This window comes from Eupeodes corollae, chromosome 2 (assembly GCF_945859685.1).
Source record: "Eupeodes corollae chromosome 2, idEupCoro1.1, whole genome shotgun sequence".
Lineage (NCBI taxonomy): Eukaryota > Metazoa > Arthropoda > Insecta > Diptera > Syrphidae > Eupeodes > Eupeodes corollae.
The window spans coordinates 154,433,282-154,488,851 of record NC_079148.1 but is presented as its reverse complement, the minus strand read 5'-3'; the positions used below and the strand labels follow the sequence as shown (position 1 = coordinate 154,488,851).

The following is a 55,570-nucleotide window of genomic DNA, read 5'->3' as shown; positions in this document are numbered from 1 at the left end:
TTTGTGTATTTAAAAAATATGCAGATCATTTGTTTTATATGCAAGCTGGAAAAATCGAACTATTGCTGTTAAAGAAAACATTTTCATACTTTATTTTTTGATATCAAGACTTATGTACCTGTGGAGGTTTATTTTTAAGTTAAGCTAACATCTATTGGTTTTAAATGCATTCTATAGCTTTATAAAGTTACTTACTTCATAAGATGCTACAGTCCAAAATGGCCCATGGCCTCAACCACCCAGCTCGGTACATAGCTAGCTTTCTCTAGTTTAGCGTGCCAAGTTGGTTGGTTGTGGTCCTCTCTAGTCTCAGTCTCCCTTTACTCCCTCTAAATGGAACAAAAATCCCCCGAACAATTTTTCTCTCGCAATCTAAGACGTTCGAATCTTGCCTTGACAAGGTCAAAGCCTTAGTGTCATAACTATTCTGAGATTCCGCTCACCGACAATATTTTGCAGATGAGTTTGTGCATACTCGTACCAAATAATGGTTTTCAGCTACTTTAAATAAATCGGCAGCGATGATGTCAGCTCCAACAGATTTGTTATACTTCAAATTCGTCGAGGTTGGAATTGTTTTTCTGCACATTAGTTGGAGTTCGATTCATTATCGCCGTTATATAGTCTGAAGAAGTGATATATTCTTAGCATAAACTGTGATTCTACTACAATGTTCTCCTGATCGTCTTTACAGCCTTCGGTTAGCTGTTGGTACGCACTTCATGTTTTATGTTACCTTTGGATTAAATTTACGAACCTCATTCCTGTTGTGACATCCTTCTTACATCCCGATCGGAATCTTCTCATACTCCCTTTGGTTCCTTCTGAGAATTCTGTGTTTCTTTCATAAATACCTGATTAAAAATTTCAACGACCAAAAGAATAAGTCTAAATGTCTTTAAAATCAATTCTTCAAAAGAAAATGAAACTAAGTATTTCTTGTAATAAAACAAAAACAAATAATTTTTAAATGGTAACTCAATTTAAAATTAATTTTATTCGTTTTTATCAAAATCATTGTCATTTGATAGAAATGAATGCCTAACAAAGTATGTTTCTACTTATTTTATTATTGTAATGGTATAACTTTTGGTTTTAGTCCTCGCCAGCCGGGATTGCATCTTCTAGACGACGTATAAATTTAACTCGAATTTCTGTGAGATTGTCTCCTTTTAGTTGATCCTAAAATTTCATTTTAAAGATTATAGTAAGATAAATTAGAAAAGAAACACGTATTACAACAAACCTGCACAAACCAACATTGCACTTCAAGTTGGACCATTTCGAGAGCACCTCGAATGCAGCCACACAAGATCGCACTGTACCTCAAATTTGTTAGATCTGGGGGCAATTCTACGAATTCTGTCAGAGGATTTGTTTCGAAAATCAACGAAAACTCATCCGAGGCTGCTGACCAATTAGATATTGTTGGCTGAACACCGAGATATATGCGGAATGCAAACTGAATCCGATCAGCTGTTTCACGCATCTCTAGACACCGAGGAGCTGAGGTGCGAGCGAGGAAGTCCTCGATCAGACGCATACCCATGTTGTAGCCAATTCTTTCGAGGTGTTTGTTAACATCGTCCACGTTCTCATAGTCGCGCAGCATTTGCGTGACAAAAGCCCCATAAGTGAGCGTGAGGAACTCGGCGTTCTGTCAAAAGGTAATGAACGGATAAGGAGGAGAAAAGCAGTATGAAACACACAAAAATAAGCAAAAACAATATTCTTTTACACGAAAAATGATACAAACTAGGATACATCTTTATTCTTAAAGCTATAATTGGTTATAAAAGTCGATTTTTGTTTTAAATTAAAGTTTCCCTATTTTATAACGGTAATCGTGATGGTGGGTGATTGATGTTGATGTGGAGCAATTAGCTTCGGTTGTGTGACCGGACGACTGGGCATCGAACGAGAGTTGTGATGAGACTGGGAGCCGCTGTGTTTCTCGGGAACCCCAGGTGTTGAATGAAACCGGCCACCCTCACCCCTTACACGATTCATGGCGTGTCTGTGTCGCGACTCGTGGAGGTATTTCGAACGTTCTTTTGGTATTCGGCTCTCGAGTTTGGCCCGAGCCTGTCTGCGTATAAGAATCCGCTTATATTGCTTGGCATTCACGTAAAGAGGTTCCTCCTCTGCGTCAGGTTTACTCTCTTCGTCTGCGGAGTTAGTAATGGTGCCAACGCATGAGGTGTTCGTAGTTTGTTGTGTTTCAACAACCGGCTGAGAGTTGGTGTTGGTGTTGGTCGAGGCCGTGGTTGATTGAGGCACATTATTAGACGTGACAGGTGTCGCAGCCGATTGGGGCATTACTATGATCTGTGGCTGAGCGTTTGAAATGTTTTGTGTATTCGCAGCCGGAATTTGTATCAATTGCCCGTTAATGTTGATAATTTGCGGTTGGTTGGAAGCTGACGCCGATTGATTCGTGTCCACAGACATTGCTGGTTGATAAAGGAAGGTTTGTCCATCGGGAAGTTGAACCAATTGGACCGGTTGTGACGACTGTTGTGGGGCTGATTGTAGCATAATTTGACCTCCTTGCAATGGTATGAGTTGCTGTTGTCCCTGGTGCACTTGCTGTCCCAGAATCAACTGTCCACCATTATTAGGCATTACAGGAATGACCTGCAGCTGTGCCGTCTGTCCACCTTGGGTTAATTGCCTAATTTGTTGCTGTTGTTGTGATTGATTACTTTGAGATTGATCGTTGTTTGAGCTCTCCATTTCTGATTTCAACTGGGTTTTGTTTTTATTTTTATTACAATACGACTGATTATCCAAGAATGTAGGAGGAGGCAGTACAGTTCACTAGAAAATCGAAGTAAGCCGATGAGGGTGACCAGTCTTTTCTTCATGTTTATATATATTACAAAATACCAAATGCTATCTACGACTAAAGAAATCTTCGGAACACTTACCACTTTTTTCGTATCCAAACGAGATGTTTGACGGGACATTTTTTAACAAAATATAAAAGGAAAATATTATTTTTTAATAAATCTATGAAGTTTTTTGTTTTTCGTGGTCAACGGAGTTTCAGAGCAGTGATGTTGACGTATGAAAAAAATAAAAATGGAGGTGGATAAGCTGCAAAAAAGATTAAATTTTTGGCGAATGAAGAGCCATCTAGATTTCATATTAAGCATGAAATATAGATAAGAGCATTTGAAGTGCCTTTCACATAATCTACGAATTGCGAAAATTGGACATGAACGAGCGAACTTAAATGAATCAACCACAAGCTGAAAATCTTGGGTTGGTCATTTATAATTATTAAAATGGGCGTTTTGTTTAGATATGTGGTTTGCAATAAATTGGTCTTTTTGACAGCTGTCAAACTGTATATATGGTCAGTTTGGTTTGCAATTACATAATGAATAGACTTTCTCCTGAGCAACGTTTACAAATCTTGCAAATTTATTATGAAAATAACGGAATGGTTTGGCGCTACATGAAGGCAATTTTTGGAATGTATTATCTCACGTACAAAATATGCAGATTATGGGAAGTGTCATAACGCAAATATGGAGCCGAAGATTTTGACCATCATAGAGCTTTCTTTCATGCATTAAAAATCGTTGCGATTAATTGTTGAATTTTATAATACAACTTCTACCAAAATCAAATTTTTATATAAAATAGTGACGATCTAAAAAAAAAAGAAAACTGAAAGGTACATGAGTGGAAGCATACCATTATAATCTCGATACATTTGTTTTAAATTTTCTCTGCTTGGGAGCAGCACTGTAGTTAAGGAACTGTCAGATGTAAGAAGCTGTTTGTAAACAAAAATTAACATTCGATAAACCAACATTTATTTCTGCTGATTTTGAATTGAAAAAGAACAAAAATTAACTATGTGATTAAAAGCAGCACAGAAAAATGTTGCTGCCCAAGTTCGAGACATATTTTTACCTCGGCATTTATCTGCTGTTTCTTGCCCACGGACTATTTAAGCTCTATAACAAAAAGGACCAAGTCTTATCAATTGCCAATGTAGAATTCCAACAAGGATGGACATGGATTGACCGGCCGCAGGATAACACCAACGAAGAATTTGAATACTTTAAGGACTTTCTGTGGAAAAATGCACATTGGTATTTAATTCATCTGTTGGTTTGTGAAAGCTTTCGATATCTGAAACAAAGCAGACGGAGTATTGCTCACGCTTGTGTGGGAATCGCCTTTTTAGTTGCCACTTTTAAAATTCATTCATTTCTAGTGATAGTTATTGAGCTCTTGTCCTTCTATGCGGCTTCAAATGTTAGATCGAAGTCTTTTACATGGGTTTTGGCAATAAGCTGGATGTGCGGGATAAATTTCATCAAAAACAGCAACGAACTCTACGAGTTTCTTGGCTATCGAGAATATTACGAATTAATAATATCCCTGGCTTGGTGTGTTCTCAAGTGTCTCAGTTTTACACTTGGCAAGATCAAAGATGAGCACAACAAAATCTACAATTTGAGTAACTTTATTGGCTACACAGTGTACTTTCCGGCGTTTGTCCATGGACCTTTCATGATCTTCGATCGTTATATTGCTTTTGCAGAACATCCCTCCCAAGGAAGCCGCTACATGCTCCTCTTGAAGAGACTGATCAGAGTTTTCTTTTGGCTGTTTGCTCTCGACTTTAGTTTACACTTTATTTACATTCATTACATGGAGAAAGACATAGATGCGGTGAAGCTGTTGGGTGATTCATATGGACTTTATGCGTTTGGTTATTTTATGGGTCAGTTTTTTCACGTATTTTATGTCATCACTTACGGCCTTGGCATTGCATTTGCCTCCTTCGATGGTCTTAATCCACCTAATCAACCAAAATGTATTGGTTACATAAACTTCTACTCGGATATGTGGAAGTATTTCGACCAAGGACTTTATGAGTTCCTATTTAAACACATTTACGCTGAACTCTGCACAAAAAATTCAACGTCTTTGAGGAAGGTCTTTTCGGCGTTGGGTACCTTTTTCTTTGTCTACATTTGGCATGGTTATTATTTGAATATTTTGATTTGGAGTATTTTGAATGTGGCATGTTTGATATTGGAGAAACTTTTAAAGTATACCATTGATTCTAGTTGGTATAAGGAAAACGTGATAAAGAGGCTTAGTCTGCAAAACCAGCAGCGACTTTATGCTATTTTGGGAACACAGATATTTATTCCGTCGGCGTTTTCTAATTTTTATTTCTTTAGTGGACTGGAAATTGGTAATTATTTTATGCAGCTTACCTACTGCAACGGTGTATTGTATTATATTTCGATAAGTTTTTATTGTTATTGTCTCTTTCAGTCCTCTGAATATTTTATTAGTAAAAGAAAATCAAGAGCTACGGAAATTTAATGCTTTAAGCTAAATGGGTCTATGCCAAATTCTTGTCAATTTATATTTTTGAGATTACGTATTTAGTTGTAGTATAAGCGTTTTGTACAAACTATACATTTATATTTTTGTATTTTTCAAATGGACTAAAATAAAAAATATTCAAAAGCAAGGCGAGTTATCTTTTTTTAATAAACTATTAATAAGCTGCTTTCATTTTTTTGAGATTAAATGAGGACTTGGAGCGTCATGTACATAAACTCATTAGGCTATTTTTCGTTTTATCTCTCGCAAACTTTTTTAACGGACAAGCTTAGAATTGTAATACCAAAGTGATGGTAAATGTTTTACAAATATACCTTGATGCAGGTATAAAGTTTTTTAGTTTAGTTTTCCTTTATGATTATTTTACTTAAAAAACACAGTTAGTCTAGAAAATTAGATATAAAAGTGGACTTACTTTTACTAAAATTTTCAAAAAGCTGAATTTCGAGGAAGATTTTTATTTGTACGTTCTTACACCTTCTTTAAAATTCCTCTTATTCTTATGTTTACAATTGTAGCTCATGTTAGTGTGCATCTTTTAAATAAAAACCCATATAATAAATATCGGGGAAAGTATCGCGAATTAAACGATACTTTTCCCGGTGTATCATAATTTATGATAGTTTTAGTTCAAATTTAACTTTAAAATCGATATATAACTTTAGGTTTTTAAGATTAAATCATTTATAATTCAAAAAAATTACGAAAATAAATGAGGTAATCAAATGAATTAAAATGTATCTAGAAGATAAAGTTTGTTACTTTGCAAAATCATCATGTTGTGTTTTAACATAGCCTTAACGAACTTCTTTATGGTTGTATGGGCATATTTTAAAAACCTAATGTGATAGAAAAATTTAAAAGCAAGATTTTAAGTCAGGATATATTGGGCAGGTTCAAGCAACTTAAGGGACTTCATTTGCAGTCAACTTCATTGTTTGAACGTAAATTTTGACCAAGCAACTAGTTATTTTTTCAAGCGTCATGAATTTCAAATTCAGAACTTTACATCGCAAACCTTTACTTTAAGTTCAAGAGTACCAAAATAATTATTTTCTACAAAACACTTCTCAGGCAAGCTATAAGTCCATCACGATTTGAAATTTTCTATTGTAAAGAATTACTACTTTTTTCTTTTCCAAATGAAGTTGTGCAGAAAATAAATAAATCATAGAGTAATGAAGCTCAGATTTCAGTTGATAAATTTGATAAAAGTAGACTTGACTTAATAGTTAGGTAGATGTTTCTTGACTGACTTTCCAGTCAAATTTCCAATAAAGTTGCCTTAATTGGAAGATAATTTTTTGGCAGCTGTCCAATCAGATACTAGAAACTTCAAACTTGCAAAAACACTCTATATAGGTATATATATAGAGTGTTTTTGGAAACTTGCCTTAGTTTCAAGTCCCTTATGTCGCCTGAACCTGCTATTGTCTACAGATCATAATATTTTTTGGTATAAGGAATTACATAACCTACAACCTAGATATATCTAGGTAATTTTCGAGTTATTTACAAAACAGTTTACTTGATCCCCTTTCAGACTCTAAAATGTACATATTTCCCCTAGAATGAAGCTCTTTACCAAAATTAAATAAAATTGCAATTGTAAATATCTCAAGGCCTTTTAGTTTAAGAACAAATGATTTCTGGCATTTGTTAGATTCAAATAATTATAAATGAAATAGCACTCATTTGTTTGGTCAATGGTCAGGAACGATTGGGACCTAAATTGTTAAACAAATTTTGAGTTTGTCTACAATTGTGACCTAAATTCAGTAGCAATATTTTAGTTATTAGTTTACAGTTACACCTTTTTGTTCTTATTCAAACTACGAATATTTCCTGATGGGGCCTGTAATAGGGTTAAGGGTATGTATGTCTGATAATACTTATGAGCTTCAATTTTGTTACTACACAAATTTCATACGTTGCGATATGGGAATCTGGCCAAGACCATTTTTTAACAGTACTTGCTAAAATGCATTATGAACGTACCCCCATCATAATTTCAATGTATGTATGTTTAATGTCTATTTATGCAATACACAAAAAGAAAACACTCACCATTTATTGCACAAAATAACACTTTATTATTAACACTATAAACGACATATTTCTTTTATTATTTCGCATTTTATATCCAAAATCAAATAGCTTCCGTAGCTTGATTTTTAAATTTTTGTTTTGAAACTTCAGTTTTCGTTTGGTTCATGTCCCATAATGTTTGTTTAGTAACTTGATATGAACATTTTAAAAGGTATGCACGTTTAGTAATGAGATTTTAAAACTCATAAACACCTTATCTAACGTCACGGCTCCACTAGAAATCTGTATTTTGAGTATTTATTAGATTGAGTGGATGAATGGTGATATTTTGTTTTTTTGATCTAGAATTAACTTTTTTATTTCAAACATTAATTTCCTGAGAAGAATTGAAAATGACACATTTCTTGAAATTATTACTGGCGTGCTATCATTCTTCTGCAAATACAAATGTGCTTAAAAGGATAATTCAAAATAGTGAGATCACATTTATTCAATAGATGTAGTAAACTAAGATCTTAATATATCCAACTTATAGGAAGTGCTATAATGCAGATAATGGAATCGAACATGTTTATGGTTGAAATACAAATACGCTTCAGCTTCGGCTTCCTCTGCGTTACGTTGGGCCTGCTTCGAGGTTGCTTTGAATGACACTTTCAATATGACATTTATACAATCTTTACGATTGTCAAATGAAACGTGAGGTCGAAGATTCATTGCGATAGCATGCATTGAATTCCTATGGCTGAACTCGTGAACGTCAGGCGAAGCTGAAGCTGAAGCGTGTTTGTTTTTCAGCCATTTTCTTCGTAAAGTCACTTTTTCACATATTGGTCTTTTGACATACAAATAAGCCGTCCACTCTTGGTCATAATTGCAGAATCAGATTCAAGTCATTTCTCCATAACTCATTATCATCTTATTTAGTTTCCTATAAAAATTAAAAAATACTTTAACACTGAACACGTCCATTTAATTTGTACCGCTTAAACAAAAATGGCGAATTTTCCCATAATTAAACTGTCAATTTTGACGTGTAAACAAAGCACGTGTGTTCCATATTCCAATGCTAAAGCGAATTTTCTCGCTTGGAAGTTGTGTGTAGATTTTATAAAAATATTTTAAATTAAATAAAATATAAAAAAGAATTAAACACAAAAATGGATATCGTAAAAGAAGTACTAGAGAAACAACAGCGTGAATTAGACAAATACAAAACTATAAATGTTGAAAAACATTTAGAAGTTCGTTTGGATGTAGGAATGATGTTGTGCTCTGATCCAAATGATTTGGACGAGGAAGAATTAAAGTAAGTTTAAAAAATACTCATTACTTGAAAATGTCCATACTTAATTAATCCATATTTTCAAAAATTTAGAAATAATAAAGAAAACTATTTAAAAGACCTGACAAGAGATAACACACAGATATTGATCAATGCAATTTGGGAACTACCTACAGAACGTGTTGATGAATGTATAGTTGCCAAACTGCCGGCTCCCACAACAATATTGCCGCGTCTACGAAAGCCTCCCGGTCCTAAACCACTTACCAAATGGGAGAAGTTTGCAAAGGAAAAGGGTATCAAGAAGAAGAAGAAGGACAAGAAGGTGTTCGATGAAGTTTTGGACGTAAGTTTGACTTATTTTTAATGTCTTCACACGTTTCAATCAATTTTTGTCGCTGTATTTTATTTAGAAATGGGTGCCGACATACGGTTTCAAGCGAGCTGATGCAGAAAAACAAAGAGATTGGGTTTTGGAGGTACCCAAAAATGTCGACCCCGACTCAGACATGTTCCAGAAAAAGATTGATTTGCGTAGTGAGAAGGTGGCCAAGAACGAAATTCAGCGTATGAAGAATATTGTTCGCGCGAGGAAACAAGAAGTACCCCGTTCTGGGTATCTTGGTGCCGAAGCAGCTTCGTCCAGCCAGCTACTGACAGCCGTTACAGTAGCAAAATCATCTACAGCATCAGTTGGTAAATTCCAAAATAAGTTACCTAAAGAGAAAGAAGCTCGTGGTATTGGTGTCAAAGAGCTTATTCCTGGTGCTAAGCGAAAGGCTTCACATTTGAGTGATGTACCTGAAAAAGAAGCTAATTTAGACCTTATCAAGAGTGTTCTCAATAAAAAGCCCAAGTTCGATATTGAAAAAGCTATTTCGTTGCAAAAGAACGAAGCTAGAGCTGAGTAAGTTAAACAAACAAAACAAATTGTAGACATTTCAAGTTAAATTTTTATAAATTCTTTATTCATGTTTTTTTTAGAAGAAACAACCAAGAAGCTGAAGAAGGTGGTAAAAGAAGCAAAAAAAGGAAAGGAGGTGGTAAGGGAAGTCGTAAAGCGGCCAAAAAACCCAAAAGCAATCAAGGTCAAAGAGCGCCCAGCAAAAAAGCATCGATGGGCAAAAAGAGGCGTTAAATATTTTCCGAAATACAAATCTTGTTTTTAATAATTAACATAAGTTGTAAAGATATAATAAAACATTTTCACTTAAAAAAAAAAAAAATCAAAAATTCTCTACGCTCTGTAATTCACTCCCTCTGTGTGTCTGTTAAGGTACTCGTAAACAAAAACTCTTAAGATCTTGTTGAAATTACGTATCGATGGCCAATGCAAGTTCTCAGCATTATCATCAGCGGTATGCCATTGTTTGGGGAATGGTGTTGAGATCACATGAAGAATTGGAACATCTAAAATATTCAAAAAATGTATTAATCATCGTCTGGTTTTTAAGCAAGAATTGTGTATACTTTGTTGTAAGAATGGACGGTGGTCATCATCAACATAACCGGATGCGTATTTCCTCATAAACATCAAATTGTGACCTTCCAGTTGCTTTTGTTTGTTCAGCGAATGCTCAATTGCACTCAACGAACTGTGGAGACTTTGTGTGTTTGGGTAGAAATTGTAGAACTTCGAATTTGCAGCACCAATAAGATCCAAAAGCACAAGAACTTCCTGGAAATTAAAAAAAAAATCAGGAAATTGTAAACACACGTGACTCGACACTAATGAATTTGTTATGAAAGTAAATAATAACTGGAGGCACTTACGATTTTATCAATGTTTCGAGTCACCTGATTGCTTCGAAGCATTGACGTTGACTCACTAAGTTTTCTAGCTAAATGCCTAGAACCATAGACGGAGTCTTGATCATTCCAATCTAAAAACGCTTCCTCTCCATCGAAAAATATTAACTGAAATCAAAAGTTTTGCTACTGTTAGTAAATCTTTTTTTAAATAAGAAAAAACTTGTGTGTTTACCATCAAACCAATATCCTTGCGTCCTTTAATATTTTTACTTAGATATGGAGAAAGAGTTTTAGCCACATTAATCATTATTGCACATGGAACTGCTGAGTCAATGGCGCCCAGGAAATTTGGTATGTCTTTAAAATATTTACTATCATAATGGCAGGCAAGTGTAAGAAATGCATCAGCGTCTGGGTTGTAAGTTGCTATCAAGTTATAAAATGTCAAATTTCCAAATATTGGAACATTGGATGTAAATTTGTCTGTTTCAATGTTAAAGCCTAATGATTGCATTTCTCTGAAAATTAAAAAAATAAAACACATGTCAAACAAAAAATTGAGATGCTGAAAAACAAATATTACTTTGCAATAAATTCACGAACTGCAGTATGACCTGGACTGCCCACCACTCGTGGAACCAAGATTTGAGATAATACTTCGTTAAGATGGGGATTGTCATCGTTATAATTTTGCTGAAAGGAGTTTGTTGACTAAAAATAAATAAAAAATTATTTTACTAAAGTTATTCAAACTATTTAAAACTATTATAACTTTATTTTTGTTTAATGTAAACATAAATTATTCATCTCAGCTCTTTTTCGTCACGTTTTTCGGCTTATATACTAACATAAGATCCGGTTTACTTATCATTGAGACGATGACGTAGTAAATAAATTCGCAGAGGTAATACTCCACAAGTGAAAGAATACTACTTGCGAAATTATAATCGAAGTATGATCAAAGTACTTTAAAATAAGAAAACGGCTTTCAAATGAATCATGTTACTTTTTACTATGGCCGAAGATGGACTCATGTTTAAGCTGATGGGCATTCCTAAAAGAAGTGGTAAGCAATTTCCATAATTCAATAGAGCGTAGTCCGTTGAAATAATGACAAGCAAGGTTGAGGCAAGATAATTTACATAGTTTAGTTGAGTTCATGATCTTATTGTCAGCAATGATTTTAAAAGTTTTTCTTCATCGCGTATGTAATCGTTGTACAACAGGTGGTTGCTGATGCACATAAAGAGAGAATATCGACATATTAAGTCTCGTGAAGGAATATAATCGTAAAAATAGATCCCTGGTGTGCCAGCAACTCGTGTTGAACGGTTCGAAAGAAAATTTATAATCCAACGAATCGATACCAAAAACATTTTCGATAAGACACCAAGATGTCAGACTTTTTCTAATGCCTTTGAAATATAAAGTGCAATAATCTTATTTTTTTAAAACGATTTGTCCCACTTCTTGGTGAAATGAACTATGAGATCACCAGTGTACCTATCGCCTCAAGATATTTCTTAAGTTGATAATTAATCAGCGTTTTCACGAACTTGTTGAGAAGGGACATTAGGGCTACCGATCATTAGTTTGAGGGGGAAGAAGATTCGCTTTTTTTTGGGATTGGCTGAACAAATTCTATTTTCCAACTACTTGAAACGAGACCAGAAGAATAGCATAAATGGAAAAACTCACGAAGAGGTTTTGCTTCGCTGAATACCATCCGGCATCCACACTATCGAATTTATGTACATTGAGATCTTCGAGGACGAGTACGAACAAAATTCCAAATCACTTAAGTTGGAATTTTTGGTGATTATTTATTGATACGATATTTAAAAATAATACCTTTTTTTTTAAACATGAAAACCGGTTACCTATCCATTTTGTGATTTCAAAAATATAGGGCTGGAATTTGACATCTGTCAAACTAAGTTGTTTAACCAACGGGCAGGTTCAAGCAAAATAAGGGACTTCATTGGCAGTCAACTTCATTCCTTAAATTTTTACCAAAGCAACCAGTTAGTTTTTCAAGTGTCATGCATTTCAAATTCAGAAGTTTACTTCGCAAACCTTTACTTTAAGCTCATAGAACAAAAAGTACCAACAAAATTACTGTCTTCAAAAGACTCTTTAGGCAAGCTACAAGTCCACCATGTTTTGTATTTTGTATTGTAAAGAAATATTAGTTATAATCTTTTCCAAAATGAAAAGGAAGCCTTTTACAGAAAGCATTGTGCAGAAAAGAAATAAATCATAGAGCAATAAAGTTCAGCTTTCAGTTGAATGAAAAACATTATTAACTGTCATTTTGATAGAAGTAGACTTGCCTTGATAGTTAGGGAGATTTTTCTTGACTAACTTTCCAGTCAACTTTCCACTAAAGTTGCCTTAATTGGAAAGTTATTTTTTGGCAGCTGGCCAATGAGGTACTAGAAACTTGCCTAAAGCTAGCCACAGACGATGAACATGTTGGTGTGATTTGTTGGGCAGCGGTTCGCCATACACGGGCCAACATGTTTATAAACTTAATTTTTTGTGTGACTGTCGTGAAGTCAAGATGTGCGATAGAAGTGCGGATGATGCAATAGCATGTTCGATAATTTATTTATAATATAATAAATTAAAATTTACTTATTTTCCCTATTGCCGGTTCACATTTTATCGCTTCAATGAAATTTTCAATAAATAGTTTGCATTGCGACGACATGTTAACTCATTGAAAGTAACAACACAAATGACGAATTGTTGTCCCACAACGCCATACACGACGAACATGTTGGTAAACTTCAAAACGTGTTGTAAACTTGCCCATACACAGCCAACATGTTAGCCCCAACTTCACGGTTTACAAAATATTTCATAAACCGTCGATTTGTTGGCCAACACGCCCATACACGAATGATTTTCAGCCCAACACCAACAAATCACACCAACATGTTCATCGTCTGTGGCCAGCTTAACTTTCAACTCCCTTATGTTGTCTGAACCTGCTCAGTCTGACAACGTATTAAAACGGCTCAAACCTAATACAAAAATGGCGATTCTGCACAGCCACATATTCACATATTGTGCTTTAAGAGGAGATTATGGTTGACATAATCGTCTAACTACGCAAGCAATTTGCAAAATTGTGTGACTGGATTGATACAGATATGTAAGGCCTGTGCATCATCGTTTCGCTAGCACCACTAAAAATATCGCTGCTGTAAGTGAAAGTTTTGCCGAATACCCGAATGTGTCGATTCCTCATCGTTCTCAGGGACTAGATTGTCTTACGGCACATTATTGCGTATTATGCATTTGGATCTACACCTACATCCATATAAAGTCCAGCTCACACAACAACTGAAGCCAGCAGATTATTTACAACGTCGTAGATACGCCGGATGGGTGTTTGAGCAACAGGTGGTGGACGGTGATTTTTCGAACAATATTTTCTTCAGCGACGAAGCACATTTCTCAATCGGAGGGTATGTTAACAAACTTAATATGGGGTTCTAAAGCAACATATGATAGATCCAAGTGTCACGTTCTGCACGATGGTAGGTTGTCAGATGATTTTGAAATCCGTAGTGGAAGCAGTCAGGGCTTTATTCTGTCGCCAATATTGTTTTTGTTGGTGATAAGCGAGGTACTGCGCGCAGCTTTCTCAGGTAGCGGAGGGATTCAATGGACTTTGACATCCTATTTAAAGCACTTGGATTACGCGGACAATGTTTGCTTACTCTCTCATAGGATCACGGATCTCTATTAAATGACGACAAGTGTGGAGAGAGAAGCAGAAGTTGTGGGGCTGAAAATTAATTCATAAATATTTCCTCGCAATCGGTAAAAAAAGGGGAGAGCTTTCAATACCTATCGAGGGCGGAACCGAACAAGACGTCATCTGCCAAATCAGCAAAGCAAAAGCGGCGTTCGGTATGTTGTTGAAAATTTGGGGGAATAACTCTATCAGCTTAAGAACAAAGCTACGACTGTTTCGCATAAATGTCGAATTTGTGCTTCTTTATGAGTGCAGCACTTAGAAGGTTACTTCAGCCATTTCAAGAAAGCTGCGATCCTTCATGAATAGATGTCTTCGTAACATCCTAAGGATTTTCTGGCCAAACCGTATATCAAATGAGGTCCTTCATATAACTACAGGCCAGGAACCTAAAAACTCTATAATACGAAGGCGTAAGTGGCAATCGATTGGACATACGCTTCGTAAAGGTAACGACTACATTGCAGGCCAAGCAATCCAGTGTAATCCGCTCACAGAAGAAGGGAGAAGAGCTGGACGACCGAGAAGCACATGGCGCAGGATGCGGAATCAGCGGCACTAGGCAAGAGTTGGAGGGAGCTGAAACACATCTCCTGAAACCGTACACTATGGCGCGAGGGCGTAGTAGAGGCCCTATGCCCTTAAGGGGTTCCCAACAGACCTAACAGGCCTGAGGACCTAAGTAAGTATGTAAATAACCACTAAGATCATGCGATTTGACACTAACATTCGTCAAGTTTTTGACTTTTGAAATCGCAAAATGGATAACTCTGTATCTTGACTCCTAAAGCTAAAAAATATTACAAGAACTTATAGAAATTAAAACTAATTTAAATTAATTTGTTAACTCTTTATTTTTTTAGGGCACATGTTAGATTTTTAAAGGTTTGCCAAAAAGGCATTGCATATAATTTTCTCGTTTGAAAAACATAACATGGTATAAAATTATTATTAAAAGTTATGGGAACGATTTTTCAGTATAAAACATTCATAAAGTACAACTCCTTCCCATCGTGATAAAAGGTGATCATTTCTAGTCTTATCGAGGCAAGTATTACATTTACCAATAATCATCTTTTTTTCTAATTTCTATTTCCGCTTTTTAATTATTAGTACAAACAGAAAGCACCTCATTTATAATACAAACGTTGTTATGTTTTTATGCATGTACAAATGTATCTTAATTCTATACTATTTATTTAGAAAATCATTCAATTTGAAAGTGTGATAAACTGAATAGAAAAAGTTCGATTCAATTTGTTACTACTTAGCAGGTGTGTTTCTAAATCTATTTATCTATATCTGACTTGCCACTTGCATAAACCATACTGGCCTGGCCCACCAAACGATAACAACTAAAACAAAATAAAACACATACCGGATTCACACTTTGTGGAATTTTTAATAAATTTAATTTACATACTTAGGTACATATATGTACACTATAGTTATTTTAAATTCATTCAAACACCCATCAATTCACATTAAACAAAAACAAAATTGATTGTTTTGCTTGAAAATTAAAGGTTTATCTGTTAAACTTTGGCTTTTGATTTTCTTTGTTGAGAGTAATTTTATTGCAGCCACTTTAAAAGCCCCCTAAAAAACAACACGACATAATAATAATCATCGCTTTCAAATCTTTTCAAATGAAAATTCACAAACTCGAATTATTGGTTGGCAAAAATAAAACATCAGTTTGTATATTTACATCAACAATGTGTGTTAAACAATAAAATGTTAGTTATTTTTTATTTTTGATTTGTGCAAATTATATGTATGAATATCTGAATAATGAATGCGTGAATAACCCAACCTGAGCATTAGAGAACGACGAGAAGTAGCAGCTTCCAGCGAAGGCCAACAGTGTCAACAGTGAACTTGTTGAGATTTTCATTTTAGAGTTTGTTGGTTTTTTAAACAAAAGGAGGAAATTAAACGTAAATTCAAGAAACAACAGTATATTTTCTTTTAAACATTTAATCGAACACGAAAAAACAAAATAAATATCACAAAAATATAAACATTTAAAAAGTTCGTGTTAAATGGTCAATAGAACAAAACACCACAAAGACAGACTAAATGCACGCGAGTAAATTAAACGACGCTAAGAGTGACAGAGAGAACTCGCAGCGCAGCAATTAACCAAGACCAACCAACCAACTACCGGAAAATATTGCCACTAACTGAACTATGAAAATCATCATTCTTCGATGTAGCTTACGGTCAAGACTCAGTTGAAGCAATACCCATATTATACGTTACTTAACCACAAGCCCACATAAGAGCTTAACCATGACGCAGGCATTCAGTTTCAGTATTCGTATTTATATATTCGTAGCGTACGTACAATGAAACTGAAAGTCAATGTGCGGTTGGGAAAGCTTTCCTCTTTGCCGGTACCAAAGTACATACTATATAATATGTGGACTGCAGAGTACAAAATTCGAGGTATAGTTCAATTCATTCTTGGGATTTCTTCGAGAAGTGACTCATTACAGATTTTTTTGAAAACAAGTGAGATGGGCCTCCGCATCCTTCCTAAATTATGTGATGTTGTAAGATGGTACTAGGGATGGCATGTTTTAAGGTTAAATATATCTAGCACTAAAATAACGTATCTTAGAGCCTCAATTGAAACCAGAGCACATTTGTACGTATTTTGTACTGGTTTACAACATGTAGAGTCGATACTTCTCGTTTTTAATAAACTAACATTTCAATTTCTTTTTTAAATATTTTTTCGGGCATAATTGTAGGTCAGCTATTGATTAAGTATTTATAAAGACATTAAATGAATATGTAAAAAGATGTTTATGTTTTTCGTCATTTTCTCTGTCCATGGAAAGCGAAAATGGAACACAGATGTTATTTTCCAATTGACCTCCAGACTTAGAACCAATCAATAAACGCCCTCTAATTACGAAATCATGAAACTATAGACGAGAGCATAATAGTGTCGCTGTGGCGTATACGTAGGTAGGTAGATAGAAATGGCGATCTCAAGGCAACCTAGCCTGAGATCAAATTAGCGCTGTAGTGCGCCGCTTTGCTACCAAAAACTCGTTTGACCTTTAATTAAAAGGGATAGATTGATACAGAAGCTTCATAGCGATTATTTTAGAGCCATTTTGTCCCATTGAGAAAAAAGATAAGGTCTCTAATCTTTGTCTCAGATAGCTCATCGAGTTCTTGAAAGAATGCTTTTCCAAAGCATTTCATTCTGGTGTTTGCCAAGGCAGGATACTTGCAGAGGAAATTGATTATGGTTTCACTTTCTCTTTGGTCACTAAAACTACGGCAAAATGTGTTGTAGGAGATACCCAACTTCTCTGCATGAACTCCTATAGGCCAATGTCCGGTACAAACCCCAACAATCCTGGCTATGTCTTGCCTTGGCCTGCATAGAAGATCGTTTGTACGGGTTTTGTTATAGGTGGGCCATATCTTCCTAGATATTTGATTCAGTTTGGTAGATAGAAAAGATTTTACTCTTCATAGCACCAAGAGGAATGTTAACCATTTCCGCAAGTGAGCTATGAAGGGCCGATCCTTGCCTGGCTAGCTCGTCAGCCTGTTCATTTCCCACGATACCACTATGGCCCGGAACCCAGATCAGGGTGACACCGAGGTTAATATTCAGGTTCGCAAGCTCATCGCGACATTGCTGAGCGAATTTAGATGAGGATATGGCCGAGTTAATGGCTTTGACAGCTGGCTGACTGTCTGTAAAGATAGCCACATTTCGGTTTTGGTTTGGGTTTTGTTTAAGTATCTTACATGCCTCCCTTATTGCCAGCAGTTCAGCCTGAAAAACGCTAGCAAAGTCAGGAAGCCTAAAGGATTTGGCTACATTAAGGGACTCAGAAAAGATCCTAGAACCAACTCCGCACTCCATCTTTGAGCCGTCAGTAAAGATGGTTGTGTCGAAACCTATCGACACGATGTCATCCTCCCAATCTTCTCTCGATGGGAAAATAACCTTAAAACCCTTACTAAGGTTTAAAGTAGGAGTGCAGTAGTCAGTGTCTACCGAGATAATATCTGAGGGAATTAATTTCGTAGTGTTGCTGTGACCGTAAGGTTTTGACAACCAGCTATTTGATTATTTCAGCCTAATAGCGCTGCAGGAAACTATGTATTTATAAAAAGGTCGATTGGTAGAAGATCCAAAATAACGTAATGTTAAGATAGGGCGTACTACGGCTGTGTACGTCCATAAAATCATCTTCGACTGAAGTCCCCACTTTTTGCCGAAAGTTTTGATGTAGGCGTAGAAGGCAACACAGGCCTTCTTAACCCGTACTTCAATATTTAGTTTCCAGTTTAGTTTAAGGTCGAGTATAACTCCCAAATATTTTGCACTGGAAGACAATGATAGGATATGACCATTGAGTCGAGGTAGCTTGAAGGGCGGTACTTTAGTTTTGGTGGTAAAGAGCAACAGTTCAGTTTTACTTTGGTTAACTCCTAGTCCACAACTAGTGGCCCAGTTGCTAACTTTCTTCAAATCTGACTCCGTGATTTCACTAATCACAGAGGTGTACTTTCCTGACACCAATAGCACCAAATCATCAACGTAGGCTACCGCCTTCACTCCACATCCCTCTAATTTAACGAGAATTGTATCCATGACCAGAAGCCATAGAAGAGGCGAAAGAACACCACCCTGGGGTGTTCCCCTACTCACGTGTTTTGTTGCGATTGTATTGTAGAGAGGCTCGAATCTTCCTACCACTGAGCATGGAAATAATCCATTCTCGAATGAAGTCTTCTACACCGAACTTAACGAGCGATTCTTCTATGGATTCTGTAAGGACGTTGTTAAAAGCACCTTCTATGTTTAGGAAGGTGGCAAGAGTAAATTCTTTATAATGGAGTGGCGTATACGTACTTTTTTCATTAAACTTGTAAGATAATAAAGTATGAGTATGTTTAATTTTTAACTTAAAATACTATTCAACAAGTTATGCCTAAAATGCTTTGCGTTCGAAATAGGGAACTCGTTGAAGTACTGATTTTTACAATCCTATATTACCAAAATTCTGTATGACACTGTCTTCTCATAATGCAGTATATTTTAAACTCTGTATTTTAAACACTGTAAACTTAGAAGAACAAAATGCTATATGAGCAAAATACTGTAGTTCATTATATTGTGCCTTTATCCTTAAAAAGTGTGGTTTTGATAGCTAAATTTTTTAATGTATTAATTTTTGGAAGAACAGAACAAAATATGGGTTCTATAGATAAACATATAAGACATGACAAATCTTATGCAATATTAAATGCATGTAACTAATTCTATATACAACTTTAAAAACAGAGAAAGAAAAACATGAACATAGTAAAAATAATAATAATTCACGCTTATTTAAAGGATAGTATAAGTTCACGTAGTTCTCGATCCCTGCCTATGTCATATAAAGTTTTTTTCACGGAAGAATTGAACAATTCTTCAAAAGTAAAGTGTCGGCTTAAACAGTACTCGCACACAGGAAAAAAATATTTTATTATTTTATAAGTTCACGTTACTGTCATAAAATACTTACTTACTTTAAAAAATATAGTGTTTTAAAAAATCTAAAATGAATCATTTTGAAATAGAGAATTTTCAGGATACGGAATTTTTATTCATATAAAATTTTTTGTAATTCAGAATTTTGACATATAGAGTATTTTATGTACAGTATTATGACTCTCAAATACTTTATTATTTATGCAATATTTTATGACAAAACTTGTACTCTGAGATTTGAAAGTTTGAAAAAATACTGTACAGAATTCTGTATTTCAAAATTGTGGTTGTTCAAAATTCTGCAAATAAGCTAAAATAGAAAAATCAATTTGATAATGGAAGAAAGTTCACGCATATTTTTTTGTTTAGTACGGACAGTTTTATTTTAAGCAGAACCGCATCCATTACAGAATCCGATGAGTATTGGCTGTCAGTTTTGACATTTCTATCACTTTAAAAATGTCAAGATCTCGCTCCACATACATTCGCAACATTCGTAGGATTCTGTATTCAGCATAAATATTTTTATGAAAATAAGGTATCATAAGTCAGTATTTGAATGATCGCTTTGAACATAGTTGATAATTTTGAGATGTTTGAAGGCTTGTTAATTTGTATGTTGTTAGTTATTAGAATTTGCTGTAAGGGAACATATTGATTTTATAAAGAAGGATTTTTTGAAGTTTCGTAAATGTTTTTGTCAACATTAATAATATAGTGTTACAAATCGGTTATAATAATATAAATAGAAAGTTTAAAAGCAAATCTATGCAAACATACTCTTTTTAATGGAAACAGTTATTTTGAGATACTGTTTTGTAATGTACAGTATTTTAAAACATAGCATTTAAGTCGTACAAAATTATGAGCAAAAAGTATCATAGGTACACAATTTTGGATTACAGTATTTCAACTCACTACTGTTCAAAAGGCAGTCAACTTCCCCCTCATGTTATATTCAATTATCAAATATTGGTTATCCACTATATTCTCTTGTATGAATCAAATCTTTTATTTAATTAGAGTTACCTAAAAGTATACAAGCTAATATGTTCTTTATATTATTCCTTAAGCTTAAAGCTTGCTAAATTAATCCATGTTACGAATTTAGTTTTAAACCTGACTGTTACATATTTGTTTAGAGGGTAACTATTAAAAAAAAGTTTCACTTGCAATTTGAGTTATACAATTTTTAAAACCGCAACGAAACTATGAAATCTTTTAAAAAAAGAATATTTAAAAAAATAAGAGTAGAAAAATAGCTACCTATAGTTTTTTAGTATTCACTGGTTTATTTTCAAGAATATATAGTTAGTACCTAAAGATAAGAGTTCAAAAAATTCCTTTAAACAAAAGTTCATCCAGTCTTGATTGAGTTGGGAATCTTGGAAACTTTTTGTTTACTTATAAATGTGCAGAACAAAAGAATTCATAAAAAATATCTTTTGAAGAGAAATATGTAGTTTTTCTAAGAATCTTTCAAAAACCTCAAACTACTAAAAAAAATAATTTGAGTTTATACGACGTATTAGATTTTGTTGTATTTTTCAATGCTGATTTCAATGGCACCAAAGTCAAAACCATAAGGAATTAAAAACGTGCCCAATTAGAGGACGTACATACGTCACCGTAATTTCAAAAGATCCATCGGTTTCAATTCATGAATTAGCTTGATCTTTAACGGATGTAAACCAAATCCTTACAAAAAAATACACCATAATGTGGTCTGAGCTTTACCCAATTCTTGAGAATGCCGTGGAATCGACTAATTTAAATCGTTTGCTAAGGACTCCTGAACGTCAGCCATATTTTGTGTAGGTTTTTTTCTATAATGAAAATGTTAAGTTTGCTGAATAAATTGATTATGACAAATGATTAGTGAAAGGGTGCATATTAAATATAAAATTGCCAAGTCCTTCTTAGAAAATATTTACAGAGATCGAACGCACAAAGGCGATGAGTGTTTAAAATATCAACGATAGTTACGTATACCAGGCTTGGACAAGGATACTTACTTACAAAGGTCCTCATAGACCTGTTAAGTCTGGTGGGACCCTTAAGGGGCATAGGGCCTCTACTATTCCGCCTCGACTATCCTGCGCTAGCTCTTCTTCCTTCTTGTATGAGTAGATTCCACTGCATTGCTTCCTATAGGTTCCTGACCTGTCCTTCTATGAAGGACCTCATTTTTAATACGGTTTGGCCAGAAAATCCTTAAGATGTTACGAAGACATCTATTTACAAAGGTTTGCAGCTTTCTTGTTATGGCTGAAGTAACCTTCCAAGTGTTGCACCCATAAAAAAGCACAGATTCGGCATTTCTGCGAAACAGTCGTAGATTTGTTCTTAAGCTGATAGTGTTGTTCCTCCAAATTTTTGACAGCATACCGAAAGCTGCTTTTGCTTTGCCGATGTGGCAGATTACATCTTGTTCTATTCTGCCTTCGATGGAAACGATGCTTCCAAGGTATTGAGAGCTCTCCACTTTTTCCACCTGTTGCGAGAAAATATTTATTTAATAGTATGGTCGGGTTCCGAGGCTGATCATTTTTGTTTTGCCGGAATTAATTTTCACCCTCACAACTTCTGCTTCTCTCTCCACACTTGTTGTCATTTGATGGAGATCCGTGATCTTTTGAGAGAGAAAGCAAACATAGTCTGCGTAATCCAAATGCTTTAAATAGGATGTCAAAGTCCATCGGATCAGTCCGCTACCTGACAGAGCTGAACGCAGTACATCGCTTATAACTAACAAAAACAATATTGGCGACAGAATACAGTCCCGTCTGACTCCCCTTCGGATTTCAAAATCATCTAACAACCTACCTTCGTGCAGAACGTGACACTTGGATATATCATACTGCTTTAATAATAGCAATTAGTTTTTCTGGGATGCCTCTCCTCCGCAAAGCTAACCAGATATAGTCCCTGTTAACGCTATCAAAGGCCTTCTAGAAGTTGATGAAAAGCAGGTGTAGTGGTGATCGATATTCAACGCACTGTTCAATAATGATCCACAGGGTGTTAATATGATCAATACAGGATGATCCAGCGGGGCCTCAAGGTGTTCTCTGATGCGTTCCAGTATAACTTTTGCAACTATTTTGGCAACGGCCAAAATTCCAGTTTTCGAACTTTGTAAGATTTCCTTTTGTTGGGAGCTTGACGATGATTAACTTCTTCCACTCATGGGGGAAGCTTTCGGTGGTCAAGTCCTACCTCTTTGTTGTTCTTAAATTAAATAAAATTGGGTGGCGCAACAGTCCTTTGGGAACCAGGGCCTAGTGACTTACAACTCTCAACCATTCCTGTGTTCGAGTACTGTTGTTAATTTTTTTAAAATTAAGGTGGCACAGGCAGGGTTCTCAAGTACTTTAATTGCGGCAACGATCTCATCTTTACAGGCAGGTGCGGTGCGAATTGGGGAATTAGTTTCTTCAGACGCTTCAAAAGGTATCGACTTTCCACCTTCTGACTTGCTCATCCACCGAACTTATCACAGTACCGTCTACTTCTTTTACCAGGTGTTTCTTTGAGCTGTGTGTATCGGTCAGCACTTTGGTTATTCTGTAAACAGTCCTGCTGTCGCACCTGTCTGCAGCATCTTCTGCTTCTTGCGCCAATGCGTTGATGTAGTTACGCTTGTCGCGGCGCACACTGCGGTGAACCTCTCTTTTTTTCATGCGATACGAGGACTCCAGCTCGTTTCTTTCAGATAAGGATGCAGTCTTAAAAATCATTTATTAAACTTAACTGAAAGATTGCATTGTTTGACTTCATTTAGTGATTGAGACTTAAAGTTGTGCAATCACCAATCACTTGACCTTACAAATATTGCAATAATTTGACTGCAATTAATTTAAAAGAATACAAAGACAGACACTGTATTTCATTCCATTGAATTATTGAAATCAAATGAATGTAGTGAAAGAATTTGGAAAAAAATGATTGCAATCTTTTTAAGGTCAAAAGATTAGTGATTGCAGATTTTGAAGTCGCAGTCTCTTGGTGAATTCAAAAAATACAATCGTTAAATTGAAGTCATAAAATATTGCTTTTAATTTAAATACGTGTGTGATTGTGGGTGGTTTATTTAAAGTGAACAGAAAGTTGACATTGGGAAGGTTCAGACAACTTAAGAGACTTCATTTACAATCAACTGTATTCTTTGAACGTAGATTTTAATCAAGGCAACTAATTAGGTTTTTTATTTGTCATAAACTCTAAACTGGGAACTTTACTTCGCTTACATCTACTTTCAGTTCATCGCGCAAAAACTACCAAAAACATAACTGTCGAGAACTAGGGCCTAGTGACTTACGACTCTCAACAATTTCTGTGTGCGAGTATAATGTAGCCAGGAATGGAGGGAACCTACAGTTTTAAGCCGAATTCGAACGGCTAATTTGAGAAAGCACTTTTACTGACAAGAAAGATCAGCTTTCAGTTAACTAAAAAATCATGGTTAGCTGTCATTTTGACATAAGTGGACTTGCCTTGATTGTAAGGGAGATTTTTCTTGACTAACTTCCCAGTCAACTTTCCAATATAATTGCCTGGTTTTTGGCAGCTTGCCAATCAGATACTAGAAACTTGCCTTACTTTCAAGTACTTATGTATGTCGTCTGAACCTGTCCATTGAAAATTGTTAAAATGACAGATTTTATGGTGACATGACGGCACAAATTTAAAGTTCTTCAAACAAAATGTAGAAATCAAAGATCCAAATTGACTACTTTATTATTGCATTCTTTCAAAAGTTACAAATATTTTTGATTTTAGTCGAAAAAAAGAGAGTCTGAAAAGTAGTAGATAATTTTTATATAATTCTGGAAGTTTACTCATAATGGCACATACTTGGAATTTTTAAGGAATTTAAGTCACAGCAAATTATCACCTGTAACACCTGTCTAATTGGTTTGATTTTAATTGCCAATTAAATCAAACCACCTTAACCTTCATAAATAGTCGAAAAATAAATATCTGTCAATCAAAACAAAGTGATATGTTTAACATTTTTTTATATTTTGGGTTTTTTGTATTTATTTTAAAATTATAGTAGTGTAATTTATAATAACAACAAAATTATTATGTTACTTATCAATATCACATCAAGTCTTAGGAATTATTTTATTTTAATCTTAAATCTAAATTGATATACATATTTGCATGATTGAGCGTTATATTAAAGTGTATATTTATGAATTTATATGAATATGACCTTTATGTCTGTCACATACTGCATATTTGTTACACCGAATACAACTTATCTATCAAGCAATTTTCTGTATATTTCTTTACATTTTATATTAACTACATTATTGAGATTTAATTTGTATCTACGCAAAAATTGGCGTTACACTTGAAGAGCTGTTTTTCCATATGAATTGCGGCACATTCGAGGACATATTACTTAAATTGAATTTATTTACATTCTGTACAGAAGTTCTGAGACTAGTTGATGGCTAAGTGAATTAACCTACTTTATAGCGTAGCTTGCTGGCAAACAAGTCCAAAAATAAAATGGACAAAATACACCTTGTGAGTGAATGTTACTTTTTGTTCAAATTTTTGTTTGCTTACAGCCTTGAAGAAAGTCTAGAATTTACCGACCGACGAAGAATACTTGATTGGGCTTCGCCTCGCGTCGAAGCCCGCAAAGATGCCCCGGTTTGAGTTGATCTAACGAAATGTTGCACTTTACTTCTTTCGATGTCTGTGATTTCGTCATCGATTTTTTTGGTCAGACATGGGAAATCCCAAATTCGCTGTCCTCGTCCGAACTCTTCACCATCAGCCATGGTCTGTGGTAATTCGTGTCCTAGGGTTTCCGGGAGAAGAAGACATAAGGAGCCACCAACAATGCCCAAGACTCCAAGGATAAGCAGTGGCAACATTGGACTTATAACAGCCAAATAGACCACAAACGGAGCGATGATGCTCGCAACGTATCCCATAATGTGAATAAAGGCAACACCTTGGGCTCGAACCACAGTTGGCAATAGCTCAGCTGCATATTGCAGTCCAATGTTATAGGAAATGTTAACAAAGAATCGACCAGCAATAGCGAGGGCTGCAGAATATGGTCCAATTGGGACGGTTGTCGCTAAGAGGCTGAAAATTCCACTAAGTATCATGGTTCCACAAGCCAACCATCTTCGTCCCCATCTATCCAAGGTCAAAGTCAACATAGTATCGGCGGGGAATTCGGTGAATGATGCAACGGTGAATGTGAAGAATATATTGAGACCTAGAGATCCGACGTTACGAACGTGTCCATCAAATACCAGAGAAATTGCCATCCAAATAACAATTAATAAAAGAGTAATACGTCGTAGTCTTGGGGTCTTGAAGAGATCCAAAACGGAGTACGAATTGTGAGAGGTTTCCTCTTGTTGCATCTTATGGCAGCTACTACGGAAATCTTCATAAACTTGAGGTGACAATTTTTTTCCATTTACACGCTCAAGTTTCTTGAGGATAGTAATGGACTCTTCAAATCGACCTTGAGATACAAGCCATCTTTAACAGAAAATAAAAAATTATGTTTAGCTATGCACCTAGTCTAACAATTTAAAGTTTAACTTACCTAGCAGATTCAGGTACCAAGAATGGTGTCAACACAGCCAAAACTAGAGGTGCAGATGTCACGATTGCCAGGAGCCTCCAATCGGCTAAGAAATATGCGATCCATGGAAGTGCACAAGCGGCACCTGTGAAGAATAGAGCGATTGACATATTGGCAACGAAAGTTCTCCATTTTGGTCCAACGTATTCCAGAACTGAAATAAAAATTAATTTTATGAAAACTTTTGTAAAACTTTAACGTTTCTTAAAGTGCTTGATTTTCTGTCAAAAAAAAAACTTTATATAAAGATCTACATTCTCAAGAATATTGCATCCAAAGATAACAACATCGATTAAAGAATCCGATTAGGCTGCAAAAAGGAATCAAATTTGAATTTTGACATTTTTACTATATTTGAAGTGTCAAAAAATCACTCTGAATCCATCCACAACTCATTGATCGGATTCTGTTATCAGAATGAATAATTTGAATTTATAAGATGGTGTTTATATTTGACTCTTTTACAGGACTCATTTTGACGTTTCATCAATAAAATATCATTTTTGCAATTTCACTCCCAATACAGTCGGAGTCTATAATCGACATAAATGATTTAGAATTATAAGAATTATTATTTATTATTATTATTATTGAATTAAATTGAGACGATTCGATTTGACATTTCATCTTATTTCCCTTCCTACCATGATAAAAATAAAATGACAGGATGGACGTCAGAATTAGTCACGTAAAAAGAGTCCACTGCAAACACAGTCTAAGATCTTTGTTAAATATTTCCAGGAACAAGTTCATCTAAATGAAGGTTAAATTTAGCGCCATATGTATAATCAATTATTATTGAACTCTTAACCTTGGTTTTAACAAGCCAACCACCTGAGTCTTATTAACAATTTGTTTATGTTTACTTAGGACATACCATTCATAGATAGCTGATTGGCAGGCGGAAGCTAAAACCCATTCAATATTAACGTGGAACTGAAAGTGCCGTGCAACGAAGTCGTTGAACTTCGAAACCCAAGCTTAAATAACGCACGAAATCAATCTTGCTTAAAAAGTTGTATTTTTTATCCGCAAAAAAGAAAAAAAAAAATACACTTTAAAATAAATACAAATAATGAGTGTATTTAGTTAAAAATTCCCAATATAATTAGCTAGGGTAACCTATAGTTGATGTATTTAAAAAATTGTCTGTCTATTAAAATTCCTATTTAAATAGAGGGGTTAATCTCTGTTATTATATCAAAACGTGTCTGATCTATCCACAATTTTGTAAATTTCTACAAAATAATACCAAAAGCTGAGTACCCATAACACACCCAAATTTTGTGTTGCTATTATTTAAGTTCCCAGAGTGCTAATGAAAAGCAATGTACTGTATTTCAATGAATCAACAGAGAGTTTAATGGGCTTTTAAACAACAATAGTTAACTAAGTCATATTAAACTTTGATTTGACGTCGAATTTATAATTAAAAAGAAAAAATAACAAATCAAACAGAGAAACAAGTCCAATGTCAATCCTAATAACTGCATCGGCATCGGTTGTCGATGGCCATAATGTATGACATTTGCAAACTTTGTGGGATGTTTGCATTGCTGTTGTCATTTTATAGTGAATATTTAACGAAACAATCAACAATCTGACGAGTGACACTCCGAATCCACACCACACTCATCACAAGTTCAACATTGATTGCAATAATAGCAACTATAGCCAATAGTAGCAGCGCCAACCAGCAGCGGTTGAATTGCGTGCTAATTAAAGAACATTAACATTGAGTATATATTTTTTCGTTCTTTTTTTATATTTACCTTTTATCGTTAAAAGTGTAAACGGTTGAGAGGTGGCCTTAAGCGCATTTTCCCAACAACAACAACTACTAAAAAAAAGTAATAGCACAAAGTAATGTTTTATAACCGACATACAACAAACGTCAAAGTCAACGTCAACCGACAATGTTCTGAACTAATTGTACTATATCAACTTAATTAATAATTTTTATTTAATGCTCCAAGAGTAGGTAGGAACTTTTATCACTATAACACATCTGGTGAACAAGTTCAACTTGTCTATAAAATAGAATCAGTGCATTCATCTGTTGAAACATTATTAAAAATGCAAGAATTTCCTAAAGAAAAATATATTTAACTACTAACTAATTCAATTTATATGCATATAAAATATTTATTTTATATACATTTTTTGTAAATAAAAATTTATTGAAATATATAATTTGTCTATGGTTTATTAGGTTAAATAACGACATGAAAATGTAGAGGGAGAAAAGTTATTAAACTATCTACAATTCTATAACATATTATCGACTAATTGTAAGTAATATTAATTTGCATGTGAATTCATAAGGGATTTCCAAGGTTGGCAGTTAGTTAGTATATAATTACTTGAATTTGAAAACTTATTTGAATAATTTAAGTGTTAATTTGTAACTAACTTTATATGGACAATCAAAGTTGGTAATGACAACCGTGTGAAATAATAAACAACATGCATTAGAAAGGATTATGGAAGTGTTATGTGACAAAGATGGGGCCATTTGAGGCTTAATAAAGTTGAATTAAAAATGAGAAGGTTTGGTGCATTTTAATTTTAAGACTTTCTTTTATTTTAAGATTTTCTTAAAGCAACCATTTTATTTTAATTCAAAAATCACACTCAAAATATTCAAGAAAATGAGTCTGAAATTGTTTATTGATTGGAGTATGAAACTTAGGAAAATACCAGTTTTGTACTAAGTTCAATTGCAGCCTTAAGAAAGGGAGCGGCCAAACTGGTTTCTACAACTTATTTAAAAAACTAAAAGTTTCTTAGCCTTAGATTAAAAAAAAATAGTTTCAACCCATTATCCAATTAACACTTGATTTCTTGAAATTAAATGCAAATATTTCTCACAAAATTGCTTCAATTATTAAAAAAAAAAAACATTCAATAGCTATGCGATCATTCTTTAAAAGAACTTTTCAATAAGAGGATTTATTTTAAGTAACTGTTGCTATAACGATTGTCACTTTTGAAACTTTGCAAGCAAAAATTACGTGAAAATATTTCTTGTCAAATTTGAAAATAAATATTTACTGACTATACAAAATATACATATACATATGTAAGTAGGGCTTGGTAAAGGTAAGAGTAGTAAAGTTCAATGTTTGAAGTGATCGACTTCCGTAGAACTAGCTTATTGCTTTGGTCTTAATTTACATTCAAAAAATTCGGTTGACTGCAAATGAAGTTTCTTATGCTGTCTGAAACCATCAAAGGCCATTACAAGGAATGGAACTATTCATTTGCGCTTTGAAATTAAAATTATTGTTTAAATTCAGAAAAATTGGTGGACAAAATTGAACTGTTGGTACAAGTTAATATTGGGAAGAATCTTAATCGTCTGCTTTGCGCAAGAAGTTCTGAAAATTTCAGTTTTTTATTCAACAAACGACATAACAAGGTTTTTAAAAAACTTAAGTCTTTAAAGTTCAGTTAACACAAAAACACATGCCGGTCGACCAAAAACTGATTTAGATTTTCATCAAAAAATTATATCTTGTTGTGAGAACCGTTTTCACCTCATAAGCTATTTTAATAAAACTTATAAGACACGAATAAGATAAGAATGGTTGTTAAAAAGTATCGCCACCTCATCGTGTAGCTGTGAGGTTTGTTGGCTGACACCGAAGCCTTGGTTTCCATTTGGCTAAAACCTTTTCCTTTTTACAGTGAAATTAGGATCAATTATTTAGTAAAAATACGGTTTTTAAACATCATGAAATATTTTTCAATTATTTTATTCTGTCAATTTAATTTTAAGACGCAAGTTTTTCCTTCTTTTATGCTCGATTGAAAACGTTTGAATCTCTCGATCTTATGGATGCGTTCAATCTCAGACAGATAGGGTTTTACGGGGATCTTTTTTGTTAGTGTTTTACGCGTAAAATAACAGTTGATCAAAAGAATTTTCCAAGAATTTCTGGAGTATGTATGTATATGTAGGTATCTGACAGAACAGCTGATTTAACACATGGCCGAATTTCAAGAGACTTGAAAATTGGTTTCAGCTTTTTTTATTTGTTGGTAAAAAAAAGATCCAAAATGTTAGTTAGTTGAAGTTGTATTTGAGGATGTTCTGTACATAATAGACGATAAAGAAGCTATTTGCCTCCGATTTTAAGAAGGTGTTTATGATCTGTTTTTTTAAACCTCAAAATTGACTTATTTTGTTCTCGTTTTGTAGATGACTAATTTGCTAGGTCTTACCTCCAGTCTAGTATCCAGCATTCTGAAGTTGAAGAACCTCATTCTGTTCAAGAGAAAGAACAAAATACTGGTAAATACATATTAATCTTGTGGAAATAAATAAATCTAACTTTATTGTTTTTATGTTTAAAAGCAGACAAAGACGGACAGATTGTGGAGCTACAAGCAAATAAGGTCGCTGAAAAGAAAGTTAAGTTCTTCTTTCAGATGAATCAAAACACTAAAGACGAACCACTCTATTCCCTTTTTTTAAGGTTGGGAACATACATCCATTCTGCTCTTCTTGAAGGAGTGCAGAAAGAGAAAGGACCAGCTCCTAGAACCAAAACCCAGCGTAGAACAATTATTCAAGAAGTTGCAAAAGTTATTGAAGAAGAAAGAGAAGGAATTAGAAATATAAATATAGAAATAGAAATTATAAAAATCTTACAACAATTTTGACTTCATTCAAGAAAGTATCTAAAAATCCACCTATCCAAGATACCCTATCCAACCAGCCAATGTGTGTGAAAGTCTTTTTTTTCGATTGATGCTTTTTAAAAGATTTTTCAAAAGAAGTCTTAGGTTTTAACTCGTTAAATGTTTATAAAACTGCATTTTTCAATACTTTGAACTATTCTTAAAATTATTTCAAAATTGCAAAATGTTTATATGGCGCTTAAGTTTAACCAAATTGCTAATTTCTTAATGATGTTCCTAAATGTTCCATTTTTCAGTCCAGCTCACAAAATTATACCAATATGATGCATAAACCATCTGAACATTGTATATATGTTTTTAATTTAAAACCAACTCGATAACTGATTTAAGTTACAATGATTAAATTAATTGAATCTAATTAAAATACAATTTGAAAGACACTTTACTTGTAACTGGCGGTCACATCATTAGTCTTCTTTGCTTATGAATAATGCCAAGCTTTTATAGTGTAATATCAATTCAAACATGAATGCACATACTGTATAATAATTAATATACAATGTTTGTACCTATAGGATTGTGTAAGATTGTTTAATACAGAATAATCACAAAAACAAACAATAATTTAATTCTATATTGGTAATTAAAAGGTATTATATTACATATATTAACTTACCTAATATGTACATCATAGTGAAACAGTTATCAAATGCAAATCCAACCAAGAACCTAAGAAGTGCAAATTGCCAAAAGTTTCCAGCAAAAGCTGTCCCAACGCCAGCCGCAAATCCAATTAAATTACATCCAATCAATGCTGGAATCCGGCCAAATCTATCAGCGATCCATCCGAACAACAATCCACCTACAATTGCTCCAACAAAGAATATCGATTGGGCATATGTTGGCAGAGCCGCCTGATCGCAGACCCAGTTCTGTTCTGTGGCCACTGTTTCGTAGGGTACTTCTGTAAAATCATATGACCAACCTTGTTGGCAAGGCACAACTGGCCATGACGGATCGGCAACCTTGATCCCTTTGGCAAGCATTTCGGTGAAGTTCACAGCGTACATGGAACACTTACTGTGTCCATTGCCTTCATGTGGTATTGACAATGCCAATCTGTAAGAAAGAAAATTAAAATAATTATCACATAATTCTATGGTATTATTTGTTCATATTTCTGCCTTAATGAAAAACATTGCCAATCTCATTTTGTTCAACAAAAGTAGACCATAAAGAATAAGTGACAGATTGCGGCTTAGCAACTGAGGAAATGTTGGAAATTCAAATTAAACTCGTTCATTCGCTTAGACAAGCTTTTGAATTTCATTATACATATTTTTACAATGTTCATATAATTGAATTTATGGATTCTAAAATTTATTTGTTATTAATATGATATAGAACTTCGTAAAGATTTCAATAGCAATAACAAACTCGTAATAAAAGAGTCTTATTAACACCTTTGAGATAATGTTTGCATGTCGTGATTTTCCCTAAGTTTTGGAAAAACAATTTGTTAAAGTGGTACAAAGTCTAGAAAAATAATTTTTTTTAATAAAGGAAACTGATATTGTTTATTTAAAATAATATTTGTATTTGCTAAAAATGTATCCCAGACTCATGATCATTTTATTGATCGTGCATTTCTTTTTAAAAAGCGTGTTAAAATTTGCACACTTTACCAAATTCTGGTATGGTCTTGTTTATAAAAGGGTGAGGTTTCTAAGTTAAAAAATAAGTTTTTATCTTTCAAAGGATGAGATTTTATTTGCATTTTTATTTAGCTTGCCTGAAATTTTAAATTTATAAATACACATTATGTAAATGATTTTTCAATAAGAGTTTTCGTTTTGCGGTGTTTTTAATATGAATCAATGGATATTTATTTCATTATTAAGAAGAAGATATGCCATACCCAATGGATATGATACCTTATTATTTTCATAGAATTTTCTATGGCCAGTTTACACATTTGCGGATTTTTATCCCTAGTAACTTCACAAATTTCAACTTTAAGATCTTAAAATAATTGTGGAGTATGGCAGAGAACTTGAAAATCGTGATCACCTCTTCGAAAATTTGCACTTTCAAGAAACATTTTTTGCAAAACTGCAAATGCACAATATTCACCTTTTTAGGGCTGAATTTTAAAATTTGAATGTGCTATTTAAGTGTGTATCGTTCTATTTTTATTAATGGATACTTTGAGGGAACATAAGCGACTTCATTTGCGGTCAAATGCATGTTTTTAATAATCATTTTGACAAAGTCAACTAACTAAAGTTTTTAAAGTCTCAATAATTTCAAGCATGAAGTTTTTCTCTAACCTTTAACTTCAGATTGATCGTGCAAAAATTACCAAAAATAATCCTCAAGCAAGCTACAAGTCCATCACGATTTGTGTTTTGTATTTTAAAGGAATATTACTTATTCATTTTCCAATTTGACAAGGAACCCTTTTGCACAAAGCATTAAATATAATTTTGGAGAAAATAAATAAATCATAAAGGAATAAATTGCAGCTTTTAGTTGAATACAAAAATTATCAGCTGTCATTCTGACATCAGTAGAATTAGGGTAATTTTTCTTGAATAACTTTTGGGACCGTGTTTGCATGTTTTCTACCAATCTATCAGTCACAAGCTTGACGATCTGGGCCGCGATTATTATTGGTTTACTTTTGATTATATTTGAAAAACTGGACAACTATGAACTATTGAATGAAAGTTGTAATAAATTGTTACGCTTTTCTTATTTAGTTTAAAGTAAATTTCAAATTTAATTTATTTTGAAAATTTGTAATGTCAAAATAGGGGCCCGGAAACTTAAAACAAAACCCAAATATTTTGGTCGGTTTTTTGATTTTATAAAGTTTCTTTTCTCCTATTTTTGTTTTTGCTGGAAACTAAATTTTTGATTCGGTTTCGGGGGACCGGGAAATCCCACACAAACGTTTTAAAATTGTGGTTTCCGTAATATTAATTAATTAATATTTTTAATAAGTTGTTTACTGAAGATTTAAAGGATATCAAATCACTTCAAAGTGTATATCAGTCACATTTGTTGGTGTTGTTCAAAAGTGTTTCAACTTGTTTAGCAGCAGTGCCCAACGTTCTTAAATTCTTAAGAAAAATGTGCCCGGATCCCTTCACAAACTTTCCGATACAAGATGGTCAGTTAGAATTGAGGCAGTGAAACTATTTGCAAATTATATGAAAAACCTTAGAACATCATTAAAAGCCTTAAGTGATAATAATTTTACTGCTCAAGCTCGAAAAGATGTAAATGGAGTTTTAAAATGTATGCACAAATTTGAATATGTCCTGATGTCTTCAAAGTTCTTAGTGCGTTAAATGAGAGAAGCATTATTCTATTGACGTTGAAATTCAAAATCTCGAAAACTTGATCTCCGATTTGAACATTATTCGGAACGGATGGGATGAAATTGTATCTGAATGCAAATCAATTGCTACTGGATTGGGAGATGTTCCAGAATCTTTCCCATCGAACAGAAAAAGGCAATTAAAGAGACATTTTGGAGAAAATCGAGGAACCGGAGAGCAAATGGAAACAGACGAAAAAATAAATTTTAAGAGAAACACTTTTTACGTCATGGTTGATCTGAAATTTCTCATCGGGACAATACGATGATTAATTTGAATGCTACATTTTCATTTGTATAGCAGTTTTAAACTATGGACGAAATTGGAATTAAAAACTCCGCTACAAGGTTCATCTGAAACACATTTATGGAGCCAATTTTGAAGCAGAACTTGGAGACGATTTTCCCCAACATTTTTGTTGCTCTCCGTGTGTTTTTCACTATACCTGTAAGTATAGCTTGTTCCAAACGTTCATTTAGCGTCCTTACCAAAACAAAGAATTTTCATCCTACGTGCTCATCACAAAATCGCGTTTCCGGACTTGCTACACCTTTGGTAAGGAAACTCAGAAACCTAGGAAAGCTCGTTTTCAAAAAGAAAAACTTTCATTGAATGCAAACTAATTCTAATGAAAACATTGTGATAATATTTTAATATAAGGAAAAACAATAAAGAGTATTTAATGTAAACCTTTTAAAATACTAGTTTTTTTAAAGACAAATTTTAAAAACTTTTCATAGAAAGTAATAGATATTCATGCTATTTTTTTAATAGTTAGTCGACCGTATTATCAGTCACTAACATGTCGTTGGCAATATCGAATTGAATGTATGATTCTGTTCAGAATCTGATCTACTAGCATGTAGAATTATTTTCTATCCATCCTCCATTTTAACTAAACTGGACGATAACCGGAGATTGATTTGAATATTAACACTTTTTTCGGTTCACTTTGGAAACAAACAAATATTATTTCCGTTAATTCCAACCAATTTCATGCTATTTGTAATTGAAATTAGAATATACTCGTACCATATCAGTAGCCATGAACTTTGAAAAAAAAACGGTAAATATGGGGGGGTCCGAGAGCCGTCCCGGGCTCGGAATTTCTCTCGACGGCCCTGCTTTCCAGCCAACTTTCTAATAAAATTGAAGAATCAGATACGAGAAACTTGCGTTATCTTCAACTGTGGTTTGTCGTCTGAACCTTTCCAAAGGCTTAGTTTTCAAATGTCAAAAAATTACAGCTTTAAAGTGACAGCTGCTAAATAGTTGGCATTTCACAAAAAATAAAGAAAAATATAGAATTATGGTTTGAAGAATCAGTATTTTACAATTGAGGATATTAGTGTTTTATTATACATATTAAAGAGTTCACTTCTGTATTTGGAATATTTTAATACACCATTATAGGGTGTGTTGAACAATGTTGGATTTGAATTAGTGTTCATATCCATTTTTCGTACTAGAAAGAACAAACTTGGCTGACTTTTTGTATTTATGTACAATGCAGAACTTGCAGTTTCCATATGTCATACAAATAATTAAAACAAATCTCATGTAGGTACTTGTTCGTACAGCTATCCAAAAGTATTTGGGTTAATTTTTCATGTACAAAACAAGCCTAATGTTCTTATTCTTTCTGCATCAACAATGTAAGAGATCTTAAAAAGCTAGATCACCTAAACGATAAGAACTCGAGCATTTATAAATGAATAATCATTAAATTACGACTTTTTTCCAAACAACATCAAACTCGAATAGATTGGGAAAAAAAACTTCTAGGTCTGCAAGTTAAGTTCGACTTACTATGTATAATAAGTCTTTAATAAAAGTTCTGCTAAATCGAACACTCAAGCCTTGAAATCAACTCTCGAACAAGAAAAAGTAAACCACTAACAATAAATTTAGCCCGCAATATCTTTTATGCAGCACATAGTCTACGCTACAATTCACTTTATAAGCTAAGCTATTGACTAGACTTAGATAGAGCTCTACATAAGCTACCACCCAATTCATGTTTTAACTTTAATGCTGTTGCACTATGCTATATGCTACTGTTTTTAAATTCTTTCGAATTAATGTTGAATCGATTAAATTTGATAAATGAAACAACTTAATCTAGCATTTATATAATAAGTTAACAATAGATTTACCATTCATAAGATCGGGTCAGCTGTATTTTTACGGTACTTACACGCTGCTTTATTTCAATTATTGTTCTTTTCTTAAGTTTGCTTTTAACCTTTTCATGTATATGAATTCTTTTAGACCTTGGTCAAGAAGGCATCCAAAGAAAAAATAATGTACATACAAGTTAATGTTATAGACCCATAATAATATTTACTTCTTTTGTTTAAATTGCGAGAACAAGATTTAAAGTAAGCTTACAATCGCAAAGACTTATAGGTTAGGTTTAACTATAAGCTAGCTTAAGCTCTATACAGGTATTTGTCTATACGTTAGACTGCTAATTGAGAATCCTTGAAGTCAAAAAGGCATTTAATTGTTGTTTTAATGACCACAATTACACATGAAGTGATTGAGATATTACTCATTACATATTTTAGCAAATAATAGAAAAGATTCAAGCTTCCGTGGTAAAGGTAGCTTACCTTTTGACAGTTTTTATTTGTTATGTGATATCTTTTTGTTTTCTTACAAACTTTGGTTAATTTTTGTTTATGAATGGATTTGCTGAGTTGATAATAATAGTAATATCTGAAATTCAATGTAGCATTTTTTCGGTTTGGTTTTAGGTTTTAGTTATAGACTAAACTAGTTTAAATGTTGTTTTCTTGTTTCGATATTATTGTACATACATATATTCTTAAAACAATTATTTTTTGTTTGTACAATAAACATATTGCTTACTTACTTAAGGTGGCGCTACAGTCCGGGGCGGACCTGGGCCTCAACCAACAAGCGTCTCCAGCCAGCTCGGTCCCTAGCTAGCTGTCTCCAGTTTCGCACGCCAAGTTGGTTGAGGTCCTCTCCCACCTGGGTGCGCCACCTGAGTCGCGGTCTTCCTCTACTGCGCCGTCCCTCGGGATTGGATTCGAAGACCTTCCGGGCTGGAGCGTTGATGTCCATCCGCTCTACATGACCTAGCCATCTAAGCCGTTGGACTTTGATTCTGCTAACTAGGTCAGTGTCGCTGTACAGCCCGTACAGCTCGTCGTTATATCTTCTCCTCCATTCTCCATCTATGCGTACGGGACCAAAAATCGCCCGAAGAATTTTTCTCTCAAAGCATCCTAAGACGCTCTCATCTTTCTTTGACAGGGTCCAGGCCTCAGCGCCATAAATGAGAACCGGGATGATGAGTGTCTTATAGATGGTGATTTTACATGCTCGAGAGAGGACTTTACTTCTCAATTGCCTTCTAAGTCCAAAGAAGCAGCGATTTGCAAGAGTTATTCTTCGTTTGATTTCAGCGCTGGTGTCGTTGTCTGCATTAATAGCGGTGCCTAGGTAGATAAAGTCCTTAACTACCTCAAAGTTATAGCTGTCCATGGTGACGTTTTGTCCAAGACGTCGTTGTTCAGTGTCCTTTTTTGATGACAGCATATACTTGGTCTTGCCCTCATTGACCACTAAACCCATCTTCTTCGCTTCCGTCGCAATGCTCAAAAACGCTCCACTGACATCACGCTTTGATCTTCCAATTATGTCAATATCATCTGCGTATCCGAGTAATTGGATGGATCTTTGGAAGATTGTGCCTCTAGTGTTGACGGTTGAGTTTTGCACAATTCTTTCCAGAACGATGTTGAAGAAGTCGCATGACAATGCATCGCCTTGCCTAAAACCTTTTTTGACATCAAATGCATCGGTAAGATCTTTTCCGACCTTGATAGAGCAGCGTGCATTCTCCATCGTCATTCTGCACAAACGGATAAGTTTGACAGGGATGCCAAAACTAGACATTGCTCGGTAGAGCTCTTCCCTATAGATGCTGTCATACGCGGCTTTAAAATCGATAAAGAGATGGTGGGTATCGATTTGAAGCTCCTGGGTTTTTTCCAAGATCTGCCGTAGTGTGAATATTTGGTCGATAGTGGACTTTCCTGGTCTGAAGCCACACTGATAAGGACCAATCAGGTTGTTGACGAATGGCTTCAGACGTTCACATAATACGGCAGAGAGGATCTTATACGCAATGTTAAGAAGACTGATGCCTCTGTAGTTGGCGCAGTTTAGAGGGTCTCCTTTCTTATGTATCGGGCACACTATGCTGAGATTCCACTCATCGGGCATGCTTTCTTCCGACCAAATTTTGCAGATGAGTTGGTGCATGCTCCGTACCAAGTCATCGCCTGCTGCTTTGAATAGTTCGGCAGCGATGCCGTCAGCTCCAGCAGCTTTGTTTGACTTAAGTTTAGATATAGCTATCTTCACTTCGTCAAGGTCGGGTAGGCGGAATTGTTGATCTGCGTCGCCGAGGTTGAGTGGTTCTATCTCCCTTACAGCGGAATTCGGTTCGTCATCGCCGTTATATAATTTGGAGAAGTGATCTTTCCATATTCTCAGCATCGACTGTGGTTCTACTACGATGTTCCCTTGATCGTCTTTACAGGCTTCGGTTCGTGGCTGGTACCCTTGGGAGGTTTTTTTTACCTTTTGGTAAAATTTACGAACCTCATTCCTGTTGTGACATCCCTCTATCTCCTCGATCGCGCGCTTCTCATGCTCCCTTTTTTTCCGTCTAAGAAGCCGGTGTTCCTCTCTCCTCTTCTGCTCGTAGAGCTCGCGAGCAGCTCTCGTCCTTTTGTGCAGCGCCGTTTTGTATGCCTCTTGTTTCGCTGCGTGAGCTTGCTGGCATTCGTCGTCAAACCAGGGGTTTCGCTGTGGTGGCCGTGTGAAACCTAGCACTTCAGATGCGGCATCCCTGATGGCTGCAAGGCAATGTTGCCACTGGTTTTCAATGCTTAATGCAGGAAGCATAGGACTCCTTAGGAGGTTATTAGAGACACGATCGGAAAAGGACATGGCAGTCTCTTGCGATTGTAGCCGTCTAACGTCGAATCTTCTCACAGTACTTCCTTGTTTTGGCTTGGATCGGGATATCCGTAGCCGTACCTTGGCTACAACGAGGTAGTGGTCCGAGTCAATGTTGGCCTCTCGGAATGTTCGGATATCCTGGATACTGGAGAAGTGTCGTGCGTCGATCGCAATGTGGTCAATCTGGTTGACGGTTGATTGATCAGGAGATTTCCATGTCCCCTTGTGGATATTAAGATGCGTGAACTGCGTACTAGCTACCAGAACGTCTCGCCCTGCAGCGAAATCGACCAGCCTGAATCCGTTGTCGGAGGTGGTGTCGTGCAGGCTGTATCTCCCGATTATGCCACCAAAGATGTCTTCTCTTCCTAGCTTGGCATTAAAATCTCCTAAGACAATTTTAATGTCATAGCCAGGGCACTGCTCATATGTCTTGTCCAAGAGTTCGAAGAACATATCTTTAGTGTCTTCATCTTTCTCCTCTGTTGGGGCATGCGCGCATATTAGGCTTATGTTGGCGAATTTAGCCTTGATGCGGATTGTCGTGATGCGCTCGCTCACACTGTTGAAACTCAAGACTTTTTGCCTGAGCCTAGTTCCAACAACAAATCCACACCCAAATAGACGCTGTCTTTGTTCTCGGTAGCAGTCGCCGTAGTAGATATCGCAGTCTTTTAGTTTGCGTTTACCCGGTCCATCCCATCGCACTTCTTGGATGGCTGTAATATCTGCCTTGCAGCAGTTTAGGGCTTCCGCTAATTGTTCGGCTGCACGTGGTCTGTTAAGGGACCTAACATTCCACGTACATATCCGAAGTTCGTTGTCCTTATTTCGTTTGCGTGGGTTGTCAACAGTGAATCCGTCCGTATCCGAGGCTTGTTGTTGCTTCGAGACTATGATGTTTTTACGTGGCCAGGAAGTCACCCCGACGGCACAACCCCCAACCTGGAGGGCGAGATCCTTAGTATAACTCCAAGGAAGGGGAGCCGGATGAACCGCTCCTTATAGGCCTGGGCTCCGAATATGTCGAAGAAGCCCTATAAGGTGTTCACTAAGTAGTTCGACCTTACTGGAACTGTAGACGCCACCGTTGATTCTATCTCGAGAATTCGTCCGCTGCCGCCTGGATAAGGAGAGGTGCCTTAGTGGAAACACCTCTCCCCCCTCTCTCGTTTGCTGCCCCCAACAACTTTCCACTGGGGTTGGAACCCAATCTCCAGTTGAGGTACTAGGCACCCGATGTTCACCGCGGGGAGGTGAGAGTAGGAGTTGATAGACAGAGGTGGGTTTTGAGAAAAACCTGTGGACGCTTGTGTCCTCTTGAATGCACATGTCTACCATTTGAACATCAATAAACATATTGGGTGCAACGAAAAATATTGATCTTAGATTTTGACTCTAACAAAAACTAAATCAATTTATGTTGCTCAATGAAACGTAAAAACTGGAAATTCTTCATTTTGACATAAAAGAATACATTATTTGATTTATTTTACTAATGACAAATTTCATACAAAAGAATGAGAAAAGAAATGTCAATTGGATAAATTTTATTGATGATAAAGTTTTTTTTACAATTTATATAGTCCAATGACATCCGTGAAAAGTTTCGACATATTAATATTTAGTACAAATTTGCGTACCTATCATACTAATGGAGACATCATTTAAATGACTGGGCAGGTTCTGGTGACATAAGGGACTTAAAAGAAAGGCAAGTTTCTGATTGGCTAGCTGCCAAAAAATTGTCTTCCAATTAAGGCATCTTGGCTGGAAAGTTGATTGAAAAGTTAGTCAAGAAAAATCTTCCTAACTATCAAGTTAAGTCTACTCATGTCAAAATGACAGTTGATCATGTTTTCTTTATTCAACTGAAAGCTGAACTTTATTAATCTATGATTTATTTATTTTCTGCACAACTTTATTAAATGCTTTCTGTAAAAAGCTTCCTTGTTACTTTTGAAAAGAAATAACTTATATTTCTTTACAATAAAAATCGTGACGGATTTGTAGGAGTGTGTTGTAGACACTAATTTTTTGGTACTTTTTGTACTATGAACTTAAAGAAGAGGTTTGCGAAGTAAGGTTGTGAATTGCAAATTTATGACACTTGGAAAACTAACTATTTGTTTTGGTCAAAATTTACTTTCACAGAATGAAGTTGACTGCAAATGAAGTCCCTTATGTAGCCTGAGCCCACTGACAGAAGATATTTCAATTAGTTAAATTCTAATTTGGATGCAAGATGTTAGTAATAATTAATCAAATTATTTTATCCAGTGGCGTTCAAAAACGGCGAAAGTCTTGACAGATTAAAGTGCAATCAAATTGATTTATTTTTCTAATGGAAAACCTTTTATCTGGAATATGAGACTAGAGAATGATAAGAATTTATAAAACCATTATTGATTTAATGCGCATAAGTGCGTGTTATGTTTATGTATTGGTTGCAATTATTGAGTAAGAGGTGGACTCGTCTAAGGCAATGTAATCAAAATGAACCAATTTGATCTGTTTATGGTTTGAAAATCTTGTAACGGAAAAAGCTCGCAACTTTGAAAAAAGAGAAATAAGAAAATGTAGAAATATTATCGCAAGGGAGCAAATTGTTCACTCAGATTGAATTTAGTTAAATTACCTTATAAGATATTTAAATTGACACAGCAACTTTAACATTAACTTTAACAGCAACGAAATCTTCGACTTCAAAAGTCATGAGAATTAGATTACAACGTCTACAGGGCTTTTGACAGCATGCAAACAATAAATAAAATAGTTGAAAAATTTGCAAATGCAAATGCAAAGACTTCTGCCTTTTGTCCAAAAGAAATATACGAAACAAAAAGATGGTTGTCCCATTTCAATTTGAGTGTTGGTAAACCTGAAATCGTTACCCTAAAAGTTGGTAGCACTTACATAGGTGTTACGTTCTTGTCAAAGTTGCTGTGTTAATGTATGCAAAGCCATTTTTAACCAGTAGCTCTAATAAGATAGAAAGTTCAGCTATGGTCATAATTTGACTACGACAATCACTTATCACCATAACCGTAAAAGTGACAGTAAAAGGACAGAAGTGGATGTATACCAAAATAAGGCGTGTTCAAGATTAAAGTGTCGTACCCCTTTCGAATTTTTTTTCGGCATACATCAATATATAAAAGTTTATCAACAACTGTCATAGAATTTTTAACTTACATTTTTTGTCATTAAATTTAAAAAAGTTAGTTACAAGACAATATTTGATTTTGGACTATACAATTTTTTTTATCTGATAAACGATATTTTTCCTTTTTAAAACTTCTATAAAAACTATGTATACAAAATGTTTGAGCGAATCACAAAATGGCTTACTTTTAAAAAACAATAGTTACAGAAAATTTCGTATGAGTTGCAAAAAAATCAATTGAAAATTAAACAAAGAAATATCTTATTTCATAAATACATTTATTGCTCCAGATCCCCCAAGTCTGTTTTGAGAAACAAGCATCATTGAACTTAATTTTAATAAAACTAAGAATTTCAAAAAAATCTATTTTAATCGATTTTAAAAGTTATATCCATTTTGCATTCATTTTGCAAATAAGATAAAGGTAATAAGTGAGGGAAGAAATGACCATATTTCAGCTCAATTTTTACTCAGTCAGCAAACTCAATTAAAACTTAATTCTAACATAACTTATTATAAATGAAGGAAATAAACATGGTTTGAAAAATTATCCGGTTGTTTTTGGCATTCTTTAAATAGTATAGTAGAAAATTCCCAAGAAAATGCATCGGCAGTAGACAGATTTTTGTATTAAAAAATTGGTACAACTGAAAGAAGATCTGTCAGAATTATATTTTTTAAAAAAACACACAAATAGAAGAACGTTTTGTAAAAATCAAAATTTAAAATTAACTTCAGCAAAAAAACTAACTAAAACTAATAAAATGGACAATTTTCAAGAAAAAATGGTAAGAAAACATCTGGAAATTGAGACTCTATAAAAACAGTTCATTTAACAATTGCAGCTTTGACATAAACTAAAAACTTCAAGAAGGGGATTTGTTCGTAGACAACTACATTAACATGTGATATTGAGACGAGCTTGAAGCTAAGCTTGTCTCAATTCTTTATATAACTGAATCTAGTTGTAATAAGCTTGATTTGACTGGATTCCGGTCGAGGATCGGAGTCAATACAAAATGTATAAATCATTTTTAAATTTTTTTGTGCGGTGGAAACACTAAAAAGATATATTTAATCTAAACTAAGATAAACGTTTAGTGGAAACATAGCAAAACTTAATTATCTTTTATATTGTTTTATATTGTCATTAACAAAATTAAATAATATCAACAGTAACAGATTGATTTTTTTCGCCAATGGAAAACACATGATTCCAAATGCACAACTACTCAACGAACACTGCCATCAAGATACGAATGCAATATCAATTGTACCAACATTTGAGAAGGAAATTACATAAGATCCATTTGAGACTCGTATAAATGTCAAAAACCCATCCGTAGTAAGATTCTACTTTAACTTTTAGTGGTAGTATTTATACTACGGATATTGTTTCCGTTATTTGTGAAAAATCCTACTATACTATTGATAGATTTTCTAACAAAGCTGTATGTTTTCAAGACGTTGACATTTTTTAATGCGGTGGACTTGAAGTGCAGTGGTACAATTTACAACGATTCTGCTCAAACATTAGAGAGTATTACCCCCAACTAAAAAACCTTAATTTTTTTAAAGATATGTATAAACTAAATTTGTTGCAGAGCTTGAATATCGCCGTCAAGTACGCCTGATAGTACAAATATTAGAATTTGCATTGCTTAATATTTCTTGGGGTTTTGAGATAGTCATAGGTATTTTATTAGTTGTTATTTTTAGAATTTTTAACCAGTTGGAGTCTCATTAAATCAGTTATTGTTACAAGAATAAATAAATACTAAAAACTTACAAAATTACACAACGGAATTATATGAATTTAATGAATTTTAAACTCATTCCTTTTTTATTGCTTTTTGATTGCAGTTAAGAAAATCAAAAATACATAACTTGAGGCATATAATTTAAACAGAAATCTATATCTGTCCGTTCTAAATATTTTTTGTGGTTATAATTTACTATAACACACCTTTGAACAACTAACCATAGAAGTTACTATGGCTTCGAAAGCATTACAATCGAACTCTTTGAACTTCCAATTACAAACATAAAAAGTTCGCAACCGCAAGTTTGTCCATTGTCAATCTGGTTGTGATTTCTTGCAAAAATCCTCAAGTTCACTCTTTGTAAATTGGTAAGGTACATTTATATCTATTACAATCAAAGAATAAAAATAAACAAAAACTCTTTTGTAAAGTAATTAATCATTAGTCATTCGAGTAAGAACAATTAAATGCCTCCATGAGACGGTTGCCATTGAATTAACAGCTGTGAAAATAACGTATATCAGTGAAGTTTAAATACTAAAGGCTTAAACAAGTTTTTAGCTTCTTTTAAAATAAAGCCGACTAACGCTCTCGGCATTCAATTCAATTGAATGGAATTGAATCAAGTAAGGTACGACAAAAGATCGGATGTAAGGTAATAAATTATATACGTGCACAGCAAGTGCTGTCTTCAAATGTAGAGTTATGAAAACAGTTGCCCAAAGCTATTTTTGTTTGTTTCTTTTGGAATGGATTAATGGAATGGTTTAGTTTTGTGGTAACGTTGTCTTTTTAACTGCTCTATAGGGCAAGTATTGGATTTGTGTCAAAAATCGAAATGGAAATAAAAATTTATTTTTTTATCGTAAAACTTACTTCACTAAATTAAAAATGATGCTTTAAAGTCAGGATTATAATACTTCTTACAGTAAAAACAAAACACTACAAGAAAAGTTAAAACGTCCCGTTTAAATTAATCTTTAAAGTCGAAATAAACGACTGAAAAAAAGATGTGGATCCAGATGACTGCCCTGAGGTGCACTTAAAATATTTGGTTTGAGTGCTCATTCTGAAATAGAGAGGACTTCCTTTAAACACATTAGGTATTTTTGTTTTGGAATCTCGAGAAATGTGACTAATTTTGTGGTTTTGGGGGGTTTGCCTCCATTTTACAAATTTGAAATACACTTTTAACTTTTTTAAAAACAACAAAATAAAATGAAAATTAAGGAATTTCGTTCACAATTTTCTTCTACAAATTCTTCAAGGGGTATAATTTCAAGATTCTTCTTTTCAGCTTTAAAAAATTTTGAGCGAAACGAAAACTGTGATAGAAGTTGCTTAAATCATGTAGGCTATTGGTTTTAAGGTTTAATTAGTTTGTAACAATTTTTACCCCTTTTTCTATAGTCTTTAAGATTGAAGGTAGACCTTTGCATTATAAAAAATTATTTTATTTTTTAAAAGAAGATTTTCGAAAATAACGGCTGGAGTGTTGGAATTTCGATTCAACTTATTTAGAAAAGAAAGGAAAACAACATTTTAATGATTTAGTTATTTTAAGTTTATCTAGCGAGAAAATACAAATATAAATAAAAAACATAAAAAAGATCACAAAAATGTTTTTTTTTTACTAAACAGAAAAAGCAATCGCTATTTTTGATCTGCGAGCTAATTAAAGTCTTGTATTCACAAAAATTTAAGCTAAATAGTATAACCTCCGAATATTCTCAAAATAACGAAAATTCCTTTAATTTTGTATCGTTGAAACACACGAGTTCTAGAAGCGGCTACTTTGATTTTCACAAGAAAATAAATGAGTTTTGAATAAAACGCTAGGTATGTACATTGGAATAGTTTAGTTTTGAAAAAAAGCTTCACTCTTGAAGTTCCTGAAAGTATAGAAAATAACGAGTTTTGATAAATCTGAACTAAATACTTAGGTCAGGACCGTTCCGAAAATCACTTTCTAATACTTAGTGTAAGAGATCAACTAGAGCAAGTTCGTTCGATCCATAGGAGCATTATATTTTATTATAATTCAATGTATGCCTATGCCTTTATAATTAAATCGATACAAGAGACAATAAATAAATTAAATACGATCATATTTATTGACAACAATTTCGTAAATACATTCTGTTATATGAATACTCGTATAAATATTATTATTGCCTCAAAGACAAGAGGCTAAACACTTAAAGTCGCGACTTTGGACATTTCCCATATTGTTTCCGGTATATCAAAGCGGAACTACATATATTCATTTAAATTATTAATATGGAAGATTCTATGATGAGATTATGCACAAATAAAAACAATAAAAATTACACTCTTGTGGAAAGTTACAATTATTTTAAATCATATTTAAACAATGGAAATTAAAAAAATTACACATTACATACGTCATTATTTTAAGTAGTTTTTTTATAAGTTTGTATATGTGTTTAAGAAATGCAAATCACAAAAAGGTTTAGGTAAGAGTTCTACCTACAATTTTTTTAACTTTCCTTCTTAAATTTTGAAAAAATAAATAATTCCAACCCACACTTATAGATTATCAGTGACTTAAAAAACACCAGTCATCTTGTAACTTGTCGCGCTTGTAACTCCAATTAAAATTTAATTAACTAGATATTGGTTTAATTATTATTGAATCATTAAAGTAGGATATTTTATTTTTATTACAGATTTCACAGAGATTATATAAAAAAAAAACCATAAACAACTACAAACTATCAAAGTTTAAAAAAAAAATGAACTTACCTTTCTGAGACATTTAAATGTTCCAATTCAGGAACACTACACCAATGCTCCTCCGGCACCAAAGTAATGAAAATTTGTGCGAAATACACAAATGCAACAAAAAACGCAAAGGGAATCATGCACAGGAAGAGGAATTTCTGATATAGACCAAATTCACCAACCATTGGCAGCAAATCATCAAAATCTATCAATGGCTTTTCTTCGTCGTCGTTTCCAGTTGTGGTTGGTAGAATTCCAACCACTTGCAACGTAAGACAACCATCATTGGCGGCGGCACTTTTTCCCTTTTCACTTTCAAATGCACCGTTAATAAAGGCCGATCCACCGCCGCAAGTATTATTATCATTATTTCCTATGATAACTGTTGAAGCTGAACAATTGGCCTTGACGTTTTCAGGCGTCAAGCCACTATTCATTTCCTGATGCGGTTTTGGAGTCATATTTCAATTTAAAAAAAAAAGATTTTTAAAAAAATCAGTTAATTTGAGCACTTTTTAAATATTTGAAAATCTTCACTTTGTCTTTTTATTTTGTTTCTTATTTTAGGACTATCCACTCAAGATTGATATACAAAACAAACAATGGCTAATTCCTAAACTTATTGCGAAAGAAGATTTATTATAACGTTGTCCTCGTTCTTATAACTAGATGCAGACAAACGGACGCACTTCACTTAACTAAGTCTTTTCAACGCTTTCCTTGCCAATTTATGTAAGTTGCATATAGCTTCTTGCTTTGCTAAACTATCTGCTTGTGCTGGCTTGGACTTAAGCCTCAACAATACACAAACAGAGTCAACACTCAAGAATTGCTAACAGCTCTCTATAGAATATAATCAATCAGCTGTTAAAAGTTGAGACTGATAGTGTGCACGGGCACGCTCAAGCTAATAGCTGTTTGCCTAGGTTCGAATCACTTCGGACAACACGAAGTTCAGAGCAAAGCTTAATACCGTTCAAACCGATAGAATAAAAGCTACTGCAACATTTGTATCTATCATATGGGTATTCCATTGAAGCATGTTAAGTACACTCTCAAGTCTCAACTATAAGAGCTATTAGCAACAAAAATATAATAAAGACCCATATCAATTGCAAAGGCCAGTCAAAGATCTCATTGAACCTGTGAGTCACTTATGGCAGCTTATTTCCTCTCTAAGAGTAATAATAAGCTTTGGAACTTGGCTAAGATATTTACTGTGTGCGGTGGTTTTCATCTTGGAATTTTGTATCTTAAATAATTGAACCTTATAATTGGTCTTTGGGAATCTCAAGTGGATGAGTCTATTATTAAGTTCATTAAACAAGTAGTAATGTTTATTGCAATCAGTCGTTGCCACCCAATGTGAAGTTGTTCATCTTTTCATTCTATAAAATGTTCCTATGTGAAGTTTTGCGGTTTTGAGATTGTGCTTGAAAATCAACATTGATATCGGAAATCGGATGTTGTGGTGTCTGGGTTGATTTGTAGAATTACATTGCCTTAGGAAAAGTTCTTGAAGTTAATCAATTGTAAACAACGGAAACCCAGGGTTTAAGTGATGTACTCGTACATAACATCTTCTAACTTCTTTAAGAATTATGAACAAATATGTACACACAGCAGCGGTCAAAAAATAGAACTGCATCTCGTCAAATTCTTTATGAAATGAAAAACTTAAGTTAATATTTGGAATTTTATTGCCTCCCAAGCGAGAAAACAGATTTAAAATTCATTGCGCTTTCCGAGATCTTTAAATTTTGATTGAATTCTAAATATTTTGCCAGTCAAACAAATAACAGCGCATGGCAAAAACTTATTAACATATTAAAACTGGTAATATTTGGAATTTATTGTTTGCATTGAGTCTATACGTCTTTGGTAGACTAGAGCTCATTGCTATTTCTTGGTTTGCACCGAAACACTTTTCGGCCCATACCTTCTCGAATGGATTTAAGTCAGGCAACTGTTCAGGAACTTCCATAGAATTTTCCAAAAACCATTTCTCGGTTATTTTGCTGGTATGCTTCGGGTCATTGTCCTGTTGAAATACCCACTTTTATTTTTATATAAACATCTTTATTTATGATGCGTTTGATCCGGTGTACACACATATGTTGCCAACTCGATAATATACGAAAAATATCCCCAAATAACAATACTCCATGTTTGATTATTTTTGAGGTGTATTTGGGGTTAAGTTCACAATGTTGAGACCTTCTGACGTGCATATAACCTTGATCCTCTTCCACCATATAACACAGTTGTGCTTTCATGAGTTCAAAAGATGCTTCTCCACTTTGTCATCTGCCAATTAAAGTGGGCTTTAGCAAACTGCTTACGCTTCTACGCATATTTGTAATAGAAGTTGGACGTTTCTTGGGCTGCGGGCACATAAATTGTTATTCCTCAATCTCCTGCCTATGCTGTTTCTTTGCTTGCTGTCACATTTAGGACTGCTTTCAGCTGCGTAAGCTGTCACCTTAAGAGGTGACATTGGCTGCGTTCAATCTCAGACAGATTGGTATCCGGATACTTTTATTTAGTGTTTTACGTGTAAAATAACAGCTGATAAAAAACCGCTGAGATGTCAAAAAAGGAATCCAAAGGTATCCAATAATGTTTGGGGTATGTAGGTAAAAATGTTAGTTGAAGTTGTATTTGAGGATGTGTTTTTTCGGTTATAATAATCAATAGGGTTTCGTAAAGGCTGTCTTATTGTTATTTGTATACGGCAACCGTCAATTGCACCAACAACTCCTCGAATACAGTCCCCAGATTTTTCTCGGAATGCCTATTTTGGAAAATAATATCTTCAGAAATTAACAATTTGATTAAGTGATATTGATAATGAGATTTTACTTGAGAAAAATTGTTGTAATATTGAACAGTTGGTCATTTAATATACTCCGAGCAATGAACATACCACTTGGAGAATTCCGCTGAATGCAAAATGAGCAGAACTCTAAATTGAACCTGTCTCCAGCTGATAAGAAAGTTTATTGCTTTCTCAAGGTTAAAACAAAAACGACAGTTTTTTCAAGTTAAAAGTTCTTTTTTTTATGCACTTTGTGCAAGAGATCGTAATAATTTGAAATCGTTAATAAGCAATTCATTATTGGTTTTTAAAGAAGGGTTGGATATATCATGCAACAAAAGTTCTTGCGTTGGTCCCACACTTAAGCTAAAACTTTATCTACTGTGAACAAACCAACTCAAAATCTTACCGCAAAGCAAGTTCTGCTCATTCGGGAATGAGATCGAAATTCTTCCAAACTATATCTATTGTCACTTCATAATATTCCTAGTTTCTTTTAGAATAGTTTTTTGTTAAACGTAAATCGTGTAAACCCGGAGATTTGGCAAGTAAATCGTATAGAATTCAAATTGAGCTAAGAGGAAATTTAACATACATAGATTACAGATTAAGGTTATCTCTCGTTTATTAAACTGTTACGCACCTATCAATTCATCATCGTCCGACGAATCGGTGGAATTATCCCCTAAATGTTTTATCTTACAACAATCTTGACTTAGAGACTTAAATGTTTCTCTGCTTTTTGTTAACTAAAAGTTGTTTTTATTTTTTACAGCTATCTCAATATAGCTATTCAACAATGTAATGTATCTAAAAATCCACCTATCGTGGATTGAACGCAGAGATTGAACGCAGCCATTGCTCGTTTCCGCCAACGTTTTTCTGATTCTTCTGAAAATTGTATGGCATTTTTGATCATTTTATTTGAATAGCATAGGACTTGTTTGATTTCCAAATTAAGTATTTGATTAGAAATCATATTTTGAATGGTTTTTCGTTCTTCGGTCGTTTAACAATAGAATAGTAAAAGAAAGTAGTGATCAACTAACGTCTTCCACATTCATGCTACCGAATAACTCCGTAGTGCTATTTTTTTGACCGCAACTGTATGTTGCTATGGTATCTACGCATGAAATACATTTAATGATATCATATTTTCTAAAATATAAACATTATTCATATATACAAAGTTACTTAAAACCAATTTTATCATGTGATACTTTTGTCAGTTCAAATGCACTTTAACATAAAAAAAATAGCCTTCAGCTCAGACTTCAGACGCATTTTAGCATAACAGACTTCTTAAATATAATATAAATCGAACTAGTTTTTGTGAACAACATTATACTCGTACACATAAAATACTAACTTGTATCCAAAATGTATAAATTTGATGAATTGATTTAATTGATAATTTCCTCTTCCGGCAATACGATCCAAAAACTACTAACTTGTCCACTTTAATCGTAAATGTCTATTTACGTATAAAATATTCAATATATTTCTTTATTGGTTGTTATTTTAATTATATAACTAATTAAGAATTTAATTACAAAGTTAAGGCAAATGAAAGGTGTTAAAAGTATTCATACTTTCACATAATATATGGTGATCACACGTGTCAAGGAATTCTATAGTTTACAAACTTGGTAACATAATTATTGATAGAATTTTTGGCCTAACATAACTTCGAGAGATGAGAAGCAAGACTCGGTCATAGAGCCTTTTAGTAAGGCAGGTGTTGCAAGCTTTCATTAATATACAGACGTCACTTAAAATTGGCAATTAACTATTGAAACATCCAAGATTTTGAATTTTAATGAAAAATATAATTGATACTAAAGGGATGTATAAGTATACATTACATAGCTAGACAGGGCACTTGACATTATTATTCAATCAATTATTATCAGCTATTCTACAAACAAGAGTTCTATCTTACATTCAAGCGATTATGGAGAGCTTCCCGATACAAGTTCTGTTTATAGATATTGATAATAATTTACCAACTACTGTTACTCTACAAGTTTATAGTTTTAGAGTTTATTTTACTTAGCGCTCGATGAATGATTGGAAAAAAAATCGATGACAATTTATGACAACTGGGGCAAATGAACTTCATTCGATAGAATTTACGATCAAATAGAACTACAAGATGAGCTACTAGTCTTAGTAGATGTCAATAATCCAAAATTGATCTAAACCTATGGATGAGGACTGTTTACTTCTAATGAATTCCTCATGAGGATTAAACTTAATGCTGACATCGTTGTAAACCCATCCAATACCCGTAACTAAAATTTGTGAAACCGAGTTACAAAATGGGCAGGTTCAGACGACTACATAAGGGACTTGAAAGTCCCAAAAATTACCTTCCAATTAAGGCAACTTTAGTGGAAAGTTGTCTGGATAGTTCGCCAAGAAAAATGTCCCTTACTACTTCTACTTCTGTGAAATTGACAGTTGATCATATTTTTTTCATCCAACAGAAAGCTATATACTCTATTACTCTATGATTTATTTATTTTCTGCACAACTTAATTTGATGCTTTCTGTAAAAAGGTTTGTTGTCAATTTGGAAAAGAAATAAACAATATTTCTTTACAATACAAAATACAAATCGTGATGACTTGTAGCCTGCCTGAGTTTTTGTACTAAGAACTTAAAGTAGAAGTCTGTCAAGTGATGTCCCTTATGTTGTCCGAACCTACCCAATAATCCGATCTATATTACGAGAAATAGTAAAAGAAATAATGACGGGTATCCAAAATGTATGTATTATTATATGAACTGATTTCAAAATTTTCCAAAGCTGCTTTGGAAGTAAGGAACAAAGTCTCAGAGTTCGACGTTTGCCTGTTCTATTTGTCCTATCCTCATCATATTCTTTTTAATGAACCGCGCAGATCCTCAATTTTTCCAGAGCTTTATAAAAGATCTTAAATAGCACCAATCTATAAAAAGGGTAGTTTGAAATGCAAAACTCTACGTAAAATCTATTTGAGTCTAGTATTTTTAATGTCGTATCCTCGTATTGTTCAATATTGTAAATTTTGTGTTTGTGCCTGTCAACAACAAAGTTACTAACTTCCTTCATTTTCCACTTTTTGTCTAAAACGAAAAACGGAAACAAGTAGATTGTGTCTTCAGTAATGGCTTAGACAAATTGTTCCATAATACTTTGTATACCAAACTAAAGGCCCTAGGCTAAAACGGTAAATTTATTATGTGGGTTTCTTCTTACTTATGTACATATACAGCAGATCGTTTAGCGGCATATTTAGTTCTACACGAAGTTTGGCGGACCACAATAACGCCACTTAACCCCTTTACTATTTATCTTATAATCAAACCATTTACCTTCAATTTTGAAACACTCGTCTACTTTACACTGTCCAATAGGTTCGAACTTCTTCAGCATAACCAAATGCTCTCGCATCTTGCACTGCTGTCTAAACATAGACAGTACATTTAGCTTTGTTTTATTATATTAAAACTTAACGTGATCTACATTCAAAAAACCGAATAGGCCAAAAACAAAATGCAACGTCAACATAATAATAGATCTTCCAATCTTTAGCTTCGGCAAGTGTTTTTCCATCTTTTGTCATAATGCGAGCGGTATGAGAACCAAATCGCATTTCCTTATTGCTGCCCAGGACTGTCCGTACGACTGAAACTTGGTTAAATGATAACTTTTTAAATGCTGAATATTTCCCTTGCGAATACAACGTCTTTCGCAAAGATCGTCAAATTTGTCAAACTAAGAAAGAGGAGTTTTGTCGGCGCGGCGGTTCAATCAGATTTTACAAGTAGAGAAATTAGTCTGCCTTATTATTCTTTCGAAATTGATCTGATTTGTGTTTGTGTAGATCTTTTTATTCAATCTTTTAAATGTATTCATTTATATATTTTCGTATCATATATCTCACCTTCATCTCTAAATCTTTTGTATGAGTCTCACATTAAAAATATTGTAGATATTGCTAATGATTAAGATGATTATGATTCCATAATTCAACCACAGTAGATTAGTAACATATCTTAAGCAGTAAAGATACTAAACAAGCTTTTACTTTGTTGCGGAACATTTTAGATTCAGCGGTTTCTTACGTTCCTAAAAAAACTTTATTAAAAAATTTAAATAAACCTATTTGGTTCAACAAAAGTATATCAAGACTAAAAAATGTCACGAATAAACTCAATAAAATTAAATTTAAATTCAATTTATTTAAATGAACAGTTCAAACAAATTAGAAGGTAGTATGAGTTTTTGAAAAAAATTGTATACAAACAATACATCTCGTCTCTTGAATCGAATATTAAGATTGACCCTAAGAGTTTTTGGTCATTTATTAAGACGAAAAGAAACTCAACTGGGATTCCATCTAGCATGACTTATAATAATGTGTTGTCCGATGATATTATTATAATTTGCAATAACTTCGCGTCGTTTTTTCAATCTAATTTTATTAATCCCAAATTAGACTATGCTTACACAATAAATTCAGATCCTGTGGTTGATCTTGGTAATTTGCAGTTATCTATAGACAATGTCTTACAAGTACTTTTATATCTTTAAAAAGTTTTTCTATTTTACCAGACAATACTCCACCAATTCTTTTAAAAACGTGTGCTAATATACTTCTCGACCACTTGTATAATATTTAACTTTTCTTTTAGTAATGGTGAGTTCTAAGATGAATCAAAATACTCTATAATAACTCCCGTTATTTTCCTAAGGTTTTTGAAACTGCAGTAAAAAACAAATTGTATAATCGTATTCACAATAACATTTCAGTTTACCAACATGGTTTCTTGAAAGGCAGATCCACTACTACAAATTTTTCAATATTTTCAAATGTTTGTCTATCACAGATGAAAATGCGCTCTCAAGTCGACACGATTTACACTGATTTTTTAAAGGCTTTCGACCGCGTTCAATATAGTGTTCTCTTAAAAAAACTAGAGATATATGGATTTCACTCTCAGCTCCTAATGTGGATAAAAAGCTATTTAGTAGGTAAAAAACAGGTGGTAAAAATTGATATTGCTTGGTCTAAGGAAATTATAAATTTCTCGGGTGTTCCACAAGGTAGTCACCTTGGACCACTTCTTTTTGTCATTCTTGTTAATGACTTACCATTACATCTTACTTTTTCTAAATGTCTTCTATTTGCTGATGATTTGAAAATATTCAGTTCCATAAATTCACCTAACGATGCAAAAAAAGTTCAAATTGATTTAAATAATTTAATTAAATGGTGTAATATCAATGGGCTATATTTTAACAATAAGAAGTGTAACGTTCTGACATCTTCTAGCAATCACATTATTATAATTATGTATAAACTTGAAAATGACATTTTGCAAAGACTTGATAGCTATAAAGATCGAGGCGTAATCTTCGATTTTAAAATGAAATTCTCAAATCACAGAGACCATGCGAACTCAAAAGTAAACTCTATGCTAGGCTTTGTTTTTCGAAATTCAAAAGATTTCGTAGGCCACTATACATTAAATGCTCTTTATTCTAGTCTCGTCCGATCACATTTAGAATATTGTACTGTTATACGGAGCCCCTTAACCGCGTCTAGCATTTTTCGTATGGAAAAAGTTCAAAAAAGGTTCACAAAATTTGCCTTACGAAAAATA

At 34.0% G+C, this 55,570-nt stretch overlaps 5 protein-coding genes and 1 long non-coding RNA gene across 7 annotated transcripts; 3 read left to right on the top strand and 3 right to left on the bottom strand.

Annotated features, from left to right (window-relative positions):
- Positions 1–960: 960 nt before the first annotated feature.
- Positions 961–3,077, bottom strand: LOC129947490 (trafficking protein particle complex subunit 3). Of its 2 annotated transcripts, XM_056058068.1 has the most exons (3): positions 2,931–3,077; positions 1,247–1,657; positions 961–1,182 (listed from the first exon to the last, which is right to left on the bottom strand). In XM_056058068.1, the coding sequence occupies exons 1-3, from the start codon at positions 2,967–2,969 to the stop codon at positions 1,096–1,098; spliced, it is 537 nt and encodes a 178-aa protein (XP_055914043.1). In that variant the 5' UTR covers positions 2,970–3,077; the 3' UTR covers positions 961–1,095. The 2 variants fall into 2 exon arrangements, with proteins under 2 accessions (XP_055914043.1, XP_055914042.1); XM_056058067.1 differs by lacking the exons at positions 961–1,182; positions 1,247–1,657 and adding an exon at positions 1,730–2,820 and having other exon boundaries at positions 2,931–3,068.
- Positions 3,078–3,778: 701 nt separating this feature from the next.
- On the top strand, positions 3,779–5,512 carry LOC129945494 (protein-cysteine N-palmitoyltransferase Rasp). The gene is made up of 2 exons (XM_056055280.1): positions 3,779–5,227; positions 5,311–5,512. Exons 1-2 carry the CDS (start codon positions 3,895–3,897, stop codon positions 5,316–5,318), a joined length of 1,341 nt encoding a protein of 446 aa, XP_055911255.1. The 5' UTR covers positions 3,779–3,894; the 3' UTR covers positions 5,319–5,512.
- A 2,973-nt stretch (positions 5,513–8,485) lies between these two features.
- On the top strand, positions 8,486–9,955 carry LOC129946673 (ribosome biogenesis regulatory protein homolog). Its single transcript, XM_056056934.1, has 4 exons — positions 8,486–8,743; positions 8,813–9,065; positions 9,133–9,626; positions 9,704–9,955. Exons 1-4 carry the CDS (start codon positions 8,595–8,597, stop codon positions 9,855–9,857), a joined length of 1,050 nt encoding a protein of 349 aa, XP_055912909.1. The 5' UTR covers positions 8,486–8,594; the 3' UTR covers positions 9,858–9,955.
- LOC129946674 (glutaminyl-peptide cyclotransferase) lies at positions 9,859–16,429 on the bottom strand. The gene is made up of 6 exons (XM_056056935.1): positions 16,057–16,429; positions 11,055–11,182; positions 10,704–10,989; positions 10,493–10,636; positions 10,190–10,397; positions 9,859–10,129 (listed from the first exon to the last, which is right to left on the bottom strand). The coding sequence occupies exons 1-6, from the start codon at positions 16,135–16,137 to the stop codon at positions 9,957–9,959; spliced, it is 1,020 nt and encodes a 339-aa protein (XP_055912910.1). The 5' UTR covers positions 16,138–16,429; the 3' UTR covers positions 9,859–9,956.
- Positions 16,430–24,762: 8,333 nt separating this feature from the next.
- Positions 24,763–47,919, bottom strand: LOC129945843 (solute carrier family 22 member 13-like). The gene is made up of 4 exons (XM_056055777.1): positions 47,119–47,919; positions 31,710–32,152; positions 26,348–26,540; positions 24,763–26,280 (listed from the first exon to the last, which is right to left on the bottom strand). Exons 1-4 carry the CDS (start codon positions 47,556–47,558, stop codon positions 25,338–25,340), a joined length of 2,019 nt encoding a protein of 672 aa, XP_055911752.1. The 5' UTR covers positions 47,559–47,919; the 3' UTR covers positions 24,763–25,337.
- Positions 30,580–31,699, top strand: LOC129945844 (uncharacterized). Its single transcript, XR_008781519.1, has 3 exons — positions 30,580–30,683; positions 30,747–30,802; positions 30,868–31,699. It is a non-coding gene; the product is annotated as an uncharacterized LOC129945844 (long non-coding RNA).
- Positions 47,920–55,570: the final 7,651 nt, after the last annotated feature.

Bases quoted from the DNA above. Each gene is read 5' to 3' on its own strand.
- LOC129947490 (XM_056058067.1), bottom strand. From the start codon at position 2,736: ATGGAGAGCTCAAACAACGATCAATCTCAAAGTAATCAATCACAACAA.
- LOC129945494 (XM_056055280.1), top strand. From the start codon at position 3,895: ATGTTGCTGCCCAAGTTCGAGACATATTTTTACCTCGGCATTTATCTG.
- LOC129946673 (XM_056056934.1), top strand. From the start codon at position 8,595: ATGGATATCGTAAAAGAAGTACTAGAGAAACAACAGCGTGAATTAGAC. The intron at 8,744-8,812 runs GTAAGTTTAAAA...TCAAAAATTTAG, and splicing joins TTGGACGAGGAAGAATTAAA to AAATAATAAAGAAAACTATT. The intron at 9,627-9,703 runs GTAAGTTAAACA...TGTTTTTTTTAG, and splicing joins AAGAACGAAGCTAGAGCTGA to AAGAAACAACCAAGAAGCTG.
- LOC129946674 (XM_056056935.1), bottom strand. From the start codon at position 16,137: ATGAAAATCTCAACAAGTTCACTGTTGACACTGTTGGCCTTCGCTGGA. The intron at 10,637-10,703 runs GTAAACACACAA...TTTTGATTTCAG, and splicing joins GCAAGGATATTGGTTTGATG to TTAATATTTTTCGATGGAGA. The intron at 10,130-10,189 runs GTATACACAATT...TGAATATTTTAG, and splicing joins CCGTCCATTCTTACAACAAA to ATGTTCCAATTCTTCATGTG.
- LOC129945843 (XM_056055777.1), bottom strand. From the start codon at position 47,558: ATGACTCCAAAACCGCATCAGGAAATGAATAGTGGCTTGACGCCTGAA. The intron at 26,541-31,709 runs GTAAGTTAATAT...TTTTTATTTCAG, and splicing joins CACTATGATGTACATATTAG to TTCTGGAATACGTTGGACCA. The intron at 26,281-26,347 runs GTAAGTTAAACT...TTTCTGTTAAAG, and splicing joins TTGGTACCTGAATCTGCTAG to ATGGCTTGTATCTCAAGGTC.